At 44.7% G+C, this 60,328-nt stretch overlaps 4 protein-coding genes and 1 long non-coding RNA gene across 12 annotated transcripts; 3 read left to right on the top strand and 2 right to left on the bottom strand.

Annotated features, from left to right (window-relative positions):
- The first annotated feature begins 10,931 nt into the window (after positions 1 to 10,931).
- On the top strand, positions 10,932 to 19,764 carry LOC127307678 (3-ketoacyl-CoA synthase 11). Of its 8 annotated transcripts, none has more exons than XR_007855723.2 (6): positions 10,932 to 11,233; positions 15,785 to 18,500; positions 18,619 to 18,743; positions 18,829 to 18,966; positions 19,070 to 19,169; positions 19,266 to 19,764. XR_007855723.2 is itself a non-coding variant. In XM_051338430.2 (2 exons), the coding sequence occupies exon 2, from the start codon at positions 11,415 to 11,417 to the stop codon at positions 13,008 to 13,010; it is 1,596 nt and encodes a 531-aa protein (XP_051194390.1). In that variant the 5' UTR covers positions 11,075 to 11,233; positions 11,407 to 11,414; the 3' UTR covers positions 13,011 to 13,210. The 8 variants fall into 8 exon arrangements, 1 of the variants encoding a protein (XP_051194390.1); XR_011746941.1 differs by lacking the exon at positions 10,932 to 11,233 and adding an exon at positions 15,235 to 15,657; XR_007855754.2 differs by lacking the exon at positions 10,932 to 11,233 and having other exon boundaries at positions 15,666 to 15,901; positions 17,517 to 18,500.
- An 11,643-nt stretch (positions 19,765 to 31,407) lies between these two features.
- On the top strand, positions 31,408 to 34,813 carry LOC127307677 (26S proteasome regulatory subunit 8 homolog A). The gene is made up of 9 exons (XM_051338429.2): positions 31,408 to 31,663; positions 32,175 to 32,272; positions 32,612 to 32,836; positions 32,919 to 32,981; positions 33,060 to 33,223; positions 33,332 to 33,488; positions 33,572 to 33,670; positions 33,755 to 33,865; positions 34,500 to 34,813. Exons 1-9 carry the CDS (start codon positions 31,465 to 31,467, stop codon positions 34,638 to 34,640), a joined length of 1,257 nt encoding a protein of 418 aa, XP_051194389.1. The 5' UTR covers positions 31,408 to 31,464; the 3' UTR covers positions 34,641 to 34,813.
- A 3,079-nt stretch (positions 34,814 to 37,892) lies between these two features.
- On the top strand, positions 37,893 to 41,754 carry LOC127307676 (uncharacterized). Its single transcript, XM_071821867.1, has 5 exons — positions 37,893 to 38,255; positions 38,861 to 38,958; positions 39,266 to 39,365; positions 39,446 to 39,611; positions 40,121 to 41,754. The coding sequence occupies exons 1-3, from the start codon at positions 38,075 to 38,077 to the stop codon at positions 39,293 to 39,295; spliced, it is 309 nt and encodes a 102-aa protein (XP_071677968.1). The 5' UTR covers positions 37,893 to 38,074; the 3' UTR covers positions 39,296 to 39,365; positions 39,446 to 39,611; positions 40,121 to 41,754.
- Positions 41,755 to 46,384: 4,630 nt separating this feature from the next.
- On the bottom strand, positions 46,385 to 47,502 carry LOC127307675 (uncharacterized). The gene has a single exon (XM_051338427.2). It carries the CDS (start codon positions 47,382 to 47,384, stop codon positions 46,608 to 46,610), a length of 777 nt encoding a protein of 258 aa, XP_051194387.1. The 5' UTR covers positions 47,385 to 47,502; the 3' UTR covers positions 46,385 to 46,607.
- Positions 47,503 to 49,187: 1,685 nt separating this feature from the next.
- On the bottom strand, positions 49,188 to 50,110 carry LOC127307674 (uncharacterized). The gene is made up of 2 exons (XR_007855714.1): positions 50,005 to 50,110; positions 49,188 to 49,960 (listed from the first exon to the last, which is right to left on the bottom strand). It is a non-coding gene; the product is annotated as an uncharacterized lncRNA (long non-coding RNA).
- Positions 50,111 to 60,328: the final 10,218 nt, after the last annotated feature.

Raw genomic sequence — 60,328 nt, 5'->3', positions numbered from 1 at the left:
ATGGTGACAGTGTGTGCATCCGTGTTAGTACTTGCTTTATGCTATGATCATGATCTCTTGTAGATTGCGAAGTTAACTATTGCTATGATAGTATCGATGTGTTCTATGCCCCCTTTCTTAGCATGAAGGTGACAGTGTGCATGCTACGTTAGTACTTGGTTTAGTCGTATTGATCTATCTTACACTCTAAGGTTACTTAAATATGAACATTGAATTGTGGAGCTTGTTAACTCCGGCATTGAGGGTTCGTGTAATCCTACGCAATGTGTTCATCATCCAACAAGAGTGTAGAGTATGCATTTATCTATTCTGTTATGTGATCAATGTTGAGAGTGTCCACTAGTGAAAGTGTAATCCCTAGGCCTTGTTCCTAAATACTGCTATCGCTGCTTGTTTCTTGTTTCTTTGCGTTACTACTGCTGCAATACTACCACCATCAACTACACGCCGACAAGCTATTTTTACGGCACCGTTGCTACTGCTCATATATATTCATACCACCTGTATTTCACTATCTCTTCGCCGAATTAGTGCACCTATTAGGTGTGTTGGGGACACAAGAGACTTCTTGCTTTGTGGTTGCAGGGTTGCATGAGAGGGATATCTTTGACCTCTTCCTCCCTGAGTTCGATAAACCTTGGGTGATCCACTTAAGGGAAAACTTGCTGCTGTTCTACAAACCTCTGCTCTTGGAGGCCCAACACTGTCTACAGGAAAAGGAGGGGGAAGTAGACATCAAGTGGCATGATCTTAGATTTAAGCTCTATACTTATTGCTTAGATTGTATCTACAAGTTGTATGCACATGTCGCTGTCCGGAACCAAAGGCCCCGAAGTGACAGAAATCGGGACAACCGGAGGGGGTGGCGGTGATGTGAGGGACACATGTTTTCACGGAGTGTTAATGCTTTGCTCCGGTGCTCTATTAAAAGGAGTACCTTAATATCCAGTAGATTCCCTTGAGGCCCGGCTGCCACCAGCTGGTAGGACAAAAGATGTTGTGCAAGTTTCTCATTGCGAGCACGTACGACTATATATGGAAAACATGCCTACATGATTAATGAATTGATGTTCTTTCTTAATGCTTTATCAATCCTATCAATTGCCCAACTGTAATTTGTTCACCCAATACTTGTCACTTGTTATTGGAGAGTTACCACTAGTGTAGATCGCTGGGAACCCCGGTCCATCTCTCATCATCATCATATACTTGTTCTACATGTCATTGGAAGTAGTATTAACTATTTTCCGGTGTCATTGCTCCTGTGTTCAGTATTCTTTGCTTTGTTATTCTGTTACTATTGCTCTCATATTACTGCTACTTTCACATCACCCCTGTTACTAGTGCTTTTCCAGGTGCAGCTGAATTGACAACTCAGTTGTTAAGGCTTATAAGTATTCTTTACCTCCCCTTGTGTCGAATCAATAAATTTGGGTTTTACTTCCCTCGAAGACTGCCGCGATCCCCTATACTTGTGGGTTATCACCTTGCAATGGCCTTGGTGGAGGCATTTTTTTGAGAGTGGGACTATCTTCAGGGTGAAAACCTAAGATCTTTGATCGGGCGACGACGGTGTTTGAGCACTGTTCCCTTCTTGGAGGCGTCGTTTTTGGGAGAGTCTGTAATTCAGGTGTTGTCTTGGCAGTGGATATATTGCTGTTGTTAGGCCCGAGATATTGTAGCGGGACTTTTGTTTCTTAGTTTTTTTTTCTTTTTTTGGCTATGTGCATCCGTAGTGCCATTAGGGTGGTGCGTTTTTGCAGAGGCTGAGTGTAATTGGTATCTTCTTAATATTAATATATTTCCTTTATCGAAAAAATGAATGTATGCCAGTTCCTGGGATCTTACTTCTCAATCAACTTCACAAGGCTTTGGAAAATGCAGGCCGAGCACAAGTGCAAGTCTTCCTTTAGCTCTGACTTCGGAAACGTGTCCTTATGCAAACTCGGGGCTGGAACTGACCTGAGGGCATCTTCAACCGCGCAACCCATATCGAACGTCTAAAAATGATCGCGAGCATCCGTTTGTGTCGCCCCGTGGATATATTTTATTCGCGTCCGTTTGCGTCTAGGTGTGCTCCCACCGGGACGACCTATTTTTAGATCTGCAGCATATTTAGAAAGCATAGAAAGTAGTAATTCAAACTATACAAAGTAGTTCTAGAAGCCTAGACTACTTGCTGCCTGACGGGCCGGCCCCGTCGTTGCGTCGCCCCCTCGTCTGCTTCTCCACCGCCCCCGTGCAGCCGCTAGGGCTTGGTGCGCCGCTGCATGTTCTAGCAGGCACTGCTGCAGCTTCACGTTGACGGCGTCGTCCTTGAGCGTCTCGAAGGACTCGACTATAACCCTCTGCTCCGCCGCCTTCTCCTCCGGGGTAGGCGCATCAGGGTCATCGGAAGACCATGATATGTCGGAGTCGGAGTCCTCTGCGGCTGCGGCGGCCGCCACCCTGCGTTGTTCCATCTCGGCGTCGAACGCAGCATGGGCCGCCCGCTACTCCTCTGCTTCCTTCTCCGCTTCAGCCAGGGCCTCGGCGTCCCTGACCGGGTCGAGGAGGTCGGTGCTGTCGTTGTCGTCGAACTCCTCATTGGAGCTCGGGTCCGTGGGAGGTGGAGGTGGAAGCGCGGCACGACCGGCGCTGCTCATGGTGGCTCCGGTGGAGGCTGAGCGGCAGCGGCGCTACGATGGAGGTTGTGCGGCTGCTAGGGTTTTGTGGGGAGGAGATGAGATGCTCGAGCCCCTGTTTATATATATCGGAGGCAGGGCGACGGCCGCGGCACGCGTGGCATCGCCATTACTTCGTGCGCAGAGGTAGGCGACGGCCACGCGCCACGCGAGGCGTCGCCATTTACGCGGCCGCAGACTGCCGAAGCGACGCCTCGGCGCCAGTACTGGCGTTGCTGAGAAGACGCATCGACGCTGGGTCGCTACCAGGCGTGCCAGACGAAACATCCGCCAGACGCGAGCAGACACTTTGCACGTCCGTGCAGCGTCCGCAGAAACGCATCCGAGATGCACATTTGGGCCAGGTTTACGTTGCAGCGGACGGCCCGGCCACTTTGCGTCGTACCGCTCGAGATGGTACCAGACGCATTTTTCGGCCCGACAGACGCAAACGGTCGCTCAACGTCTGTTTGCGTTGCCTCATTGGAGATGCCCTAATGCAACTTGCGTCCTTTGTGACCAACATGAGGGCATTTCCAGCGGGGCGTCCGTTTGCGTCGACCAAAATGGTCGAAATCGTCCGCGCGTCCGTTTGCGGCGAGGGGTGACTCCAGCGGAACGACGCATATTTTTTCCCATTCATAAAGTCATAGTTTACATTAATAAAAACATACAAAGGCCATAAAAAACCTAGGTACTCAATATTGGTCGTCGTCGCTGACGAGGTCGATGAACTCCGGCGTCGGCCATGGAAGCTGGTACGCCGGCGGTGGAGAAGGTAGGGCAGGCTGCGGCAATTGCGGCCAGGCCGTCGCCTGCGCATGAGGCTGTGGTGAAGGTGGCCTGGGATCCCAGGCCAGAGCAGCAGCCGGAGCGCGGTCGCTAGAACGCCTCGGCGTGGTCGGAGGAGTCGCGAGCCTACCCTGCAGCAGCGCGGACTCGCGGAGTTGGATTGCGCTCGATGTTGGCCAGTGCCATGGCAATGGCCTCCTCCTCGGTAATGTCGGGCGGCTGGGTCTCCGGATCCCACGTCGACCCGCCATCATGGTGGCCGTACTTTGCGCGCTCCACCTGCTCGTCCTCGTCGGCGTCATCGTATGCGTCCTTCTGGTCGTTCTCCTCTTCTTCCGCGGCGATCTCGCGGTCCAAGAACTCGACGTCCCCGAGGTAGCCAGCGCGGCGGCACGCGTCGAACTCCCACGTTCCGAAGGAGATCCAGTTGTAGCGCGTACGTCGGATCTTGTTGGAGATCCGGCGGTAAGATGGCTCGGCGGCGGCGCACCTCGTCCCGGCGCTCTCGGCCCTCGGGCGGCACTGGGGGTACCGGCAAGCGCCTGGAGTTGAGGTACCAGCCTCCTCCAGGCAGGTTTGCGTCCGGCCATGGCACCGGCCGGTTTTCCTCTGAAGGCGGCGCGCGAAGTCGCAGACTTACCGCCCGATCCGTTGCTTCTTGCCGAACCGCGAGCCGCTAGCCTCGTGGTCGTTCTTGATCTTGCGGAAGGGCCAACATTTCTTCCCCATGGCGTCGGTGGGGTGGATTGTATTGGCTCTTGTAATGGTGTGGTCGGGGAAATGGGTGCCGGCAGCGTCCCTTTAAGAGGCTCGGAAGCCATATCGGCTTCAATGTCCTGCCACTGCGACGCCGTCCAGCTGCGCACGCTCGCGGAAGCCGAGGCGCGCCATTAACGTGGCCATGAAAAGGCTGCAGCGCGTCACCCGTAAGTAATACAAAGGAAGACGAAGCAGCTGTGTTCCTGCTAGGCGGGCCACGCGAGGACCGGGCGGACGATCGATGCGTCCGCGCAGCGTCCGCGGATACACAAACTTGGCGCATATTTAGACCAGATTTGCATCGCTGCGGACGCCTCGGTTACCACGCGCTGCTCTGTTGGAGATGATACCAGACGCATTTTCGGGCCGAGCGGACGCAAAACGGACGCTCACGGCGCCCCGCTCGAGATACCTGACGAAGACGCTTTCCATTGTTATCATTCGATGCCCGTCCACTCGTCGTGAATGGGCATTTCGTTCTGATGAGTGGAAGCGCATCCCCTAGCATCTACCATGATTGAGGGTTTAGTTATTTATACCTGTCTGACGAGGTGGAGGACCTAGTGGACAGCTAGGGAGAAAGGAAGAAGTTGAGTTGACGCCGCCATAAAAATACGTGGTGGAACGTGTGTTCCGCTGAACCTGATAAAGGAGGGGCTCAAAAATCGGTATTTTCCTCTAAAAATTTCAAACAAACTTTTTTGCATGTAGAGGATGCACGTTTCTACATGCATGTTTTTTTTAATATTTAAATTTAAAAGTATGTTGCTTAGACAAAAATGATAAGTTTCACATGAACAGTCTAAAGGAAATTCCTCCATTCCGAAATTTTTGTAACTTAGTGATCGGGTAACTATGTTACTTAGTGCGAAAGTAAATTTAACCGGATTCCGCAGTACCTAGTTTCTAAATATGCGTGCTATCGATGCCACCGCATATAAGGGCGCCAGTTACCTCACCAACCGGAGAAGAAAGCCCAAAAGAGGAAAATGGTGAACTAGGTTTTACTACCTGGAGGAGAGCCCAAAAGAGTAGTTGTAAATAGGGAGAGGTGACTGAATTTCTACCGCCTCTTTTTCGCTGCAGCACACGAACTCCCGTCATCTCCATTATGGCAGGAACTCGTGCAGCCATGGTTCCCATCCTACACCCTCTAGTGCTATCCGAGCCACCCTCCATGGTGGGCCAAAGCGTGGGCTACTTTGCCGTTCGCCCTGACCTAGTCCAAAGACCCGGGAAAGCTTCCAAACACTAAAGTTTTGCATCCGAGAGCCTCATTTGGACATCATGCGGAATACAAATTACAACCATAGTACTTCAGCTTTTTGTGTACACTTTGGTTATTAGTATACTTGTACTCGGTATTACTTTATTTTTAGTACTTTTTAGTAAAAAAATATGTTACATTCAACATGTGCACTAACAACATGTCCAAAGACATCAAGGATGCACACATCTAAGAAAAGAAAAGGAGAACCAGAAAACATAGACCATGTGGCAATGATGAAACACTCATAACATCAACACTTTACCCACCACCATGACAACACCCGGTCCACAAAAGAAGTTCACCAAAAGCAACGCCTTCCGGAAGGAAATGATACACAAGCGTTGTCACCGTCCTATCAAAGATCTTGGGTTTTCACCCTCGAGAAAGTCTGAGTTCACAAAATAATGTCTTCGGCAAGGCCATTACCAGTCAGAATTAATGAAAGCTAGATCTTGAGCTTTCACCTTAGAAATCGCGACGCACTACTCCAAAAGTACCACCAAAAATGTAGTCCACCTATGCTACCACCCCCTCTCGCCAAGGCCGCCGCTGCAAGTCACCGAACACCTGACACATGGGAAGAAGTTGTGCCGCAAATCTTCTTCGCGGCTAATACACCTCTCCGCCATTAGAAACATTCCATCCGAGGCACAATGACTTTTCTCCACCTAATTGGTTACTAGCCATTCCTATACCGATGTTCCAGATCATGGTCTTTAGTTTTTGGGTTTATCTAAGTGTCACCGAAAAAATGTAACTGCAGTTTAAAAGTTTAAAGAAAAAGTATAACTCAAAGTGTAACTGGTTTTAGAAAAGTGCCACGAGTAGCATTTTTATATCGAAACCGTATTTGCACATTTTTCTCGGGTGACTAAGACATAAAAATCCCCAGTTCATGCGATTTAGCAAAACCTTTTTTTAAAGTTATACTTTGGTCTAAATAGCCAATGGATGTTTAGTTGAGGAAGCTTCCGATGGTATCTTGGAAATATGACGTTTCTTGCGTCCGTGCGATCCAAACTTGTTCCGCTTTTTCTCCCGTCAAAAGAAAAATGTTCATTTCTTCTCTTCTTGAATGGTCAAAACATTTCAAGTGCACAAGTCACACACAAAAAAAGCATCAAGTGCATGTGATTTGGTAGGTTTCGTGCGTACCATCACTCATGCACTACGAGAAACTCCGGACCGGTCAAAGGTTCTAGCAGCACGTCGGCATGTTGCTGGGCAAGATTCGCCATCTAGAACGGCGGCCGACGCGCCTCGACGCGTAACCGGGAAACGGACGCGACCAAAGCCGTGAGCCGCTTTGCCATTTGCTCGTCGCCGAGACTTGCACCGTCGACTCGACCCGTGTGGTCACGTTGCGGTGCTGACGAAATTAGTTACACGGAAGACAAAAGGCGGTCAGACTGAAAGAGACAAGAACCTTGGTCAGACAGAGGCAGAGGAACAATCTTTTTTTTTTTTTGAACAGGGGTAGGGCCAAAAGGCCCTAGAAGCTTCATTTATAGCGGTGGGATGAAATTACATCAAGGAACAGAGAAAAAACTGAAATTACAATATAGTCCTTGTTTTTTGCTAAGAGGACCTCGAAAAGCAGAAAGAAACGCAATCCGGTCCTCCTCCACCGACGCCATGGCTGACCTCGAGGCAGCGGCCACCTGATCCAGATCGGGGACGAAACCACTTGATCTGGAGCCGGCGATGATATGCCGTGCTGAAGTCCAGGATCCTCCATATTAGGAGGTAGAAGAAACCTCTGAGCCGGAGCTCCAGAGGCGCGGAGCGGCCCCCTTGGCCAATGATAGCGGCGGCGCACCTCACCGTCGCTAGGAAGCTTCCGCTGACGAAGCATCGAAACACCCCTTGCCACCAAGCTTGAGCATCTGGATCTGCATCAACACCCCTTTTCCCCTCGCCACCGCGGCCGGCCAGAGAAGGGGAAGATACAAGCAGACAGATCTCAAGCTTGGCACAAACCTGGGCCTTATTGACTCTTGTGGAGGGAAGATCTGCTCCCCTGCTCGCCTGCTCCATCCTCTGAAGCTCCACAAGCAGGAACAACTTCTCCTTCTGCCGCCATGCAAGCCTCCACCGGCATCTCGCCAGACTGGGACAAAGCCCAAACCCTACAACTAGAAACCCTACTTCTACTATATACAGGCCGGCCTCCTCTCTCCCGCCTACTCCGGCCGGCCAAGCCGCCGGAGAGGGGAGAGAGAGGAGCCGGGGGAAGGTGGAGGACTCTCAACTGGATAAGAGAGGAGAGAGAGGGAAGGGGGAAACCAGAGGAACAATCAAAGAAGAAGCTCGAGCGGAAAGGAGCCGAGTTCGTTGTTTTTTTATTAAAAAAAAACTGAAAATGTCTTAGATGCAGATAATGTTATACTTTACCAGCGTGTGAAATCTCAACTTGAAATGCCAGCTTTGAAAGATTTGCAATTTGTCATGTTCACTACTCTACTTTAGATGTCAGATTTTGTTGTTTTTGTGTATCCTCAAATACGGTTGAGATTTTGCACTTTGGTAAGTACTTCCTCCGTCCTATAAAACTTATCTTAACTTTTTTACATTTTAGATATATCTATTTAATATATTGATACTTTAATTTTGTTTTGATAAAGTTAAGACAAGTTTTACGGAAAGGAGGTAATACAACATTGTCTACATCTAATTATTCTTTCAGATTTCTTTAATATAAAAAATGCTGTTTTTGAATTTTTAAATATGGGCTCCATGGAGCCTGAGCTCCATTTGTCAAAAGCCGGCTCCGGTCAGATTGAAAGAGACACGAACCTTGGTCAGATAGGGGCAGAGGAACAATCAACGAAGAAGCTTGTCCAAACGAAGCGGGGGAGAAGTTCAGCTCAATCGAATTACTATTCCGCGCGACTAACAACATCTGATATGGACTGTGTGGACGGATCTATACTAAATTATGAGTTTGTTTATGTCTCAGTCGACTGAGACACATGAGAAAATTATAAGTGAAACTCGTTTTAGTTGCACCTTTTCTTTTCAGAAAGTTAAAGTGAAATCAGCTGCACTCTTTTGAACTGTGGTTACACATTGTTAGGATGACCGGGAATTAAGAAATTTTCATTCAGATGAGAATAAGCGCATAGCAAATCTGTTAAGTAATTTTAATCTTTTTTGCTTGCCGAATTCGGATGTCCTTGTTTATCCCACCTCTATGTAGGGTGTAAATGGATAGGGGCATAGGGCAATATATGCATTATAAGTTTATAACATGTTCCGAATCTATTTTAAAGAATTCATAAATGGTTTTAAAGGATCTGGCAAACAAAGATATTTGAAACTTAAATATCCGCGAGGATATTACGTATGATATCAGATGTCCTGAAGGGACAATACAACATATGATATGGTATAACAACTAGCATGCGGATGTGTATTATAAGAAGTTAATTAACATTATTCAACTTGGGTTCTTATTGTTTTAGTAAAAAACTATAGCTGTAGGGGCTTCTCCCACCACATTCCTTTCAAATTATTTGTTTCGCTAGAAATATAGCTCTTCACATGTGAGAGTATTTTATCTGATTATTCTTGTTACATGTCCGAGTTCATCCCGTTTCCGGTTCAAATCCGCGGTATTCTATATCCCATTGAATCCGCAACTGGTTGTTATCCGCTCCTATCCAAATCCGAGAGAGAAATGTGATAAAAGACATGGTAAAAGCAAAATTCGGTCAAATCAGTATGCTCCCCTGCCTCTATGCGTCCCATCATCATATTTTACTTTCTTCGTTAAATTGTCACAATTTGAAAATACAAGAAAAAAACTTCAGATATTGGAATCTACTCTACTCTACATGGGAGGATGGATATAAGATGGACAAGTGTCTTTGCTCTTGTGAAAACAGTTGTGCTTTTCTTATTTGTTTGGTTTTTTTAAACGAACAACGATAGTTTAAGTCATGATGTCAAGAAAATAAATACCAAACACTACCATAATGAAAGATGCAATTCAAATCACTTTATGTGAGTTTGAAGAATTATTTAAAGGGACGGTGAGATCGATATTTCCAAAAATTAGAAAATGGTATTTAAGAAGTTTTAGCAAATGAAGTACATATTTTTTACATGAATTTATACACATATGTTATGCATATATCTGGAGAGTTTGATACAAGGCAAATATCACAAAAAAATGTGGCTAAGAGGAGGGAAAAAACTATTTTTTCTTCCAATATTTGTTTCACGTAAGATATATTTGATACATATTTTGATCATATACAATGATATACACATATATAGATATATGTAAAAATATTTTTTCAGAATATTTAGAGATATAAAATGAAAATAAAAACAAGGTCACCATAGCTCGAGAGCTACAAGTAATTTCGGCATCTTAGTAACTTTTCCTGACACCTCTAAGTTCAAACTCCAAATGTCTTGTAAAGTTTGGGATGACCAAAATAAACGTCAGGAAACGAGCTAGATTAATTTGCAAAAAAATATGACGTCCCTTATTTAGAAATAATTTGATTCATATTTAGCAAGATTCACATGTATCTCGAATATAGGCAAATTCAAGTCACCTACAAAGTTACAAACAAGATCCCCGTGGCATAGATATGTGTCTTTTTTGTAGACTTGGTATCCTTGTATAAATAAAGTAAACAACTGATGCTGATAATATTAGCAAAACAGGCCGGAATGTACTGGCTGAACATTGTACATGTAAGAGCATCTCCACTTGTCTCCCCGAGAAGCCCCCCACGAGCCGTTTTTCACATCCGGACGGCGAAATTCGGCCCAGTCGCGCCCCCGATTTCTCGATTTCCTCCGGATTTGGGCCTAAATTCATCCGGCGATCCACGCCATCCCCGCCCCCCCGGGGAGCGCTCGGGGATTCCGGATGGAGCAAAACCAACCGCCCACGCCCACGTGTCTCCTCTTTCGTCCGGACTCCCCGGGCCATCCTCTTTTTTCCCCAAGAAACGCCGCTTGGGGAGCACACGACTGGAAATATACTGCCCCCCATGCCAAAAATTGATTCAATCCGGACGAAATTTTCGCCGGATTTAGGCGTGGGGAGCGCCAACGAGTGGGGATGCTCTAACACCCATGTGGCGAGCTGTCCCTGAAGCTTACTTGCGAGGATGACCACTCCCTGTGGCTTACGATTTTTTTTCATAGTTAATCAACAAAATATTCGGGTATGTCGTTACGTCGCGTTCAAACGCTGGCCGGCCGCCTCGCCGGAAAACTCCAATGGCTCGCTCCCACCACGTTCTCTCCGTCGCGCCCAGCTCGAGCGCAGCGAATCACACACAGCTGTCGCTGACACCGCACGCACAGCCCACCCACCAACCACAGCGCATGTGCGGGCCCACGTGCACGCGGGACAGAACGGCGGGTACGGGTACATAAAACTGTACACGAATAAATCGGCGTGGATGGGTGCCCGGTCGCCGGCCCCGATCCGGCCGTCCGCCGCAAGCCGCCGGCTCCATCACGAGCGTCGATCCATTCAATGCACATTCCCGGCAGGTGGGCCCCGAGCTGTTACCCCTCGTGCCCCTCTATTAATTGCCAGCCTCGGTTCCTTCCTCTCTCCTCTCCTCCCGTGTGGCTCGCGACGGCAAGGTCTGTTCAGGGGAGAGAGAGGACTCAGTGCGTGTGGTGGCGCGAGAAGTCGGCGGCGGCGGCGGCGGAGTAGGATCCCCGGCGTCGTCCCCGAGGCTGATCTCTCCCGAGCGCTCCGGCCATTTGACTGGTACGCTCTGTTTCCTTCCTATCCTGAATTTTGAATTATTGCCGAGAAGAACTCTGAGACGCATCTCGATTCGTTTCGCCATCTAGATTTAGTAGGCGTTCCTCAGCTCCTAGATCTCGCATTTCGAAACGAAAACTCCGCCGTCATTCTGGTCTGACACCTCAAATCTACAGAGAAACCCATGTCGACGGAATCCAGCGCGGCGCCGCCGCCGCCGCCGGCGGCGGCGGCGGCCGGTGGCGACGCCGGACGACGCGCGGAGTCGCCGTCGCCGCCGCGGCGGCTGCCGGACTTCCTGCAGTCGGTGCGGCTCAAGTACGTGAAGCTGGGGTACCACTACCTCATCACGCACGGGATGTACCTGCTGCTCACCCCGCTCATCGTGCTCACGGCCGTGCACCTCTCCACGCTCTCCCCGGCCGACGTCGCCGACCTCTGGACGCACCTCCGCTTCAACCTGCTCTCCGTCGTCGCCTGCTCCACGCTCCTCGTCTTCCTCTCCACCGTCTACGTCCTCACCCGCCCGCGCCCCGTCTACCTCGTCGACTTCGCCTGCTACAAGCCGGGGCCCGAGCGCCGCTGCTCGCGCGAGACCTTCATGCGCTGCTCCACGCTCACGGGCAACTTCACGCAGCCCAACCTCGACTTCCAGCGCAAGATCCTCGAGCGCTCGGGCCTCGGCGAGGACACCTACATCCCGCCGGCCCTCGTCACCATACCGCCCAACCCCTCCATGGACCTCGCGCGCCAGGAGGCGCAGGTCTGCATGTTCGGCGCCATCGACAACATGCTCGCCAAGACCGGGGTCAAGCCCAAGGACATTGGGATCCTCGTTGTCAACTGCAGCCTCTTCAACCCCACGCCCTCGCTCTCCGCCATGGTCGTCAACCACTACAAGCTCAGGGGGAACATTATCAGCTACAACCTCGGAGGAATGGGGTGCAGCGCGGGGCTCCTCTCCGTTGATCTCGCCAAGGATTTGCTGCAGGTGCATCCCAACTCATACGCCATGGTGGTCAGCACCGAGAACATTACCCTCAACTGGTATTTCGGGAACAACAAGTCCATGCTCGTCTCCAATTGCCTCTTCCGGATGGGCTGCGCTGCCATCCTGCTGTCCAACAAGCGGTCCGACAGGAGGAGGTCCAAGTACGAGCTGGTGCACACCGTCAGAACCCACAAGGGTGCCGATGACAAGTGCTTCAGCTGCGTCACCCAGGAGGAGGACGACAGCGGCAAGGTCGGCGTGGCGCTGTCCAAGGACCTCATGGCGGTGGCCGGGGACGCGCTCAAGACGAACATCACCACGCTTGGCCCGCTCGTGCTCCCGGTCTCCGAGCAGCTGCTGTTCATGGCAACCTTGATTGCCAAGAAGCTGTTCAAGATGAAGATCAAGCCATACATTCCCGACTTCAAGCTGGCATTCGAGCACTTCTGCATCCACGCCGGCGGACGGGCCGTGCTCGACGAGATAGAGAAGAACATGGACCTCACCGACTGGCACATGGAGCCGTCACGGATGACTCTCTTCCGGTTCGGCAACACCTCCAGCAGCTCGCTCTGGTACGAGCTCTCCTACAGCGAGGCCAAGGGGAGGATCAGGAGGAATGACAGGATCTGGCAGATTGCCTTCGGCTCAGGGTTCAAGTGCAACAGCGCTGTCTGGAAGGCGCTGCGGTCGGTGAACCCAGCCAAGGAGATGAACAACCCCTGGATGGACGAGATCGACACATTCCCGGTGGAAGTTCCCAAGGTCTCGAGGGTTGTGGTCGACTGAAGAACTTTTTGCTGCTCGGCGGTCATCTTTGCTCTGCCCCAAGTCTTTTACTTAGCATTTGGGTGATTACTTCACCGTTTGCATTTGTTTGGGTGATCTGTTGTTGGAGGATTAATTTTAGATGATTCCATTTAGCAGGTGGTACAGAGGGATGTGGTGGTGTTCTGTTTAATTTATGCCATTCATTGATCAGTTTTTAACATCTGGCGTTCCATGTGGATCTAGAATCTTGGCCCCAAAAGGAGGAACTGATCTGTTACGACAACGTGCTAGCCATCATCATGTGCTCACCTGTCGTCTGTGCTGAGTTTTGTCATCGCTGTGAATTCCCGACATAGTTCAGATTTCTTCTGCTATATAGTTGATAGTATATGTGAATATTTTTTCATCTGGTATATGCTCGGTACATATTTGTGAATAAGTTTGTATCTTGACTGGACCGAATAAATATTTTGAGAACAAGAGAGCTGGCAACGACATTTGGAGGGAAGAACTATTCCACTGTCTGACTTTTATTTCGCAAGATCCAATGTCTGGCTAAGTTATGAAGAGAACTTACATATACGGAAGGTGTGCGCAAACTAACTTCAGAAAACAGCTTGCATTGCAAAAAGGCAAAGTCCGCAAAATCAACAATGGTTTTCTAACGAATGGTATATTAGCGAGAAGGTCTTCGTGACTTGGTTAAACATATACATATTGCTGGTTCAATATGATATCTATCTAATGTGATATATGGAATATATGACAAAGGTGGAGTCTTGGATTATTTCGATCGATCGGTCATATATGCCCGAGTCAGACATAAAATAGCTTCGATTTGCATTATCCGTAGAACACCTTATATGTATCAAAATCGATATCAAAATCAAAAAGATGAAAGATGTACAATCCAATTTCTCGATTCAATAGAAGCCCAAAGAGGTGCATATGGTACTATCTAAGAATAGGATAGATATGTCAAAAGCAGGTCTGATTACACCTATTCCTAATGCTAAATAGAATGTAAGAACCTATTAGGGAAACATTGTTTAGATTTTGTGGGTATTTCTGAGACGGGTAGACAGACTACTAGAGAAGTCTTTTAAACCACATTTCGGGTGGGGTCGACTTCTACTGGGTTTTCTCGTCCGCCTCATGGTCGCTCTAGGGCCATTTTACTTGGCATGAGAAAAGATATCATATAGATATTGGCTAGTTCGGAAGGTGAATTCCATATCAAACTCCATATCCGAAACAAAAGCTGATAACTTCATATGGAATCTTATCGATGTGTATGGTGCCGCCAAGGATAAGTTTAAGCATGTGTTCTTTTGTGAGTTGGTTAATCCGTCAAAAAATAACCCTCAGGCCTCATCCTATTATCATGGGAGGAGGGGGGGGGGGGGGGGATTTTAATCTGCTCAGGGTTCCTTACGAGAAAAGGAGAGGTCGATAACCATTGATCTTCTCTACTACTTAAAAAGACTAAAATGGTTCCTTATTCTGCCATCCCAATACGTTTCGTCGTTCCTTCCTCGTCGCACTACAACCCCCTTCGTCGTCGCACTTCGTCGCGCGTTGTCGCAGCCGAATGGGCCAAGCCCAGTAAATCCATCGCACACACTACATCGACTACGTCACGAACCAGGGAACCAACGCCACCGCTTCCTAGGGTTAGGCTCTGCCATCGTCGCCGCCCATCCGCCGTCGCCGCCGACCATCTCTACTCTGCCGCCGCCACCGACCATCTCTGCAGCTGCCACCGCCACCAACCGTACCTTTATTTTTCCTCTCCCTCGCGTTCTTCATTCAGTTCATCCTCCGCCGCCGCCGGATCCGGCCGTCACCACCTCCACCACGCGGATCCGCCCTTTACCGCACACATCTGGCCATCACCGCCTCCCCCTCCATGTCCATGTCCCCCACCGCACGTCTTAGGGACATGGAGGCCCATCGCCCTTCCTAATCGCGTGCAAAAGAAGCAGCCAGGTCGCCCCTCACACCTCGTCTTCCAGTTCCTCCTCACACCAATCCATGCCGTCGCCAGAGGAGCGACCGGTGGCCGGCAGAAGAAGCACATCTTGCCGTGGCCAGTGGACCGGATGGTGGCCGGCGGGAGTTGCTCGTTCTGCCGCATGCTGCACAATAGCTGGGAGGGCGTCTGGGCGAGATCCACTCATCCTGCTCCTCTCTGATGCACTTTGATGGACTGACTCGTCTCCGATTCTTCACACAGGTTTTCTCTCTCTCTCTCAAGATTCCATCTTGCTGCATAAGCTCGGGAAATAGGATTGCAACAGTGGTTTGCCTGGTAGCAGATTGGAGCAAATACGTAGGTGAAGTTCTATGAAATATTAGGCCCTAATATAATTGTGCAAGGTTGTCATTTCTCCCTATTCTTTTAGTTCAGGTGTGTTACGGAAGAAGAAAATGAAATTCTTCAAATTAGGCCCTGATATGTATCACCAATAGCCTGAATTTTGTGGTTCGGGTTTCTCATGAGATTGCATCACCAACAGTCTGATTTTCGTTAGCCATGAACTTTTACCTCATGAAGGCTGAACTATATAGGTACTTTTTTTGTTTGATGCTTGAGGGCTAGGGTTCTTGACTAAGGAGGAAAAAAACAGGCATAGGGTTCTTGAAACTGCAACATGTATATCAGGCAAGGAAAAAATTTATCTATTTGATCATTTTTCAGATTTATGTGATGCATTCTATTTATAGAAGAAAATTATTCTTATATAAGGAACCACAATCAATGCAATATGCCTTGATGTTTTAATTTATAGGTATGGTCGGGAGATGCCTCAAGGGTGCAGAATCGATGTCGTCGTGCTCGCGCCGTGGAGCGTGGCCGGGTCGTCCTCCTTTCTCCGTCCGCGTCGTCGTCCTCGTGTCAATACCAGGTCTCCCTCTCTCTCTTAGTTCATTGTCGATGTCCTTCTTCCTGCAGCTCACTCACAACAAGAAAACAATGTTTGATCCAGCTAGAGCAGGGTCGCAACCATTGACGGAGCAGTGAGGCGGAGTTGCTGCTGCTGAAAAATGGTCCTTAGTTATGTTGTTCCAACAAATTTTTAGTTGTACACAGCTCAGCTAAAGAATGTAGACTCCCAGTCCGAATGAAGTGCTAAATTGCATTGGTAAAACTAGTTGATTCATCCCAGTTATAGTTGACACAACATGTAAAAAATACAAAAAAGACTGAAGGCCACTTGGTGTGTATAATATAACTTGTACATAGCTATTTATACTCTGTTGATATGCTGAAGTTCTTATATGCTCCTTTCTTCCGAGTTGTTAGCTTTGTTATTTTAGTTGTGTATGGCATTTTTTTAGTTCATGAAGCATCAGGTTTCTTATTTACAAAGGAATTATGCTCTGTTGTGAAGAAAATTTTGCTATCAGATTCTGACAGGGAAGCATGTTGTTGTGAATTTCTTCTCCGTTAGCTTCATGAATAATGTGTCCTTCCGTCGGCCCTTGATGACAACAAGCATGGACTCACTTGCAGCTGCCACATATACTGTTGCATATGACGGCAGGCTGCAGATCAGGGTTATGTGAGCTAAGCTCACAGCCTTCTCTGTTAAGTTCTTTTGCAATGGTCCCAGTATTATTGATCTAAAAAATCTCCAGATTTAATCGAGGTATATCTCAGATGAAAAAATCGAGTATATATGTTTATTGCAAGTTTTACTTAGATTATGAAACCATGAATGTCTTATGTTCTTCTAAGGATCAGTTTTGGAATATTTCAGGCCATACCAGGTGATAGCCTTTCTTTTCATATGCATATATTCTTACCTGTTTTTCGCGCAAGTGTTTCGGCAACTAAAGAAAATTTTAATAGATGATCTAACTATTGCTGGATACGTTTTTTTGGGAAATTCCCGTTATTTATTGGCAAGAACCACAATTGTTTGTTAAGCTAAGAAGTAGAACCTTAGCCATTTATATATAAGCTATTTTTGTAGTGAGTTTTATTTCAGAAGAGGCGATTTTTGTACTCGTTTATAAGATAATACTTTCAACTACCTCTTGGTACTATAAATTGCTATCAAAATCTTTACTGGTCTACTTCTCATAAATCCCAAGATTAAGCTTACTTCTGTAATTTACTTTTTTCCAGCCATGCGTTTCAGTTGATTAAGCTAGCATTTCTACACTTGGTCACTTCTGGTGAATTGGATATCTTGAGTTCTCAAGTATGTAATTATGATGAACAAGCCATTATCATATATTCATATTGACACTAAAGTACAACATTGGTTTCCCCTGGAAAAAAAGGTTCATCATTGGTTTAACTGCAAAGAGATCAAGGTATTGTGTAAGCAGGATATATGGTGGTAAAGATTGTGGTCATCAGCCCTTGATATGGTCACTCTACTCTTATGCCATTATCCAACCATATTTAATACTTCTTATCCTCGATGCTTGTCTTGTGGTTCATCACCAAGTTTTCAATTTTAGTTATGTATCAAATAGGTACTCTGAACTAACAATGATATATTTGAGCAGGGGAACAGAGATGCTCTAGAATGTGTCCGAGTTCGAGAAGCTGCCAAAGATGGTGTACGACTACTACGCCTCTGGCGCAGAGTATCAGTGGACACTCATGGAGAACTGAGAGGCTTTCTCCAGAATCCTATTAGCTACGTATACTCCAACCCTCGAAAGTAGCAGGTTTTAGTCTTTCAATTCCATTATTCTCTGTTTTATTTAGCATCAGGAAAACAAATGCAGTACATAAGTTTCAGGGTTGAAGTTTTGCAAGGTTGACATTCGTTTTGGGGTGTAGAAACAAGGTGTTGTTTAAATTTTAGTTTTTAAAAGAATTTTTGGATAAAGCCAGATGATTTCTTCTGAAACTTTTACACTCCAATGTTATAACTAGATGGAAGTCCTGATAGGCTGGGCATAAGTTAAAACGCACCTTGGAGCGTCTCTCTCCCCGTCCACAGTACGAGAGAGGAGACTTTTGGAACCTCGAGCTCGCACCACCTCCTCGCCGTCGATCCAGTCGATTTCTCGCCCTCCGGCGGCCGCTCCGGCGGTGGGAGGATGGGGAATCGCCGGATCTGTGTATAGGTGTTATGTAGGTGTGAGTTTGGTGTCAGCCGGCGGCGCGGAGGAGGAGATGGCGTCGCCGGCGGTGCTTTTGCAGGTGGAGGACTTCCTCTTCGGCGGCGGCGTTCGGTGCAGCTCCGCGGCTGATCTTCCGCCGCGTCCATGCTGGCTGCTCTGCGGTGCGGCCGTGTGTGGCTTCCCCTTCGCCGGATGCTGCGGGATGGCGGATCTGGCGTCGACGGTTGTGCAGGAGGTTGGGGAGGTTCGGTTCGACGACGACGGCGTCCGCTGGTGTAGGTCCTCTGTGGCCGGCGCTCGGCGACTTCCCGTCCGCTCGGGGGAGCTCTCGATCCAAGGCGTCAAGGAGAGCAGGAGCGGCGGCGCGCCACCGACGGCGCCATGGACGACGACGTGGTCGGGTTGCAGTGAGGCTTGGTCTGTATTTTTTGTTTCTGCTAGGGTCCTCTCTGTAATTTGCTGAATTTCCTTTCAGCCCTTGTACTCGCAAAAAAAAAAAGGCTGGGCATAAGTTGATTGGTTTGCTTTTGATTAGTAGGACTGCGACACATTGGACGCTAGGCCTCTGATGGCCGCAGTTTCTCGCCAACTTCGTGGGCTACTTCTAGCATTGACGAGGTTGACTCTGTGGGATTGGATATATGTTTCTTCCAACTTTATGTATGTGGCTTGGCAAATTTATAATGTGAGATCAATTGTTTCTTGTTCTTAACCTGCCCATAACGTGGAACATGGTATTCAGCAGGTTTACAAGGACAATAATATAGTGCGGCAACTTGTGAAAAAGGTTGAAGTGGCTGGGTTTAAGGAGATCACGCTCACTATCGACACTTTGAGGCTTGGTCAGAGGAAAGCTGATATCAAGAATAGGTCCAACATATGTGTACCTTATCATTCTTAATTTTGTTTAGACTTCGTTATCACACTTAATTTATCACAAAAATGTTTTATAGATCGCATTTCACCAGGATTTCTATAATGCGCAGCGTTTATTGTGAATTTATGATATGTTATGTCCGGTTCGCCTTGCCTCCACATCAGGTTTTGAATAATTTTGAGGGCCTGGATCTTGGCATTATGGACAAGGTTAAATACCTGCAAAATCAGCCAACCATATATCAAGTAAATAGCCAAGTCGAATGTAATTTTCCAGATGTCTTATCATGTCTATGTGATTGTCAGATCTATGACTTTGGGCTCGCTTCTTACATTGATGGCCGAGTGCGTAAGAAAAAAGAGAGGCAGGAGGAAGGCAAGAAGAGGATTAGGAGGCTTTGTGGCTAACTGATGTACTGTGCCAAGGCCAGTGCGTTGGCACACGATGGGTTGTCTAGACGTTCTGGAGTATTCAAATTGGGACAAAATATACTCTCCTCCATCCATACATGCACCGGAGAGCAGTAAGTACACATATCGAATGGTGCATAAATTCTGGAGATGTATGTAGTCCTTAACACTGTAGTACTAAGAATTAATCATCTTATTTGACATGATTGTCGGTGTAGTAGGAAGTCAGCTTTAGAGGTCAATGCCTTTGCGAGTACTCAACTGGCGCCATGCTATTTTGTAATTGAGTATGGGCATATTTGGAGTAGTCATGTACTGCTATTTTGTAATTGAGTATGGACATATTTGGAGCATGTCCTTGTAAAATATGACTATGAACAACATGTGTTGTCCAGTTAGTATGACAATTTAAACTAAAATAAAAATATTTAGATATGATTTATTAGTGATTCGTATTGCCATTTTCACATTTTCAGGAGACACATTTTAATTGGAAATGTTGAATGAGAGACTCATCTTATGCGTACATCTTATGTGGCTTAGTTTTCATGCTAAAATTTTCATAACCATTTACATACAACTTTTTATCTTTAATTTATTTCTTAAATCTTATGTAGAGTTGTGTCGCAAGCCTTTTTTTAAGACTTAAGAGTGGTTAGGAGAAAGGATAAAATATCAAATTGTAATGTTGGGTTGAATACTACAAATCCCGTGGCAACCATTGTCGATGTCCTTCCTCCTGCAGCTCACTCACAACAGGAATACAATTTATTGATGCCTACTATTCATGTATCAAGCTTTAAGATTTGGAGGTTCTCATTTTGATGAGCTTCATTAGCTACGGTTTACACGAGAAGCTGAACTATGATAATTAGTCAGCCATGCATCTTCGATGATGTACATCAAATGTTTACTATGTATAACTTTTATAGTTTGAGAATTGAGATAATCAGGTAAACTTATCATCCATTGTAATATCTAAAAATACAATTGTATAAAGTCCAGGAGATATTTATTTTTCTGAAGACTCCAATTTTCCATATTTTCTTTCGTTTGAGATATTGCGTTATTTGAAGCATTGTCATTAGAATGTTTAACTGGCATCCGGATATTTTAGCAATGATTCCTTTTTCTAATTCAATTGCATATTATGTTACCAGTTATGTGATATTAAATTTTTATAAAAGTAGGTATGCACATGCGACTAGACGAGCAGCCATGCGAAGAACTTTGTTTTGGACAGCAAACATTCCCAAGATAACGTCAACGTGAGATGATATGAGCTCAACGTGAGATCATATGAACTGAAAAGATCAGGGAAACCAGAGGGTGGTCTACCAGGTTGCTAGCTTGCCTTGCTGGTGGCGACTCTTGTACATTAGTTCGAATATCTTCACGTGCATCACTTCTGTATATTGTGACAACTAAAAATACTTTGAATCCCGTGGCAACGCACGGGCATTTGTACTAGTTCTTATTCAATGTTGACAATTTGAATTTAAGAGTGGTTGCAATGGTCGGCAGACAGTTAACTTTGGCGAATTGTCTGCTGGAGCCAACCGTCGGGGGATGACTCCGGGTACACCGAAATGGTGATTAAATGGATCCAGAATATAGTATGTAAGTCAATATACATGAAAGAAGTGTTACGAAAGGGGAAAAACCCAAAATGGCCGACATAGGGCTAAGTCGGCACGATCAAGCTCAAACTCGGCTAAACCTCAGGCCAGAAAACCGGTGGCCTGTTTTCGACCTAAGCCCACAGCCAGGATAGACCTATGGCTATGTACAGTGGCGGACGCAGGAAAATATTGGAGGGTGGGCACACCTTAAAAAATTGCCCTCTAAAAGTTTACGAAATGAATAATATATATAACCAATCTACTCATTTTAGAAAGCACTCTTTCGACATTCGTTCATCGCCACCGGCAAGAACAATATCAGTTTGAGAAGAACGACATTGTTTTTTCTTTCAACAAGCAAATTAGAGAGCTCACCAAGATGATAGACACAATTGAACCTATGTGTTTTCTCATATGATCAACAAAGATTTTGAGTTGGAGTTTAAGTCTTATCAAATCCGGTCTTGATATATCATTTGGGTTGGAATCGGCAAGTTTTATTACCTTTTGTGTAGCATAAGAAACAAATGAATTCGATTGATTCAAAACCAACATGCAAATAAGAAACTGCATTTTAACCTCATCAAACTGGTTGTCGATTTTTACCCTTTATTTTTGTGGTTGGAAAAAGTAACTCAATTTGGCTACACTTCTTCATTTCTACGCATCATTAACATTTTTTTTGGGAAGGCATCATAAACATATATAGTGACATGTATTTCTCTACGTTTCTGCAAGTGACAAACTACCAATTAAATCAATGTAACTGTCATTTAACAGCAAAATAGAGAACATGGGCAATTTGCTGAAAGTGGCAGCATACCTCACGTATCTGGCCAGATTTTGAGGCGAGCCAACCACCCACGGAGTGGGGGGCGGGAGCAAATCTGCAGAGGAGACAGCCGCGGCCGGCGGGAGGATCTGGGAAGGCGGACAAGGCGGCCAGTGCCGCGGCGGCTGAGCCCGAGCAGTCGTGGCGTCGAGCACGGAGAGAATACCTGCTTCAGCTTGAGAGGCCGAGTGGGTGAAGAGGGGGTCCCGGAGCAGCGGAGGCCGGAGACAGGGAGGGGCAACGGAAGGGGAGGCGGAGAGACGGCCGGCGCCCGGCAGGGAGTCGTCGTCTCATCGATGGCCTCGCCTTGGCGCTGTGAGTCGCATACGAAGTGGAACAACCAAACATGCCAACCTGGGCTTTTTTTCAGCACTGAAGATTACCGGTATCAAAAGAATTTCCCAAAACTCTGGGTGGGCCACAGCCCTGATACGTCTCCGATGTATCGATAATTTCTTATGTTCCATGCCACATTATTGATGATATCTACATGTTTTATGCATACTTTATGTCATTATTATGCATTTTCCGGAACTAACCTATTGACGAGATGCCGAAGGGCCAGTTGCTGTTTTCTGCTGTTTTTGGTTTCAGAAATCCTAGTAAGGAAATATTCTCGGAATTGGACGAAATCAACGCCCAGGGTCCTATTTTGCCCGGAAGCATCCAGAACACCCGAGAGTCGCCTTAGGGGGGCCACAGGCCCACCAGACCATAGGCCGGCGCGGCCTGGGGGTGGCCCGCGCCCCCCTATGGTGTCGTCGCCTCGTTGACCCTCTGACGCCGCCTCTTCGCCTATAAGAAGCCCCTCGACCTAAAACCTCGATACGAAAAAGTGATGGCGTGTAACTCACACGTTCGTTGGGAACCCCAAGAGGAAGGTATGATGCGCACAGCAGCAAGTTTTCCCTTAGAAAGAAACCAAGGTTTATCGAACCAGGAGGAGCCAAGAAGCACGTTGAAGGTTGATGGCGGCGGGATGTAGTGCGGCGCAACACCAGGGATTCCGGCGCCAACGTGGAACCTGCACAACACAACCAAAGTACTTTGCCCCAACGAAACAGTGAGGTTGTCAATCTCACCGGCTTGTTGTAACAAAGGATTAACCGTATTGTGTGGAAGATGATTGTTTGCAGAAAATAGTAGAACAGTATTGCAGTAGATTGTATTTCAGTATAGAGAATTGGACCGGGGTCCACAGTTCACTAGAGGTGTCTCTCCCATAAGATAAACAGCATGTTCGGTGAACAAATTACAGTTGGGCAATTGACAAATAAAGAGGGCATGACCATGCACATACATATTATGATGAGTATAGTGAGATTTAATTGGGCATTACGACAAAGTACATAGACCGCCATCCAGCATGCATCTATGCCTAAAAAGTCCACCTTCAGGTTATCATCCGAACCCCCTCCAGTATTAAGTTGCTAACAACAGACAATTGCATTAAGTATTGCGCGTAATGTAATCAGTAACTACATCCTTGAACATAGCACCAATGTTTTATCCCTAGTGGCAACAGCACACCCACAACCTTAGAACTTTCTGTCACTGTCCCAGATATCAATGGAGGCATGAACCCACTATCGAGCATAAATACTCCCTCTTGGAGTTACAAGCATCTACTTGGCCAGAGCATCTACTAGTAACGGAGAGCATGCAAGATCATAAACAACACATAGACATAACTTTGATAATCAACATAACAAGTATTCTCTATTCATCGGATCCCAACAAACGCAACATATAGAATTACAGATAGATGATCTTGATCATGTTAGGCAGCTCACAAGATCCGACAATGAAGCACAATGGGGAGAAGACAACCATCTAGTTACTGCTATGGATCCATAGTCCAGGGGTAGACTACTCACACATCACTCCGGAGGCGACCATGGCGGCGTAGAGTCCTCCGGGAGATGAATCCCCTCTCCGGCAGGGTGCCGGAGGCGATCTCCTGGATCCCCCGAGATGGGATCGGCGGCGGCGTCTCTGGAAGGTTTTCCGTATCATGGCTCTCGGTACTGGGGGTTTCGCGACGGAGGCTTTAAGTAGGCGGAAGGGCAGGTCAGGAGGCGGCACGAGGGGCCCACACCACAGGGCCGCGCGGCCAAGGGGGGGCCGCGCCGCCCTAGGGTGTGGCCACCTCGTGGTCCCACTTCGTCTCCTCTTCGGTCTTCTGGAAGCTTCGTGGCAAAATAGGACCCTGGGCGTTGATTTCGTCCAATTTCGAGAATATTTCGTTACTAGGATTTCTGAAACCAAAAACAGCAGAAAACAACAACTGGCACTTCGACATCTTGTTAATAGGTTAGTTCCAGAAAATGCACGAATATGACATAAAGTGTGCATAAAACATGTAGATAACATCAATAATGTGGCATGGAACATAAGAAATTATCGATACGTCGGAGACGTATCAGCATCCCCAAGCTTAGTTCTGCTCGTCCCGAGCAGGAAAAACGATAACACAGATAATTTCTGGAGTGACATGCCATCATAACCTTGATCATACTATTTGTAAAGCATATGTAGTGAATGCAGCGATCAAAACAATGTATATGACATGAGTAAACAAGTGAATCATAAAGCAAAGACTTTTCATGAATAGCACTTCAAGACAAGCATTAATAAGTCTTGCATAAGAGTTAACTCATAAAGCAATAATTCAAAGTAAAAGCAGTGAAGCAACAGAAAGGAAGATTAAGTTTCAGCGGTTGCTTTCAACTTATAACATGTATATCTCATGGATATTGTCAACATAGAGTAATATAATAAGTGCAATAAGCAAGTATGTAGGAATCAATGCACAGTTCACACAAGTGTTTGCTTCTTGAGGTGGAGAGAAATAGGTGAACTGACTCAACATTGAAAGTAAAAGAATTGTCCTCCATAGAGGAAAAACATCGATTGCTATATTTGTGCTAGAGCTTTGATTTTGAAAACATGAAACAATTTTGTCAACGGTAGTAATAAAGCATATGTATCATGTAAATTATATCTTACAAGTTGCAAGCCTCATGCATAGTATACTAATAGTGCCCGCACCTTGTCCTAATTAGCTTGGACTACCGGATCATCACAATGCACATGTTTTAACCAAGTGTCACAAAGGGGTACCTCTATGCCGCCTGTACAAAGGTCTAAGGAGAAAGCTCGCATTGGATTTCTCGCTATTGATTATTCTCAACTTAGACATCCATACCGGGACAACATAGACAACAGATAATGGACTCCTCTTTTATGCATAAGCATGTAACAACAATTAATAATTTTCTCATATGAGATTGAGGATATATGTCCAAAACTGAAACTTCCACCATGGATCATGGCTTTAGTTAGCGGCCCAATGTTCTTCTCTAACAATATGCATGCTTAACCATAAGGTGGTAGATCTCTCTTACTTCAGACAAGACGAACATGCATAGCAACTCACATGAAATTCAACAAAGAGTAGTTGATGACGTCCCCAGTGAACATGGTTATCGCACAACAAGCAACTTAGTAAGAGATAAAGTGCATAAGTACATATTCAATACCACAATAGTTTTTAAGCTATTTGTCCCATGAGCTATATATTGCAAAGGTGAATGATGGAATTTTAAAGGTAGCACTCAAGCAATTTACTTTGGAATGGCGGAAAATACCATGTAGTAGGTAGGTATGGTGGACACAAATGGCATAGTGGTTGGCTCAAGTGTTTTGGATGCATGAGAAGTATTCTCTCTCGATACAAGGTTTAGGCTAGCAAGGCTTATTTGAAACAAACACAAGGATGAACCGGTGCAGCAAAACTCACATAAAAGACATATTGAAAACATTATAAGACTCTACACTGTCTTCCTTGTTGTTCAAACTCAATACTAGAAATTATCTAGACCTTAGAGAAACCAAATATGCAAACCAAATTTTAGCATGCTCTATGTATTTCTTCATTAATGGGTGCAAAGTATATGATGCAAGAGCTTAAACATGAGCACAACAATTGCCAAGTATCACATTACCCAAGACATTATAGCAATTTACTACATGTATCATTTTCCAATTCCAACCATATAACAATTTAACGAAGAAGAAACTTCGCCATGAATACTATGAGTAGAAACTAAGGACATACTTGTCCATATGCTACAGCGGAGCGTGTCTCTCTCCCACAAAGTGAATGCTAGGATCAATTTTATTCAAACAAAACAAAAAAAACAAAAAACAAACCGACGCTCCAAGCAAAGCACATAAGATGTGATGGAATAAAAATATAGTTTCAGGGGAGGAACCTGATAATATTGTCGATGAAGAAGGGGATGCCTTGGGCATCCCCAAGCTTAGACGCTTGAGTCTTCTTAGAATATGCAGGGGTGAACCACCGGGGCATCCCCAAGCTTAGAGCTTTCACTCTCCTTGATCATGTTGCATCATACTCCTCTCTTGATCCTTGAAAACTTCCGCCACACCAAACTTAGAACAACTCATTAGAGGGTTAGCGATAATAAAAATTAACATGTTCAGAGGTGACACAATCATTCTTAACACTTCTGGACATTGCATAAAGCTACTGGACATTAATAGATCAAAGAAATTCATCCAACATAGCAAAAGAGGCAATGCGAAATAAAAGGCAGAATCTGTCAAAACAGAACAGTTCGTATTGACGAATTTTATCGAGGCACCAGACTTGCTCAAATGAAAATGCTCAAATTGAATGAAAGTTGCGTACATATCTGAGGATCACTCACGTAAATTGGCATAATTTTCTGAGTTACCTACAGAGAAAACAGCCCAGATTCGTGACAGCAAAGAAATCTGTTTCTGCGCAGTAATCCAAATCTAGTATGAACTTTTCTATCAACGACTTTACTTGGCACAACAAAACACTAAACTAAGATAAGGAGAGGTTGCTACAGTAGTAAACAACTTCCAAGACACAAAATAAAAACAAAGTACTGTAGGTAAAAACCATGGGTTGTCTCCCATAAGCGCTTTTCTTTAACGCCTTTCAGCTAGGCGCAGAAAGTGTGTATCAAGTATTATCAAGAGAAGGTGTGTCGTTATTATGAGCTCCCCCATCCGTAGTGGCACTAAGGGCTTTGTCAATTTTAGGCCTATAATAATACTTCTTTGGTTTAGGCACTTTAGAGACATACATAAACTTTTGCTCCTTACCCACATAAGCTTTCTCCTTATATTTAAGAGAAGAAAATGTTGAACCCAAGGTTCCCATAGCTTTTTCAAGTTCGTCAATCCTATTGCTTTGATCGTCATGGAAAACACAAGTTCCTAGGACACTAATTCTTCCTCCTAAGGATTTATCAAGTTCATCAGTTTTATCAAGTAACATTTCCAATTTAGCTTCAATACTTGGAAATTTTTTCTCTATGGTTTCCAACTTTTTCATAACATCTTCAAGAGAGATTTCAGTTTTAACTTCATCAACAGGAGGTATTCCAAATAGACTCTCAATAATGCAACTAGCTTCTAATGCAGTAGTACTTAGGAAGTTACCTTTTGCGAGACTATCAAGAACATACCTATTCCAGCTAGAGATACCAACATAAAAATTCCTGAGTAAGATAGTGGTGGAGTGTTTCTTAGTGCACCTATTATGGGCATCACTAATTCTATACCAAGCATCTCTTAAACATTCTCCCCCTCGTTGCTTAAACGTACGAACTTCAACTTCAGGATTACTCATTTTAGCAGTAGTAAATAAAGCAAACTAGATAAAGTAAATGCAAGCAACTATTTTTTTTGTGTTTTTGATATAGCAAACAAGATAGCAAATAAAGTAAAACTAGCAACTATTTTTTTTTGTATTTTGATTTAGTGCAGCAAACAAAGTAGTAAATAAAACTAAGCAAGACAAAAACAAAGTAAAGAGATTGGGAAGTGGAGACTCCCCTTGCAGCGTGTCTTGATCTCCCCGGCAACGGCGCCAGAAAAAGAGCTTGATGGCGTGTAACTCACACGTTCGTTGGGAACCCCAAGAGGAAGGTATGATGCGCACAACAGCAAGTTTTCCCTCAGAAAGAAACCAAGGTTTATCGAACCAGGAGGAGCCAAGAAGCACGTTGAAGGTTGATGGCGGCGGGATGTAGTGCGGCGCAACACCAGGGATTCCGGCGCCAACGTGGAACCTGCACAACACAACCAAAGTACTTTGCCCCAACGAAACAGTGAGGTTGTCAATCTCACCGGCTTGCTGTAACAAAGGATTAACCGTATTGTGTGGAAGATGATTGTTTGCAGAAAATAGTAGAACAGTATTGCAGTAGATTGTATTTCAGTATAGAGAATTGGACCGGGGTCCACAGTTCACTAGAGGTGTCTCTCCCATAAGATAAACAGCATGTTCGGTGAACAAATTACAGTTGGGCAATTGACAAATAAAGAGGGCATGACCATGCACATTCATATTATGATGAGTATAGTGAGATTTAATTGGGCATTACGACAAAGTACATAGACCGCCATCCAGCATGCATCTATGCCTAATAAGTCCACCTTCAGGTTATCATCCGAACCCCCTCCAGTATTAAGTTGCTAACAACAGACAATTGCATTAAGTATTGTGCGTAATGTAATCAGTAACTACATCCTTGAACATAGCACCAATGTTTTATCCCTAGTGGCAACAGCACATCCACAACCTTAGAACTTTCTATCACTGTCCCAGATATCAATGGAGGCATGAACCCACTATCGAGCATAAATACTCCCTCTTGGAGTTACAAGCATCTACTTGGCCAGAGCATCTACTAGTAACGGAGAGCATGCAAGATCATAAACAACACATAGACATAACTTTGATAATCAACATAACAAGTATTCTCTATTCATCGGATCCCAACAAACGCAACATATAGAATTACAGATAGATGATCTTGATCATGTTAGGCAGCTCACAAGATCCGACAATGAAGCACAATGGGGAGAAGACAACCATCTAGCTACTGCTATGGACCCATAGTTCAGGGGTAGACTACTCACACATCACTCCGGAGGCGACCATGGCGGCGTAGAGTCCTCCGGGAGATGAATCCCCTCTCCGGCAGGGTGCCGGAGGCGATCTCCTGGATCCCCCGAGATGGGATCGGCGGCGGCGGCGTCTCTGGAAGGTTTTCCGTATCGTGGCTCTCGGTACTGGGGGTTTCGCGACGGAGGCTTTAAGTAGGCGGAAGGGCAGGTCAGGAGGCGGCACGAGGGGCCCACACCACGAGGCCGCGCGGCCAAGGGGGTGGGCGCGCCGCCTAGGGTGTGGCCACCTCGTGGCCCCAGGTCGTGTCCTCTTCGGTCTTCGGAAGCTTCGTGGCAAAATAGGACCACAGGCGTTGATTTCGTCCAATTCCGAGAATATTTCGTTACTAGGATTTCTGAAACCAAAAACAATGAAAACAAGCGGCACTTCGGCATCTTGTTAATAGGTTAGTTCCAGAAAATGCACGAATATGACATAAAGTGTGCATAAAACATGTAGATAACATCAATAATGTGGCATGGAACATAAGAAATTATCGATACGTCGGAGACGTATCAAAAAGCCACGGTACGAGAAACCTTCCAGAGCCGCCGCCATCGCGAAGCCAAGATCTGGGGGACAGGAGTCTCTGTTCCGGCACGCCGCCGGGATGGGGAAGTGCCCCCGGAAGGCTCCTCCATCGACACCACCGCCATCTTCATCACCGCTGCTGTCTCCCATGAGGAGGGAGTAGTTCTCCATCGAGGCTCGGGGCTGTACCGGTAGCTATGTGGTTCATCTCTCTCCTATGTACTTCAATACAATAATCTCATGAGCTGCCTTACATGATTGAGATTCATATGATGATGCTTGTAATCTAGATGTCGTTATGCTAGTCAAGTGAATTTTACTTATGTGATCTCCGGAGACTCCTTGTCCCACGTGTGTAAAGGTGACGGTGTGTGCACCGTGTGGGTCTCTTAGGCTATATTTCACAGAATACTTATTCACTGTTATGAATGGCATAGTGAAGTGCTTATTTATATCTCTTTATGATTGCAATGTGTTTTGTATCACAATTTATCTATGTGCTGCTCTAGTGATGTTATTAAAGTAGTTTATTCCTCCTGCACGGTGTAATGGTGACAGTGTGTGCATCCGTGTTAGTACTTGGCGTAGGCTATGATTATGATCTCTTGTAGATTATGAAGTTAACTATTGCTATGATGGTATTGATGTGATCTATTCCTCCTACATAGTGTGAAGGTGACAGTGTGCATGCTATGTTAGTACTTGGTTTAGTTGTGTTGATCTATCTTACACTCTAAGGTTATTTAAATATGAACATTGAATTGTGGAGCTTGTTAACTCCGGCATTGAGGGTTCGTGTAATCCTACGCAATGGTGTTCATCATCCAACAAGAGTGTAGAGTATGCATTTATTTATTCTGTTATGTGATCAATGTTGAGAGTGTCCACTAGTGAAAGTATGATCCCTAGGCCTTGTTCCTAAATACTGCTATCGCTGCTTGTTTTCGTTTTTTCTTTGCGTTACTCTTTCTTTGCGTTACTACTGCTTGTTTATTGTCCCGGGCAAAGCACTTTTCTGGTGCCGTTGCTACTACTTATTTATACCACCTGTATTTCACTATCTCTTCGCCGAACTAGTGCACCTATTAGGTGTGTTGGGGACACAAGAGACTTCTTGCTTTGTGGTTGCAGGGTTGCATGAGAGGGATATCTTTGACCTCTTCCTCCCTGAGTTCGATAAACCTTGGGTGATCCACTTAAGGGAAAACTTGCTGCTGTTCTACAAACCTCTGCTCTTGGAGGCCCAACACTGTCTACAGGAAAAGGAGGGGGCGTAGACATCAAGCCCCCTCGGCCCACCCGCTACGTCCGTCCATGACTATGTAGAAATAACAAGATTTTTAATGATAAAAAATGTTATATCTTGCAGGCTATCTACAAATATACCAGTATTCTCCGTTTGTGGTCACCTCTTCAACGAATGGAGAACATCGATCTTTTTATGGAGGTCCGTACACGATTGAAGGCTGCGGTGAGGGATCCTTTTTCCCTACATGGGTGGCCGCATAATCTACGGATGGAAGTATTAGAGAAATATGTTTGTTGTATTACCAAGGGGCCAAAGGCCACAATATATAGTACATGTACATGTGCACATATGCAGAAAACCCCCTAACATATCGGGAAACTACAATATACAGATATATACATGTAACAGGAAGCTCCACCTCCCCCTTAGGCATTTTACACTTTATGGACACGATATGTATTATGCCTTTTTATCTTTTTATACTTGGTTTTGAGACTTATCATGCATCCGCAGAGACTATGTGTAATTGCTTATTAAAATAATAAAGCACCTATTATTAAAAAAAAAGTTCGAAAGAAGAGAGGTGGTTGTGTCACGGACTCGGCTTCATACACACTTTCTCCGAGTCGACTTCCGATATTCACACGAACCGTATCAACAGGCTATAAAACAGAGAACATAGAGAAGCCCAACCCAAGAAGCAACCCACTCCACGGCCGGGCCGAGAAAAGAAAGCTTTCTTCTTCCGGCGCAAGAAGAAGAAAAGCCCGACGAATCAACCTCTCGTCGACCAGAAACCCAAAAAAGCAAAAGAAACCAAACCGAGTCCAGCTGCAGAGCCGGAGATGGCGACGGTGGCGATGGACATCTCGAAGCCCGCGCCGGCGGCGGCCGGCGACGAGTCCGCCAAGGGCGCGCGCGGCGGAGGCGAGGGGCTGCGCCAGTACTACCAGCAGCACATCCAGGACCTGCAGCTTCAGATCCGGACCAAGACCCACAACCTCAGCCGCCTCGAGGCCCAGCGCAACGACCTCAACTCCCGAGGTGACCTTACTACTCGATCTCCTCCACCTAGCGCCCCCCTCTTATGTCTAAACCCTAGCGCGATAGCGGCTTTTCTGCATCAACTGTTGGATCGCGCCACTGGAACCCTAGTTTGCCCAGTGCACGAGTCGTGGCAAAGAAAGTGTGCAGCTTTGGGTCTCGTCGTTGACCAAACGGTGATTTCTTGTGCTGATTGTTAAAAAATCTTACCGTACCTTCTACCTCAAATATTTCGTTTTGATGGCTAGGTTTTCCCGAGGATATCATTTATCATTAAGTAGCTCTTTCTTTGTGAGAAATTTGTGATTTTGTTACTCCAATGCATAATCTTGCTACTGTTAATCGAAAACATGGATGTTCTTGACCATTGGGACAGTGAAACTAATTTGGTGCTCTCGCTGTTGCCCCAAATATTCTGTCCATGATGATGTATAGCAGCACATGAATACTCCTTGTGTTATATTCACTTAGCAATTCCCTCTAAATTTGTCTCCGAATTTTCGTTTTGCAGTTAGAGCTCTTAGGGAAGAGCTACAGTTGCTTCAGGAACCTGGCTCTTATGTTGGTGAGGTGGTGAAGGTCATGGGAAAATCAAAGGTTCTAGTCAAGGTAAATTTATTTCTTCATTTACACTTCGTCTTCTCCTATCGACGCTTATCTATCTGGCTCAAGTCTACCCTTTAGTTGTTGGGCTCATCACTTAAATAAATTGAAACATTGCATATACATAGGGAGATAGAGTACTGGGCTGCTTCCTGCATACTTTAACACAACAGTGATAGTTTAACGCTGTTTCTTTTATTGGATTTATTATTTCCGTTCAAATACTTCGTCTTCTCCAAAAAATTTTGTTTCTTTTTTGGATTTATTATTTCCGTTCTCAATGGATGTTCTAATTTTTTTTGGCCAGCAAAAGGGTTATTAACTTGTACAGATGTAATTGATCAGGTGCACCCCGAAGGCAAATATGTTGTAGATATTGATAAGAGCATTGATATTACAAAGATCACACCTTCAACAAGAGTTGCTCTTCGGAATGATAGCTATATGCTCCATTTGATCCTGCCAAGCAAAGTTGATCCACTGGTCAATCTTATGAAAGTTGAGAAGGTCCCAGATTCTACGTATGATATGATTGGAGGTCTTGATCAGCAGATCAAGGAGATCAAAGAGGTTTGTGTAGAATTTCAATGCATTGTCCTGTCGACGCATAACATTTGGCATCTGACATCTGACTCATGAGTTCAATTTTCAGGTTATTGAGCTTCCTATCAAACATCCGGAGTTATTTGAAAGCCTCGGAATTGCTCAGCCAAAGGTTCAAATTTGTAACAAGAGCATCTTACTTGATTTTTGTACGTGTATAGCAGGATTAATATACTCTTTTCTTTTGCAGGGTGTTCTCCTTTATGGACCACCAGGAACAGGGAAAACATTATTGGCACGTGCAGTTGCTCATCACACTGACTGTACCTTCATCAGAGTATCTGGTTCTGAGTTGGTTCAAAAGTATATTGGTGAGGGCTCCCGGATGGTCCGTGAACTCTTTGTTATGGCTAGGTAAGCTAAGTAAAAGGGTACACTATTTTTTTTTGTCTGTCATGTAACATGCAGTTCTACTTGCATTCTCTGTTAAAGTAGGCTAATATTTAGGTTAAATTATTGCAGGGAGCATGCACCATCCATTATATTCATGGATGAAATAGACTCCATTGGATCTGCTAGAATGGAGTCTGGATCTGGCAATGGTGATAGTGAAGTGCAACGCACCATGCTTGAGCTTCTTAACCAACTTGATGGTTTTGAAGCTTCAAACAAAATTAAGGTATGCTTAACCTAATAACTGATGTTTCTGTGCACTATTTCTACATATGGAGCAACGTCATCATGGTGCCTTGCATGTTGCAGGTTCTGATGGCAACAAACCGGATAGACATTCTGGATCAAGCCCTTTTGAGGCCTGGACGCATAGACAGGAAGATTGAATTTCCGAATCCCAACGAGGATGTATGTGTTGCATACACAGTTATAGTACTTGTTGACTCTGCATGATCATTTGTGCTGACTATGTGCATATTTTTTTCCATTCAGTCACGAGGTGATATCTTGAAGATTCATTCAAGAAGAATGAACTTGATGCGTGGAATTGATCTGAAAAAGATCGCAGGAAAGATGAATGGGGCTTCAGGAGCTGAGCTGAAGGTTTGTTTAGTTTATACATTGTATTATGCTGCATCAAGTAGTTTTTGTGGCTGTTTGGTCTGTCTTAGTACCATCGTTTATTAAAGAAGTATTTTTCGTGATCTCTTCCAAATTGAATATTGCACCCCACACTTGTGCTCACAACAAGCAGTTACAGTTAAGCATGGTCACTTTGCAGTCTCTTGTCGAAACAGTTTTGCAACTTTTCAATTTTCTTGCATGATCACTTTGTGAGGTCCATTCCAATTTTCCGTGTTGTTAAATGAACGCTAAATCAGGTTAATTTAGGATTTTGAGTGCCTAAAATAGCTGGTTAATTGTGTGGTGTTAATTGAGCTGTTTGTTTAGTTCGAATTTGTATTTTTCGTCACTAAAATTATGTTAGATTGACAAAAACATTGCGACATCAAAATGTTGGGCCTTGAAAAAATTAGCAGAATGTTCCTGTTTAAATTCCCACCGCACTAACAGCTTAGCAACATTTTTGCATATATGCAGCAAGGAATGTTTTTGAAAACAGTCTAATCACTTATGTGACATCAAAACATAAGTTTTTCAATACTCTCTTTGTGCACATCACTGATCTTTTCACCTTGTGCTGGTCCATCTGAAAATTTCTTTCTTTGTTGTTCAGGCAGTGTGCACCGAAGCTGGAATGTTTGCTCTCCGTGAGAGAAGGGTGCACGTGACGCAGGAGGACTTCGAGATGGCTGTGGCCAAGGTGATGAAGAAGGATAATGAGAAGAACATGTCCCTGCGGAAGCTGTGGAAGTGAGGACACACCCACCTCCGATGGCTCCTAGCTTTCACTGCCTTGCTGAGGTCCCGGAAGCGTGTAACTGCACGTTGCTGGACTTGTACTTTTAAGCTATGTCCTTTTCCTGGTTGCCAAGGTTTTGAAGATACCCTTCTCGTAGCATATAGCTGAATTAAACTCATTGAACCGGGCAGTGTTCATGCTGGTCGTTTTGCATACCTAGTGCCTTCCTACACCGTATGATTCACGGCTGAGCAATTCCGGACAAAACCAACTAATACGGCCATCCATCCTGTGAAACAAAGGACTTCCCCTATCAGAAGTTATGTTAAGTAAGTTTTTTTTTACGGGAAAGCCAGGGTAACCTGATCGCTTCTCAATCTCTGATAAGATCCTATTTGAATAGGTTCTTGGACTTCATAATGTTTATCACTTCAAAGCAGTCTGAGGAAACATGCAGCCGTGTAACCTCTAGGTCATCAGCTAGACCTAGCAGCATAGAACACCCTCCTGTTCCAGCTAGCTGTCGCTCCAGCCAATCTTCCCTCTTCTTAGTTTCAATCAACATGCGATAAACACAACGGATTGAGAAACTTTGTTCAAAACTCTATGCCAATCGGTCCGCTTGGTTTACCAATGCAATTCGGAATGCTCATAATCGCCTCAACGTCCATTGGGAGAAACGAGGCAGCTAGTACCTCTTCCTCCAAACATGCATTAGTATTGTCAAATCTGCTCTCTGACACCTTTATCAATTCCGTATCACTAGGGCTAGTTATTGGGATCCAATTTTTCCAAATACTTGTGGACCTGCCAGCACCAATCCTTTTTATTAAACCTTCTCAAAAGATCAACTCCTTGATGAACAACCGCCATATTTGAGATGGTGAGCTACTTAATTGAGCATCAATAAGATCATCGTTGGGAAAATGAAAGCGCCCTCGAGCTCAAAGAGTTAGGGTCTTGACGGATTCTCCATGCTTGACGGGTTAGCATAGCAAGATTATAATTATTCTCATATCAAGAAAACTTAGTCCTGCCATATATTTTGGTTGGATCATCACATCCCATGACAGTATGACACCCAAGCAGGTTTTTCCTTTTCCATCTTTACCTCCCCCATCAAAACTTTCGAATCAAACATAAACTCGAGAATACCGGGATATATTGTGCAACAGATTCGGCAGGAAGCGGTGCCTGCATCTCACATATTTTTGTAAGGGTATAAGAGCATCTCCACTCGTCTCCCCGACTAGGTCCCTGAACGATGTTTTTCCATCCGGACGGCGAAATTCGGTCCAGTCGCGCCCCCGGTTCCTCGATTTCGCCCGGATTTGGGCCTAAATTCATCCGGCAATCCCACGCCATCCCCGGCCCCCCGGGGAGCTCTCGGGGACTCCGGACGAAACAAAAGCGCGCGAAACGTCGAGGAAACTTCCCGCACGTCTGGTGGCCCCAACTTGTCGGCGAGAGACACCGATCGTCGTCCTCATCACATCGTCTTCCGCGCGCTGTAAAAGCCTGCCGCCGGTCAGTATTCGCCGGCCGCGTAGCTTCCACGCGGCGAGTTAATGCCGTCGCCTCGGTATCACGCGCGCCACCTCTATTTATCACCGAACTACCGCGTCTGCCCCGCATTCACCTCGCTCGCCTTCCACCAAATCTTCCCCGATCTCGAACGAGCAATGGCGAACGACGGTGCGGCCAACAACGGCTTCGGCCGCCGCTCTCTCCACCAATGGGAGGGACGGCTCCTCCACGCGGCGGGCTACCCGGCGCCGCTGGACTTCCGCGCACCGGGGGGATGGAGGCTGAGCGCAGGCGGCGTGCCGATCCCGCCGCCGCCAACGGGTGGGGCCTTACTCGAAGCGGCGATCGACGAGGTGCTCGTCACTCTCAGTGACGAGCAGCGCGCAGATCCGCGTTTCTTCCCCGACAACCACGAATCGTGGATCGCGTTCTTCCGGCGCAGGTATGAACGCGAACTGGCGGCCTCTGACGGCCCTCCTCCTCCGGCAAGGAACAACGCCGCCGACCGCAAACGATGGTGGAGCGCGCCTGGCCGCACCCTCGAGAATGTGCTCGCGCACATTGAGGACGGAAACTCCCCCGTCCTGGGGATGCCACCGCCGGTGGCGGCTACCGTGTCGCGTCGGCACGGTAGTTCCTGGATGCCGAGGAGGATGGCGCCATCCTCCTCCTCGTCTAGCTCGCGGTCGGCATCCAGGTCCGGCGGGTCGACGCCGGCCACCGTCAAGCAGGAATGGGCGTCTCCTTCGACCGTCAAGAAGGAACCGGCGTCGCCACCGCCGAGCAAACGGCGCAGCAACGGCGCCCTCGTCATCCGCGACCAGCCTTCCTCTCCGCAAAGCGGGCGAAAAAGGAAGTCGTCGAAGAAGGAGGCCGTCGCAAACCAGCTCGCCGAGGAGGAGGCGAAGCGCGCGGAGGACGCCGCGGTGGCGGAGGCGATCGCCAGGTCGCTGAAGGACCTGGTGCCCGCCGACAACAGCCTCCCCGAGGACGGCGCACTGGAGTGGTCCAGGTGGGACTTGGAGCGCCAGGAGGCGGAGCAGCAACGGCGGCTGCTGGATCTGGCTGCCGCGCGTCAACTCGCCGCCAGCGCCGCCACACCATCCACCGCTAGGAATGCCGCGCCCAGGGAGGTGGTCAAGCTCGAGGACAGCAGCGACGACGACATCTACCGTCCGTCGCCGCCACGCGCCGGCGACGCTGGCCAGGGCACGAGCCGCTGGTACGAGGCTCGGCCGCCCCAGGACAACGCCGGCTCGAGCGACGACGACGACGGCGGCGACTACACGTCCTTCTACCGCCATTTCGGCATGTAGTAGGCTGTTCTTTAGTTTAAAATTTAGTTTGCCAATCGCCAAATTCAAATATATGTACGAATTCGGCCTACTTATGTACGAACTCGTCTCTATATGTTAAATATCGTTAAATTTCGCTTATGTTTGAACGAACTCGTCAATTTTGTCTGAATTCGCCTAAGTCCGTTAAATCCATCCTGGGCTCGCGGCTGGAAAAATGGGCCTCCCCAGATCAAATTTTCCTCCAATCCAGATGACAATATCGCCGAATTTTGGTGTGAGGAGCCCAAACGGCTGGAGATGCTCTAAGTAACAACCGACGGGACGGATGAAAGATTGGTCAGGAAACGTTGCCTGCATCTCACTGTTTTTTTTTTGTTACGGCTCGTCGTGTAAAAGAACAAGAAGCGCATCCCAAGTGGGCCGCATCTGAGGAGGCCCAACTAATAAGCCCGATGTATTTACCCGTCTCCAGTCGCCACCAACTCCACAACGTTCTTTCCTCGAGAAGCCCCGTCGTCGCCGGCCGCCGGAACTCCTCCTCCGCCGCCGCATTCCGTCCCTCCGAGCGCCCGCAGGTCCCTCTTACCTAATCCACACCTGTCGCCGTCGCATAGCTCGAAGGGGATGCTGTTTCTTGCCCCGGCCGTCGCGCCGGTCGACGGGGAGAAGAGATCGGCCGGCCGGCGGGCGACTGGACACGAGGAGCGAGGTCAGGCGCGCGTCGTTCCAAGTTTTTGCCCCGCGCGCGCGTCGGCTGGCGACGCCTGGACGCGGGAGGAGGAGGCGCCGGCGGTAGTCCGGCACGGTATCCTATGGCTCTGCTTTTATTTTAGTACCATACTGCTTAGCGAGGAGAGATCCGACCAGTTTAAAAACGTCCTGCTCAGCAGGTTCGTCACCAAGCAGAGTAGAGTCGAGTAGAAGGACGGTAGATTGTATAGGGTACGGTAGAGGATCTTGGGTTAGTAGGGGGTAGGGGTGGGACATATGCCCCGAGGTTTAGGAGGAGGGGAGGCTGATAGGGGGAGCTATGAGTTGTCCGTATTTTGTTGGCTGACTGTGGTTCGATTTCTCGTCGTATATCTCTACTGGTATTGTTCTGTCGCACAAACTCTCAAGGGTTTTGAATGATAACTGTGAACACTGCTACCTCAAATCTTTCCTTTTCATGTCTAGATTTTTCCAAGGATATATCCAATATCACTTTCTTCCGTGAGAAGCTTGTATTTTTGTTACGCCCTCCGATCTCTTAATGTATAACCTTGCTACCATTAATCCAAAACACGAGTTCTTGAGCAGTTGGAAAGTGAAACTAATTTGGTGATCTCCCTGTTGCCCCAACTTTTCTGCTCGTGATGAGTGACTTCTTTGCATGTCTCTTAAATTCGTCTTGAATTTTTCATTCTGCAGTTAGAGCGCTTAGGGAAGAGCTACAGTTGCTTCAAGAACATGGCTCTTATGATGGTGAGGTGGTGAAGGTCATGGGCAAATTAATGGTTCTAGTCAAGGTAAATTTAGTTCTTCTTCTACACCAGTGCGTCTTCGCTTATCTACCTGTCTTAAGTCTACCCTTTATTAGTTGGGCTCATCACCTATTCAAATAAGTTGAAAGGGCCTGGCTGTACATAAGGAGAAAGAGTGAGGTGCTGCTTCCTTTATACTTTAGACCTAACGGTGATAGTTTGCCTGCACATATGCTCATGCAGGGGTTGTTTTTAATGACATTGGGAACTGGTGGTGAGACCATTGTGTAGTTTAGAATTCAGTCTGTAGACCATTTGTGCACTATCTAAATTCCTCTTCCTATACCTGTAGGTGCTAAGGGCACCAAGGAAACAAATATGATGGTGCTACTTTTTTATTTTGATGACATATGGTCTGTTCTGGGTGACCTGTTCAACAGGAAGCCATGAAGGTCAGTGCACTTCTTACCTCTCTGTGCTTGCTTTATTCTGTTCTGAGAAAGCAGCCAGCTAATATTAGAGTCTACTTCAGGCGGAGGATTGCCAATGAGCATAATCGGGCTCCAAGATAATTTTATTTTGGAGAGGTTTGTTCCATCCGCTGGCTGGATCGTGATAGCCCTGCTGTGTACTGCGGAAGAGATCTTGACAGCTGCTGGGTTGGATGCTGTTGCTTTCAGTGTAATGCTAGTATTCAGGTATACCGGATATCTTCATGACATCATGCATCCCTTTGCATCATTTACTATGTTGGTTATAAGACTTCGAATCGTGATTGATGGGATCAGAAGGAGATAAACTTGTAGCTGTGGCAGCTATATATAAAATATGACTTCTTGACATGCTGTTTTGTAGATGTATATGTATTTTTTTTGTTTTCTTTTGGTTACTTTTTTCTACCAGTTTAATCTCAGACTATAATTTTTCACACTGATACATTCGTTTGTCTGCAGCATACTCATCTTTTCTCTAGCTGCCCTTCTGTGTGCTTTTGGAATTCTCCACTGAATTATTTCACTTCATAAAGTTCATCATAAAAGTTAATCAAAATCACTTAGATTTGATCCATATTATTTTCTGGTTCAAAATATCGTGAGGGATTTAGCTGAACGTTACTAACCTCTTCTGATGAACTAGTCAGATAATTGCTGGTGCGTTTGGATTGTCATATTTCAATCTCTAAATATCACAATTATTATCTGTGCAGGAGGTTTACCTGCAACAATCTCACGCAGTTCAATTATATATTGCCTGAGGCAATTGTCATCAGTATACATCTTCAGGTTAACCTGTTCGGTGATGCAGTCGAGGGCAGTATGATGCAGAAGGGGGGAACCCGCTACTCAGCCCTTAGAAAGATATTCAGGCAGTCTTGTGGATTTCATCTGGAACCACCTTGTGGTATGATAATTATGTCTTCATGAAAGTATGTCCTTGTGCAAGTTTAGGGTCAACTGAAAAACAGATTAATTGTAATTGTATGTCTAGTGTTAGTTGAAAGATGTGATATTTGCTGCATGTGTAGTTGACTTGTATTTGTAATTGATATTAGGTATTCATTGCATTTCTGCAATCCATCTTTCAGGGAAAAGAAATTCCGTAGCATGAGCTGCCACATCCATTTACTTGGGCAAAATCAAGCGGTGCTCAGATCACGCCGAGAGTTTGTTCCTGAAGCTGAGTCCTCTATGCCATCACCATGCCTGGCCGAACAACAACTATGTTGCGATGTCACACATGTCACATTCCTTCAAAAGAAGGTTCTACAGGTGATATGGATATCCAGACCTGGTACACTAGGACATCCATTGATATGATAATTAGGTCTAAGGCTGTACCAGTATTTTATCATAGTCTTGTTATTAGGAAATAATAATGTAGCCAAGTCATGTGGTGGGCTAAATTAGGGTTTTAAGTTGTGTCTATTTGACTTGGGCCCGTCGAAGTCGAATTAGGTTAGGCCCAATAAGGGCTGGCTGGCCACCCCACCCCTCATATAAGGTGGAGGGACGGCTAGGGTTTAGCCAGTTCAAGTTTAGTCTAAAGTTTAGGTTATACCTAGTTGCGTGTGTTCACGTGTATCGTTCCTCCAGCGGTACAGCGCTGCCGTTTATCTATAATATCCGCTGCGAAGGTTCCTGTGTTCATCAAGGATTATCTAGCTCAGGTTTGAGGCGTATCGATTCATCGATCCGTTGCTTGCTGGATTCGTTAGCTCTTCTTCAGGCTGCGTTCATCGCGTTGTTGGGAGGATTTACTACCCCAGGTTCTCGCTGTGAAAGATCGGGCATCAACCTAGGTGGATCTAGTGGGATCTCCCTTATCATGTGGTATCAGTTTTCTGGGTTGCTCACGGCGAGGTTTTGTTGATCGATCTCTTTGGATCGGTTTGCATCGGAGAAGATTGGCTCTAGATCGGAGGAGTTTGGCTCTCGGTCGAAGGAGGTTGGTTGGAGGAAGTTTGGAGATGTTTGGTGCAGTTTGCAGGTCTCCCATGGCTGTTTCGGAGGTCAAAATCGCGAAAAATCGAGGCTGGAATCGGGAAGAAGAAGAGGATTCGCGACGCGCCCCGGTGCCAGGGCCGGCCGACCGGATCCAGGACCGGCCCAGCCGGTCAACCGGGCTACAGGCCGGACCCAGCCGGCCTGGACCGGACCAGGGGCTGATGCCAACAGGAGCCGTTACTGTGCCGCCCATCCGCGCGGCCGGCCACCTGGCCGGTCTGACCGGGTCCCAGGCCGAACCAACCGGTCCCCAGGCCGGTTTGACCGGGTCTCAGGCCGGACCGACCCTTTCCCAGGCCGGTTCAACCGGGCTCTGGGCCGGGCAGGCTGCGGCTGTTTCTGTTTCTCCGGCGATGAAAACTAGTGCTGCTGCTGTTCCGTCTGCACTTACATTACGTGTGCGTGCTATGGGTTGGAAGGCAGACATCTAGTATGACTACCTCGATATGATGACGGGCACACCATTTGATGCATCTACAATCAAGTGGAGGTTGTCTAGTTCCGCGACACCTATGGAATTTTAGATTTGGGAGTCACATATTGACGGTGGTTTTGAGAGATGCAAGGCCGCGGATAGTACGTTCGGTGGCCAAATTGAATTTGATATTGCATACAGGCGTGTTGATGATGTTCTGGGTGCGTGGTACCGTGATTTTCTGATTGTCCAGGGTTTCATTGGACTACGGTCTAGTTGGGCAGATTTCAAACAGTTTCTGTGTGATCACTTTAAGTTTCCACGTTTGAATAAAACGGTGGTATGTTCTGACACTACCGTGAAGGAGGTTGTTTCCGTACAGGCAGTCACTGAGGAGAGGAAACCTAGCTCTGATACCAAGAGCACTACTGTGACTGTTGAGGAGGATGTACCATTGAGCGGGCTGAATATGCAACTCAAGAAGGTACAAGATGATGCTTGCAAGACAGTTGATAAAGTTCAGCGGTGGAGTTTGTTTTAGACTCAATGCATTATTAAGGGCAAGACTCGCAAGTTGATGATTGATGGTGGTAGCTGTACTAATGGCATTAGCAAGGCGATGGTGACATCATTGGGGTTGTCTACATGGCGTCTTCCTGAACCTAAACGTCTTGAGTGGTTGAATAGCTGTGGTATGCTGAAGATTACTCATAAGGTGCGTGTGCCATTTACAGTTGATGATTATGTTGATGAGATCGATTGCGATGTGTTGCCATTGGAGGTGTGCGGATTGCTACTTGGACGTCCTTGGCAGTATGATCGTAATGTGACACATGCTGGGAGAGCAAATACATATTCTTTTATGCATAGTGGCAAACAGCGAACTTTGAAGCCTTTGAGTGATGATCATATCAAGTCCGATGTGGAGTTAGTGGTGCCTAAGGAGAAGTTGCACAAGCCTAAAGTGCAGCCAGAGGTGCATGATGTTCCGAGCATTGATGTTGGCGATGTTTCAGCCATGCCTGTAGATGACAAGCCAGTTCTTGTTGGTGACAAGCCGGATGAAGCTACACTTGTTGTTGATGTGGATGTTGCAGCATGTGCTACAGTTTCAGTTTGTGTTGATGCCAGTATACAGACTGATGATGCTTGTGCTGATGATATTTCAGTACATGTGGCGCAGATGCGCGTGGGAGGAGTGGGAGGCGAGCGCGTCAGTGGAGACAGTGGGCAACGACACTACCGTGCTAGGAGTACTGCAGTCCAGTTTTCCGCGACACCACGGATGCATCGAGGCAATGATGGACGTGTGAGACATCTATGTGGCCCAGGAATTACACATCTTGTGCAGCGACACAGGGGTCCATCAAAACCTCGCAAGAAGAAGATATTGGCGTCGAAGTCCAAGCTCATATGGAGAAAAAAAGAGGCGCCAAATGATGTATCAAGTCAAGAAGGCCTCGAGGGAGGATGTGGTGTGGAAGGCAAGCAAGACTTGAGGACGGCGAGGACGTGTCTTGTTCATATCACGTCACCTTTTTCCAGAAGACCCTCACACGTTGGGGACAACGCTTGTTGAAGAAGGGGAGAGATGATATGGATATCCAGGCCTGGTACACTAGGACAGCCATTGATATGATAATTATGTCTAAGGCTGTACCAGTATTTTATCATAGTCTTATTATTAGGAAATAATAATGTAGGCAAGTCATGTGGTGGGCCAAATTAGGGTTTTAAGTTGTGTCTATTTGACTTGGACCTGTCCAAGTCGAATTAGGTTAGGCCCAATAAGGGCTGGCCGGCCACCCCACCCCTCATATAAGGTGGAGGGACGGCTAGGGTTTAGCCAGTTCAAGTTTAGTCTAAAGTTTAGGTTATACCTAGTTGCATGTGTTCACGTGTATCATCCCTCCGGGGGTACGGCGCTGCCGTTTATCTATAATATCCGCTGCGAAGGTTCTTGTGTTCATCAAGGATTATCTAGCTTAGATTTGAGGCGTATCGATTCATCGATCCGTTGCTTGCTGGATTCGTCCTCTATTCTCTGACTGCGTTCATCGCGTTGTTGGGAGGATTTGCTACCCCAGGTTCTCGCTGTGAAAGATCGGGCATCAACCTAGGTGGATCTAGTGGAATCTCCCTTATCAACAGGTGAGGTTAAAGAGCAACTGGTTTGCTGCAAGAGTGTTCCTGATTGGATCGTTGAGAAGACTGCACTAAATTGGAGATGAACTCTGCTGGTGAACATTTTCCCTCAGATGCATTAATGTGTTTACTGTAGCAAGACTTGACAGCTATTGTCTCCCACAACTACATATCCTAAATTGTGTCGTTGTTTGTTTTAAGCGTCAATACATCACTAAGCTAGGTAGAGGTTTGGTAAAGGTTTACCGGTGTTAAGTAGGGTGCACATGCACATTGTTGATGCTACACCAGTGAATTATTTCATATTTTTTTGCCACGTCTTGTGCTTTGTAAGATCACATGATTTAATGTAGACCTGATATAGTGATGGACTGTGAGATGTTTTACCACTTCCTATTTTGAGCAAATATTGTGGGTGTTGCGTCTTTTGTTAGATGATCACAAAGCGGTAAAATTTCCAATATAAAAATGGAAACACACATAATTTACTGTACTGTATATTTTCAGACAAGAATACACTTTATTAGCTGTATTATAGCTTGTGAGTGTATTACTGTCGTTGCCATTATGTGATGATCCCATGCATAAAGTTCTTACTTTCCATTGGGAGAAATTTCGTCGTTGAATTAAATAATTATAGCTGCAACACTCCTTATATTTCACCTTGTTCTGGTAAGTTTGTGCATTCTTGCAGGACATATAACTCAATAAAATCTCCAGTAGCTTGATAAGTTAGCTATGTTATTACAGAATGTAGGAAGCAGATTTAGTGCACATAAGCACTAGTGCTCTCAGTTTTTAAAATATTTAAAAACTGTACATCTACGTTTAAAAAAATTGTCACATTTATTTCACGAATACATACACATGTCCTGAATATTCGTGTGAAGTTTCGGTAGGAAGTGCATTGTATTTTGAGCTAAGGAAAAAAACAAGTTTGTGACTACATATGGTGGTAGATATTTGTCAAAAATTGTCTTTTTTGTATAGCTCAAAATACAGCATATTTTTCTCCAAAATTTCTAACATACCTTCGAAATGTTTATATGTATGTAGGTATTTAATTGCACTTTTTTTTTGAAATCCAACAAATATGATTTTTAAAATCAAGGGCAGTGGTGCTCATGTGCCAAAGGCACTTTTTGCAGAATGTAATGTGAAATCTGTTTTATTTTTAATTTTAACAGCTATGCAGAATTCATTGTAATGTTAATAGTTATGCAGCACTGTTGTAAGTGCCTGTATGTTGTATTTCATGTTCACATATTGAAGAGTGCCTCCTTTTCAATTGCAGACACTTTTTTATGTTTTGCCTTTATTTGCATTTGCAGGCACAATGAATGGGTTATCTTTACTTTAATTTACAGGCATTATTTGAGTTGCTCGTATTTGCATTTTCAGGCACTTCTCAATAATATCTGGAAACGTAATCAAAGTCTTTTCAGAAAAGTGTGTCGAAATGAAATTAGAGGTATTTCTCAGAACTGCCTGTAACGGAAATCAAAAGCATTTCTGAAATCTATCACCAAAAATCTTTGCCGGCACCTTTTAAAGTGCGTAAGAATAAATGTTTAGCGGCAGTTCTATGAAAGTGCCTGTAAATGCAGCACTTTTTTTCTCTGCCTCCAAAAAATATGCCAGCAGTTTTTCAGTTATTAGCGGCAGTATTGAGTGCCTGGGATAAAGGCACCTGATGTAGTGTAATGCATCTTGGTCGTGATGATTTATCGCGTATTGCGACATTTTACAAACGGAGAGTCAGATGAGATGTCACTTAGATTCCTACTAGGTTGGTAAAAGGGAAGACATTTGGGGATGCCGTGCACATATGGTAGTACAAGAAAAATATCTGAGGGAGGTGACTGATCTGATCAGCAGCAGCACTTTTTTCTCCCCCTTTCCGCCATTGATAGTCGGCCAGACGCGCATTTCAACCTTTCTGTCACTTTCACTCTTTGCCTCCAAAGAAAAATGGATAAAATCGTTTGCTTTCCCTTTGCCGCCTTACCTAGCCGTCGATTTTCTTGACGAAATAATTTGCATGATAAATCTGGAGGTGCCTTTTCTTGGTAATCTTGAGCAACAATGTGTAATACATAACGCGGTTGCTCTACATTAACGCACCGGCCAAATCAACCATCATTCAAGTAGGAACGGACTGCATTAACACGCTCAGGATGATCACATGTCCACAAGTGCCCCACATAAAAAATCAAGGTTCTGCTTACACAGGGTAGAAATCAAGGCAGCTGATCCAGTGGCATTTTTTCCATGATTTAATCAGCATACGGTTAAGTTACATATATCCATAGAACAAACAACATAGATAGAGGCTAGAGAAAATATCTCTATATTTGAAGAAAAACAATCCATGCACGTACATACATAAGGAGTATGGCGAGTCAGGTAGACAGATAAACATGAACAATCGAGAAACAAGTAGAACATAATCAAAGAAGTCGTGACACTCATCGTGCATACATGGATAAAAGACAAGAACAGAATACATGAAATACAAGAAGATGCAAAGCTTCACTATCTAGAGGTGGTATCACAACGCCACTTATTCCAGGAATAGCATGCTCTGACGAGCCATAAGCTAGCTCCGAGCTCGGACAACGTGTAATCTATCAAATGTCAGTTGACGGTGGTTTGCCCTTTGGTGGCGGCTCTGGTTTGGGTTCAGGTTTGGGCTCTGGTTTAGGCTCGGGCTTTGGTTCAGGTTTAGGCATTGGTTTCGGCTTGGGCTCTGGCTTAGGCTCCGGTTTAGGCTCTGGCTTTGGTTCAGGTTTAGGCATTGGTTCCGGCTTTGGCTCCGGTTTGGGCTCTGGCTTAGGTTCAGGCTTAGGCATTGGTTTAGGCTCTGGCTTAGGTTTGGGTTCATGCTTCGGCTCGGGTTTGGGCTGAGGGATAGGTTTAGGTTCAGGCTTAGGCTCAGGTTTGGGCTCAGGCATATGTTTAGGTTCAGGCTTGGGTTCTGGTTTTGGCTCTGGCTTAGGCAATGGTTCAGGCTTGGGTTTATGTTCAGGTTTGGGTTTTGGTTCTGGCTTAGGCAGCGGTTCAGGCTTAGGTTCATGTCTGTGCTCTGGCTTAGGCAGTGGTTTGGGCATTGGTTCAGGCTTGGGCTCTGCTTTTGGCTCCGGTTTAGGTTTGGGTTCTGGTTTTGGCTGTGGCTGTGGCATGGGCTTGGGCATTGGCTCTGGTTTAGGTTCTAGTTTGGGTTCTGGCTGTGGCATTGGCTCCGGTTTGGGTTCAGGCTTTGGCTCTGGATACGGCACAGGCTTAGGCTCCGGCTCTGGGAGCTTCTCGACAGCAGCCAGGCCTCGGCCAGCAGCGGCCGCTTGGTGGAAGGCGGAGGCCGCCACTACCCCGATGAGTAGCAGGGCAAGGAGGCGATGCCTCGCCATTGCCGCCAGCTTCTTGAGCTCGCAGGAACCGCTGTATGCTTGATTCTCTGATCTTGCTTGGATGGATAGGGGATGGATGTGCTTGTGAGGTGTTGTGTGGAGATGCCTATGGTGTTGGTTTATATAGGGCGGAGGAGCCAAGCAGATTTGGACGCGTCAGTGCCCATGGGAGGATATGGACCAGCTTAATCCATCTTCTCTTGTGCCTCTAGGTAGCCAATTAACGTGAGTTTTGGAGAAGAGACTGCTGGTCGTGTAACTAAGTGTGTAGACCTCGGACGGTTAGCTGGTCGCCATCTCGCCATAAAATCCATGTCGCGACCTTACCCTTTCTGAATGGCGTGTACTGCAGGAGCTCAAGTTTCAGGAGTGTTTTAATTACTAGCTGTCGCTGTGCAGCTAGGTGAGGACCGGCGGCTTGGCATCGAAGCTAAGCATAATTTGATGACATGAATTCGTATCTGTGTGCACGTGGATCGTACTGCGGCTAGCACACACAAGAAGGCACAACAGTGAACTCATCGAACGTCGATCTTGAACGGGCACCATTGCGTGCTTGTTGCTTCTTGTTCTTTGACCATCCAAGTCCGATCAGTCTATCTCACTCTCACTATGTGTGTACGGCAAGCTGCAGCGCTCCATCAACGACAATTGCGACATACCTATCGAACCATCTGCAACATTGAAATTGTTCATTGATGGATCCATCACCATTAATTGGATGGTTGCTTGGTCACGCGCGTGACCGGGTAAGCGGGCAATATCACATGTGATTTGTGTTGATTTGTGAACCCTTGTCAGTATCGCGTGCACATGTTTTTCTTGCTTCACCACCGATTAACATTGTACCTGAAGCCACAGATATATTGCGTTGCGTGACATGGTGATGGATTTGAGTTATATCAATCGATTCACACACCAAGGAACCTAGAGTAGTAGTTTAAGTCGATTAGTTGCTTTGTCCCCTCCTTAGCGCGTCACACGTCCACTAATCGACTGGCCATAATCATCTAGAAATCGAAGCTCGACCCACACAAGTAAAAGCCGATGAGTGGCCGGTCAAAAGGGGAGCCACGCAAGGTAGAGAATCATCTGCCTTTTGTTTCAGAAAGGAAAAAGTAGAACCACGCGTCCCAGTTTTGCATCACCCAGCTTAACCCTGACGCCCAACTAAACGAACTGGATGAAGATCGGATCGGATCGCAGGCATCGGATCTACACTAAGCTAGATACCTTTTGACAGCATCGCGCAGAAACGTATAGGGGCATCTATACCTTGGACAGTTGGGCTAGCTGCACAGAGCTCAGTCAGAAATGTCGCCGGCAAGGAGATGGCCCGTTGGTGATGGCTAAGATGGAGAGATGCGATTTGTATTGGTGTGGCGTGCCGCGTGGGGTAGAGATGGAAGTTGCCGGTAGCTACGTACAGGTCGACATACATACATACAAGAACATACATAGCTAGAGGCATCCTTGTCAGATGGAAGGGGGTGCCCGTCTTTTTCGTGTTTGTTCTTCATATGCGAGGGAGATAGACGTACATTCTATCCGCCCAAAATCCTCCATGGACTCATTGCGCGGACAAGAAAACGACCCCCATCCGCATCTCGCTACACCATGGCTGATGCCTCCCTCCCTAATTGATTTTCGTTGTGGCGGTAGGACATAGCCTCATGGGGCATCTCGCCCCCGCGAAAGCTTGTTATGAAACCCGGCGTATGTGTTAGAAATAGTTAGCTTTACATCTAGGCTAAATAGTAAGTTAGCTTTCTTATTAGGCTAACCATTAGCAGTTAGACTGCGTTGTCCAAACGCTGTTTTTTCTCAAGAGCCGTCATGCCTGTTCCAACAGGCACAATCATGTAACCGACATATGTATGCAACTGTTGGGGACATATAAATACCCAACTCCTTGATCAATACAATCACTTGATTCTCTCAATCATTTCATTCCTAAACACGTTATCACGCACTCGACTCTACCGAGAGCATCTGGCCTTCAGAAGAGAAGAAGCACAGCGACAAGAAGAACAGAAGAAATAGGCAATGGCTGAACTTGCCCTCGCCTTTGCATTGCTTCGAGCTCTTCGCGGGGATGGAATCAACACACCTGCACGGTAAGGGGAGCGCGACCCGTCGTTCGTCCGCGGCAACGAACTGCCACCTCAGTCGGAAACGGATGGCGCGGCGGCGCCCCCAGCCCCAACAACGGAACGAGGCTACACACCTGGCGCTGCTCCTCCGGGCAAGTACCCGTGGCGGAGACGGCCACCGTCCCCGGCACTGCTTCTTCCGCCAGCGACACCTGGCAGCGTGGCCGCCTAGGCGCAGCGAAGGAGACGACGGCCGGCGGCGCCCGCTGCTGCGACTTTTCCTGTTCCCGGAGGCGCGGCCGCCTAAGACACTCAGAGGGACAGCGGCCCACGGCCGATGCGGCGGCACCCTCGAGCGCACCAGCCCGCGCCATAGACAGCGTCCTTCATGGTGCTGCGGCACGGCGACGCTCTCTGCCAACGTGCGGCGGCGCTCCTCCGAGCGCGGCTGCCGAGGCACGCCGGCACCCAAGCATGCGGCTCCTAACGGCGCAACACCCTCCAAGCCAACTATAGTGGTGGAGGACAACGGCCGACGGCCAGCGCATTAGCACAACCTTGCTCTCCCAAACGGCGGTGTGATTTGGGATAAGTCGATCCGTACCGCACGGGAGAGAAGGCATCTCTTATCCCTTCATGGATTTTTCTTATTTAATCCCATTGTGGTGTTATATTTACGTGAATATCATGTGCGTTCACTGTTAACACCTGAGGCTTATTTTCCAATACTCACAGCACATTCATAATTCACGTAACAGCACTCTAGACATTCATTTATGCCCTCCGGCATGTTGTAGTTATGCAGATTAATATTCCCCATATATATAATTTAAAATGACATCCTCATGGTTATTATAATTTGTATTTTAAGCCCTTGGCTTTAAAAATACAAGCAAGATCATATTGTCTTCCTGAATTGCATTAAAAAAACATAAATTCTGCACCATTTTACATAAACTGCAGATTATCCATTACCAAGAGATGTACTTATTTGTCTTTTTGACAAGAAAAGTATCTCTGGAGTGTTTTTTTTTTCAAATATATAATGTCAAAGTATAATACAACGTATTAAAATAAGACATCCATTGACATATGTCACACTACTTTTCCTATTAGTAAGAAATGTACTCCATAAATATGGAAAGTAGCTAAATATATTTAAGATCACACACGCATATGGCAGAAAAGCATCAGCTTAATATTCGAATTGTTCCTCTAGAGCAATTTTTTTTTACCAAATATATTTCGCTATCATAGTAAAAAAAAAATCATGCATGATTAGTTCTTGCTTCTTTCACTTTGGTATTAGATAAAACTATGGACCTGCATCATGGAATAACATTGTTGTGTGATATGTCTATCAAGACAAAATCCAGCATACATAATATTGATTGAGTTTCTCACAAAACTACTATAGGTTCAACATCATATGGTGATAATCATATTCACCATGAATAAGCAATGTCAAAATAGACATCTATGTTTTGGCGGTGAATGTAACATCTCCCATCACTTTGGGGATGAAGTCCAAAGCAATGACATAAGTATCATTTAATGTCTCAACGTTGAATGTCTACCCTATGGTCATTACGAAATGCATTGTCATCAATTTTAATTTCCATCAATGGAATTCATTAAACTCACATCATATGAGAGAAATTGAGTAAATATTGATTTTCCCGTAAATCTCCATCAAGGAGATGTATGATGTATAAACGCAATGTTAATAGTTTCTCAAACACTTTTGAGTACTTCTAGTACATTGTAGTTTTTTTTTCTTTCTTTCTCGTGTCTACAAAATCAACTCCAAGTTGATATTTGTTGATCACATAGTTGATATAAAGATATAGTTCAAAACCTCAAAATCATTTTACATTTTTTATGATAATACAATAAATTATCATATTTATTTCAGGATAATAATATATCATATCTTCATATGAAGACTCATGTGATACACCCTACGGGTGATATACCAATACCTGAAATTCGTGCTCAAAATACTAAGAATCTCAATGGTCACAAAAAGAACCACGAGAATCAATGTAAAGTGGAGGTAAAATGACAAGCAGAAACATAATGAACCTGTTAACAGGGGATAACATAACTCTCTAGTTTATCAAAGATGTTATTGTATGAACCATTATACATATGAAATCCCAATTCCCAAGACTTTTGGTTGTGTTATTCCACAAGTAGATCATCTACGAGTTAAACGAGATAATTTTGAAGCTCACTTCAAGAAACACCAGAATATAATCTGGTTAAGGATTGTACTTATAATCTTCATCATTAGAAAACATAAGTCTACTCTGGTTGGAGCTACACTCCTTTGCAATAATTGTTTTATTGCGGAATGAAATTCCCAAGACATTTTGGAAAACCTCGTTTAGTCTCATAACTATTCCAATATGGCATTTAGCCAATAATCATACTACTAAATGTGGTATGTTGTCCATTAATATCATGTTTCTCATACATGACATTTTTATGTATGAATTAAATTCATACTAAACTTTGTCGCATAAAAACAAAATCTTGATGAATTTAATATTTGTCATAATCACTTTATTCACCCATTGTTGGGATAATGCGACAAATTATTGAAAATTCTGTTGGTCACAACTTAAAGTTGCAAAGTTCTCAAGTCCGCTAGATTCTACGCGCACCTCATGTGCCATAAGATTTTTTCTTAAGGCTCTCTCACCTTAAAATTAGAATGTAGCTACTCAAATTTCTTGAACTCATTCAAGAAGATACATGTGGACTGTTCAACCAATGTTTGGGTCATATAAGTATTTCATGGTATCCGTAGGCACATCTAATTGATGGTCTTATGTGAGTCTCTAATCTCCACAAACCCATGATTTTACTAATTTATGCTCAAGTTATCAAATTAAGAGAAAATTATCATAACATATTGGTTTAACCAATTTGACTTATCGCTTTCATGACCATTTATGATTTTACTGAGTACCTCTTGTACATACCCAGAATGGTGTAATTAAATTCTTTATTAAAAGAATCAAACTAATTAAATGACCACTTCAACAGAATTTTAATACACCAACATATTGTTGGACACATGCGGTCTTACAGACCGTAGATCACGCCAGATCACAACAGTTGCTTATCATACTGCTTCCCCTTGCAGTAAGTACGTGAAAAAAAAAGTATTTCCCATCTGCGATAATTCGGTTATATACCGATATCACCACCCCAACGTACATCATGGGCCCTCACATCAATTTGGGATCTATGTGATAAATAACTGAGGTATAGTTGTTTATCCGTCAAATACCTCAAGACCCAAACAAGGGAGTTATTGATAGCCCATACGCTGATTGCCTTTGCAATAAGGACATTTTTTTGGCATTAGGGGGAGATTAGTACCACAAAATTGCTGATAAATAAATAATAAATGTCATAGACTTTCAGTCCTTATATTCACGTACTTGAAAATCTGAACGATACGTTCAGTCATAAATTTGCAACACATTGCAAATCTGCCACATACATTTACTCGTGACAAAAATGCCACAAAATCATATTATGCATGCAACCAATGTGCCAAAAGAGTGAAGGTACCTAATGTAACCACTTTCCTCTAAAATGAGAGCAAAAGAGGGAGAAAATTGGCCACATGAGATATAAATTCTCACATGCTTCTGCGGAACAGAGGAAATTATATCCTCAACAGGTAAATGTAGTTCAACCTCAAGTTGAATAACACATAGTGGATGCTCATCATCCAAACCCAGCACAAATGTGCACATAATTTTAAGTGTTGGGACATCGAAACACTTTGACTCCATTGTTATGGGAAATCATGAGGAGTTCAAATATTTATCCATATTTCCACAAATATTATTGATTCAACAGAATCATACAACAAAGACTACATTTTGTCGACAAATATATTTATTCTTAAAATTGCTAAAACCTTTAGGGCCCTGAACCAAAGTCCATGGCAGAGTGCCTAATGCACTCATATATTGGTTCAACTAGAAGGATGCAATTGAATAAGAATAGCACTCACTCAACAAGGGAGGTATTTACCATCGTAATACCTATTCCTCATAAGCACCTTCCCTCTGGAAGACAAATGACTTTTTGTTAACAACAACAAAAAAAACAATGAGGTGGTGAAAAAGTGAGGCTTGTAGCGCAAGAGTTCACGCAGAGACCCGACATCAATTATATATGATGTAACATACCCTATTGGTATAAGTGGAATTATGTTTCGATACTAATATTATTGGCAATTATAAATAAACTATCCATGTAGCTCATGGATGTAGTGATTACAAATCATATGGGTCACTCAATTTGGATATCTATATTAAAGTTCTTAAGACTTATAAATCCAAATTCAAAATTAAATCGCAACATATGTGTAATAATACAAAAGTCACTCTATGACTTAAAATAGTCAAACACAAATTGTGTGGTACAATTGACTATAAGAGCTCCTTCTTATAAAGGATTACTCGTACAATGATGATTGCTTATATGTAGTCATAAACAAAATCCCTAATTGGATTCTACATGACCTTTGTATATATCAATGCTTTTATCATCAAAGTTTATAATATACATGAAAGGTCCTTGCAATCATATCAAGACGGAGATTTGGATTGAACCAAGTATTAACCAAGTTTATAACTTGAGTATATTCCTTCGGAATACATATCTATCAGTCTTTACATGTCCATAAAGTTTTGAAGAAACTAAATATGGATAAATCAAATCAAAGATACATATGGTCACACTATCCCTAACAGGGATACAAATTCATTCATACATTGTAGAAGTGATGAAGTGATATTGGACCTCTTGTTCCATATCTCAATACAAACTACATCATGAATGTGAATATTTTGTTGTCAACTTCTTTAAAGTGCAAGCCCCAACTAAAAGATTGGTGTAAGTAATATCCTTCGATATATCTACGGCTCAAACGATCTTGATTAATTCCCTTAGGAATATCAAGATTTGACCATCGTGTAATCTACATTGGCTATAATTATCGATCCCGAAAATGCCATATCATAGACTGAATTCAATTAAAGAGCCTTCTAACTAAGAGAACAAAATAGACTCTAATGGCTTCATATAACGACTGACCACATTCAAGATCATGTGGTTGAGATTCAACAGAATCACCCACCATTATTTATCAGATAATACACCTGTATTTATCAAATGCATAAGGGTTAAATTAATATTTTCCAAACTAGGGAGATATACACTTTGCAAACATATCATGTGAAATCTAACAGATTTATTCACAGTGCTTTACATATTCCCATATTCCTGAATTTAAGTTCATGGATTGGCGTGAGACAACTCTTAGTCTTGCAAAGTCCAGGGGGAGTAAAACTCCTAAATTATAACCCGTTGATGATCATTAGATCATATATTGTACTCTTTTTTCCTTAATGAGTTTTCCCTAATGGTTTCTCATAAAAGGTTTTTAATGAGACGATATAAATACAAGTGTTTAGATATGCCACATTGTTTTCTCCTTATATTTTTCCCATTGGGTTTTAAAGGAGTTTTCGGTGGCACATCATATTGCACTCTCTGCAATATGTATGTCGTACCTCCTATTTTCCCCGCTGGGGTTTTTTAAGGAAGTACACAAGGCATATTTATTGTTCTCCAAACTCATTCGTGAGGTTTTTCCCTTCTCTAAGGTTTTCCTCATATGAGTTCTCAAGGAGACGATAATCTTTATATGTTGTATAATTTCTCCTTATTTTTCCCAAAGGGTTTAAAGGAGTTTTAACGACATATCAAATACAATTCTCCTCATATTTTTCCCACAGGGTGTTTTGGAGAGAGATTCTAAAGATATCAAGATCAAGGAGTGTCAAGATCATACATGGACTTTTTAGCACTCAAGTATATATGAAGAATTTCAAGATGATGAAATCAACATAGGACAGCGTTGTCCAAGGGGGAGTGTTAGAAATAGTTAGCTTTACATCTAGGCTAAATAGTAAGTTAGCTTTCTTATTAGGCTAACCATTAGCAGTTAGACTGCGTTGTCCAAACGCTGTTTTTTCTCAAGAGCCGTCATGCCTGTTCCAACAGGCACAATCATGTAACCGACATATGTATGCAACTGTTGGGGACATATAAATACCCAACTCCTTGATCAATACAATCACTTGATTCTCTCAATCATTTCATTCCTAAACAGTATGTTCTTGTGTTGATTAGTATGGTTGGATACGTCCTTCTCACTCTTCTTTCTCTTTTCTTTTGCTCGTGTCAACCTGTCATTTTGCTTCTACTTGGGTTTTCATGCATCTGCCCTCCGACAATGATGTTACTACTTACAATACTGACAAAAGTACATTATTAGCATTTTTTTTACATAATTGTTATTAGCATATTTAGTAACACATAAGAATATAAGATGCGTGTTACTATGATGTAATTGTAACATAGTTTATAACGCATAGTCACAATTATTAGGTGTGACAACGAACATCTCTTAGTAACGCATCCTAATGGAACACATTTTAAAGTGTGTTACTATACGGCCTAGTAACATTGTTTTGGACCTGTAGTAGTAGTAACACAAACCTGTGTTATCAAAGCTGTCCTGTTGCGGTGCAAGTACCTCACAAGCTATTCAACCATTTTTCTGCCTACTTCAACGACGAATAAAGATGCATAGATAGATGAGGTGGGTGTGCAATCAATTAACTTGACATATAGCGAACCCCACCATCGGCCCAACCAACAGAGTAAAATGCAAGATATTTGTAAAAGGAAATAATACCCGAAAGCACAAGCCATTCCATAATTCCTAAAACCCTAGAGGCCCAATGGCCCATTCATATGAGGTAAAAAGTGAGAATTTCTTTAGTCCCACATTACTAGTTTAGAGAGTATCAGACCTCCTTATAAGTGAGCTACTCCACTTGTTGTACAAGCATGAGAAGGAGACTCATACATGCGTGCTCCTCCTCCGCCGCCCACCTTGGCTCGTCATTACATGCGTGTTGCGGTTAAAGGGAATGCCTCGAGCCGAGACCTCTTCTTATTTTTGTCATGCATGAATTGAAAACGTTTTTTCCTTAATGGACAATGAATAATGTTGCCTGTTTAGTTCGTCTTTCGTCCCTTCGTTTCATCTCCCAACGCAACCCTCATGTGCCTATAAAAGAGATGTCACTCATCTCCACAGAGACACACAACACCACATACATCCTATGCGCCTACCACTCGGTTCCACAACATTTCCCCGGCACTGAAAACTTCTCCATCCTGTCTGCTAGAGTGCACCACTGGATGAGACAATATGCCTCCAAAACCCCATCTTCTTGTGATCCTGTATGGGAGAGAGGCGATAAGGTTTTTGAGGAGTGATCTAGCGCGACTGTTGGTTTCTTCTCGAACACAGACGTCAACACAGAGAATTACGACTACTTCCACAACGACAACTTCTTCTCCAACATCAACAACCTCTTCAGTGACTTGGGTCTCAATAGTGAAAACGTCAACGCCAACTGATGACGTTGGGACTCCAAGTACAGAGTGTTGTGTTAGCAGAGTATTTTCCCCACAAGGGTGACTCGGGGGTTTATATTGAACTCTCAGGGAATAGCATAAAGAGTTATCTCTCCCTCTCTTCTTCTAACAATCCTGCAAAATAAAATAAGTCCTGTGTCCCTAACTCCACCGTGTGGTTGTCAAGCACAAGATTTCGTGCAAGGAAAAGTAAATAAAGCAATAGCTAAAGTAAAGTAAACTAAGCAACTGAAATTAACTAAGTAAGAGCGGTAACGGTTTGTTTGTTTTGGATTTTTGAGTGCAAATAAGAAATAAAAGTATTTTTGTATTTTTGGATTAAAACTGCAAATAAAAAGTAAGATAAAAGTGGTGGAAAGGTGTTTCTTATGAATAAAATTAGACCGGGGTTCATGGGTTCACTTGACTATTCTCTCTTTTAAGTCTTAGTGGATAATAACAATTCATCAATGATATATGAAGACAATAACTCTAACTGATGGGGTTCGTAGCATAGAAAACAAAAATTTTCCTACCGCAAGACGAATAAATCCAAGATCTAATCTATGGAACACCCAAGATCTAATCTACAATATCGGAGCAACGAGATTGATATGAGACTAACCCTCGAAGATTTCCAAAGCCTACGAGATTAGATCTCGTTGTTGATGTAGACGATCATCCCCAGTGCTGCAATCCGGCAGCACTTCCGTACTCGGTCGCGCGTACGGTGTCGATGAAGACCTTCCTCTCCCCGTTCCAGCGGGCAGCGGAGGTGTGGTAGATCTCCTCCAAGTTCCAGTAGCACGATGGCGTGGTGGTGGTGGTGGAGGAAGAAAAGCTGCAGGGCTTCGCCTAAGCCGGAGCAGCGTATGGTGGAGGAGAGAGGCAGCCAGAGGAGGATACAATGGGGGGTATGGCCGGCCACCCCCTCCCCTCTTTATATAGGGGGCCAGGTCGGCTGGGGTGGCCCCCTTTCCCATCTAGGGTTAGGGGGGGCGGCGGCCAAGTGGGGGAAAGAGGGATTTCTTCCCCCCCAAGTTGATCCCCCCTAGGGTTTTGGAGAAACACTAGGGGTTTGGCCGGCTGGGCCTTGAGGGGCATGTGCCCCTGGCCCATTAGGCTAGGGAGCACCCCCTCGGCCCATGCTAGGCCTCCTAGGGTCATGGGCCCACTGGTGGGACCCCCGGAACCTTCTAGAACCTTCCCGGTCATCCACCGGAAAAATCCCGAACTTTTCCAAAACCTAGAAATCAACTTCCCTTATATGAATCTTATTCTCCGGACTATTCCGGACCTCCTCGCGACGTCCTGGATCCCATCCGAGACTCCGAACAAACTTCGTCTCCATACCATATTCAAATCTACTTATGCGACATCGAACCTTAAGCGCGTCACCCTACGGTTCGCGAATTATGCAGACATGGTCGAGACTCCTCTCCGAGCAATAACCAATAGCGGGATTTGGAGATCCATAATGGCTCCCACATATTCAACGATGACTTAGTGATCGATTGAACCATTTACATACGATGCCGATTCCCTTTGTCTCGCGATATTTTACTTGTCCGAGGTTCGATCATCGGTATCTCCATACCTTGTTCAACCTCGTTATCGACAAGTACTCTTTACTCGTACCGTGGTATGTTATCTCTTATGATCGAATCATATGATTGCAAGCTAATCAGATGACATTCCACCGAGAGGGCCCAGAGTATATCTATCCGTCATCAGGATGGACAAATCCCACTATTGATCCATATGCCTCAACTCACACTTTCCAAATACTTAATCCCATCTTTATAACCACCCATTTACGCAATGGCGTTTGATGTAATCAAAGTACCCTTCCGGTGTAAGTGATTTACATGATCTCATGGTCGAAGGACTAGGCAACTATGTATCGAAAGCTTATAGCAAATTGAACTTAATGACTTGATCTTATGCTACGCTCATTTGGGTGTGTGTCCATTATATCATTCACCTAATGACATAACCTTGTTATTAATAACATCCAATGTTCATGATCACGAAACCATGATCATTCATTAATCAACAAGCTAGTTATACAAGAGGCTTACTAGGGACTCCTTGTTGTTTACATAACACACATGTATCAATGTTTCGGTTAATACAATTATAGCATGGGATGTAAACATTTATCATGAACACTAAGATATAACAATAACTAATTTATTATTGCCACTTGGGCATATCTCCAACAGTCTTCCACTTGCACTAGAGTCAATAATCTAGTTTACATTTGTAAAGATATAACACCTTTGCCTTCTGGTGCTTATCATGTTTTGCTTACGGGAGAGGTTTTAGTCAACGAATCTGACACGCTCAGAAACGTATGTATTTTGCAATTCATTTACGTCTCAACGCATCACTCTTTTTCCAAATTAGTCGGCATTAATTGTATATGCTTAGTCCTCTGGTGGAACCTTAATTCTGCGGTCTGAAAATAAGTCACTAATATTGTCATACACAATATAGCTTCAAAGTTCTGACACTATCGGAACTACACCAAGTTCTCAAAGAACTCCTCGACTTAACATCCTCAGTAATTGTCAAAACAATGACACACTCTGCCTTCGTTTGTAGAATCCGTCACAATATTTAGAACTGATCTAAATCTAGCATAGACTTCTTCTAGCTCATCGTGCTACCTTTTAAACAACACTTAGCCTAATTGAGATTGAAATTTTATTTTTATATGTGATCAAACTAATATCGGTGCAACACCTTACAGCGATTTGTTTGTCATTACCCCATAAAAACTATATATATATATATATATATCCTTAGTTCTTCTAAAGCACTCAGGGATATTCTTGCTATTGTCCAATGATCATTACATGAATCATTCTGGTATATGCTCGTAACACTTTAGAGCACAGGACATCTAACTTTGTACATATTATTCATGATCTAAAGTCACTCATGTGTTTTTACTCATCGAGTGTCAAATACACTCAAGTCTTGTTAAACCTTCACATGAAAAAGAACACCTTCTTAATACTTTTATATTGAACTACTTCAATATTCATTCTATGTACTTTAACTTAAACTTATTATGTGTTTCAATCTATCTTCATAGATCTTGACACTAAATATGTTTCAGTTCATATCCTTTCATTGAAGTTAATTCTCAATGAAATCTTCTAATCACATCAAGTACATGATTACATTATTTATAATCAACGATATGTCGTCTACACAAAGTATTATAAATATGTCTCAGCGCTCCCACTTAATTTCTTGCAAATGCAAGCATCTTCATCGTTTCTGATGAAATCAAAACTCTTTGACTATTTCATC

Source organism: Lolium perenne, chromosome 6 (assembly GCF_019359855.2).
Source record: "Lolium perenne isolate Kyuss_39 chromosome 6, Kyuss_2.0, whole genome shotgun sequence".
NCBI classification, from domain to species: domain Eukaryota; kingdom Viridiplantae; phylum Streptophyta; class Magnoliopsida; order Poales; family Poaceae; genus Lolium; species Lolium perenne.
Note: the sequence above shows the minus strand (reverse complement) of the source record. Positions and strands in the feature narration are given on the sequence as shown.

Coding starts and splice junctions, on each gene's coding strand:
- LOC127307676 (XM_071821867.1), top strand. CDS start 38,075: ATGCTGTTTCTTGCCCCGGCCGTCGCGCCGGTCGACGGGGAGAAGAGA. Junction 38,256..38,860: donor GCCGGCGGTAGTCCGGCACG/GTATCCTATGGC, acceptor TTCATTCTGCAG/TTAGAGCGCTTAGGGAAGAG. Junction 38,959..39,265: donor AATTAATGGTTCTAGTCAAG/GTAAATTTAGTT, acceptor CTATACCTGTAG/GTGCTAAGGGCACCAAGGAA.
- LOC127307678 (XM_051338430.2), top strand. CDS start 11,415: ATGTCGACGGAATCCAGCGCGGCGCCGCCGCCGCCGCCGGCGGCGGCG.
- LOC127307675 (XM_051338427.2), bottom strand. CDS start 47,384: ATGGCGAGGCATCGCCTCCTTGCCCTGCTACTCATCGGGGTAGTGGCG.
- LOC127307677 (XM_051338429.2), top strand. CDS start 31,465: ATGGCGACGGTGGCGATGGACATCTCGAAGCCCGCGCCGGCGGCGGCC. Junction 33,489..33,571: donor AAGCTTCAAACAAAATTAAG/GTATGCTTAACC, acceptor TGCATGTTGCAG/GTTCTGATGGCAACAAACCG. Junction 33,866..34,499: donor CTTCAGGAGCTGAGCTGAAG/GTTTGTTTAGTT, acceptor TTTGTTGTTCAG/GCAGTGTGCACCGAAGCTGG.